Source organism: Triticum aestivum, chromosome 7B, assembly GCF_018294505.1.
Source record: "Triticum aestivum cultivar Chinese Spring chromosome 7B, IWGSC CS RefSeq v2.1, whole genome shotgun sequence".
In the NCBI taxonomy this organism is placed as follows: Eukaryota; Viridiplantae; Streptophyta; class Magnoliopsida; order Poales; family Poaceae; genus Triticum; species Triticum aestivum.
The window spans coordinates 83,943,708-84,015,796 of record NC_057813.1 but is presented as its reverse complement, the minus strand read 5'-3'; positions in this window follow the sequence as shown (position 1 = coordinate 84,015,796).

Below are 72,089 nucleotides of genomic sequence, written 5' to 3'. Positions count from 1 at the left end.
GGGATGTACCCCGCTGAGGGAGTGCTGGATAAGGGGGTATCTGGACAGCCGGACTATATTCATCGTCCGGACTATAGAAGCGTCAAGATACAAGACTCAAGACTTCGGCTCGTGTCCGGATGGGACTCTCCTTTGCGCGGAAGACAAGCTTGGCGATCCGGATATTATGTTTCCTTCCTTGTAACGACTCCATGTAAACCCTAGCTCTCCGGTGTCTATATAAACCGGAGAGCACGGTCCTTAGAAGGCCGATCACAATTACAATCATACCATCATAGGCTAGCTCTTAGGGTTTAGCCTCTACGATCTCGTGGTAGATCTACTCTTGTATTCCACATATCTTCAATATTAATCAAGCAGGAAGTAGGGTTTTACCTCCACCGAGAGGGCCCGAACCTGGGTAAACATTGTGTCCCTTGCTTCCTGTTACCATCATCCTAAGACACACAGATTGGGACCCCCTACCCGAGATCCGCCGGTTTTGACACCGACATTGGTGCTTTCATTGAGAGTTCCTCTGTGTCGTTGCTTCGAGGCTTGATGGCGTCTTCAAGCATCAACAACGCAGTCCAGGGTGAGATTTTTCTCCCCAGACAGATCTTTGTGTTCGGCCGCTTCGCACTGCGGGCCAATTCGCTTGGCCAGTTGGAACAGATCGATAGCTTCGCCCGTGGCCACCAGATCAGGGTTCGGAAACTTGAACTACACGACAGATATCCGTGGAGACTTGATCTTTGGCGGAGTCAAGCCTGCGCCAGGAACGCCGGACAGTCACGATGAGCACGGCCTAGACCTGCAGTCGGACAATGCTTGGGACATCATCCCCGAAGCAGCCCCGGATCTACATCCAAGGCAGGTCGTGTTGCCTATGGATGGAGGGCTGGACCCTGCCCCGCAGGCCGCACACTCATCGGTGGTGGAGCCGAATACAGGTCCCACCTCTGTGGAGGCCTATTACCCTAGGCCCCCGGAGTCATATCTGGTCGTTGGTCCCGGTCCACTCGCACTTGAGCCAGCCGAGCCAGGTTGGGCTTCAGTAATGGAGTTTACAGCTGCGGACATCTTTCAGCACTCGCACTTTAGCAACATGCTGAACTCAGTAAGGTCTCTCTCTTTGTCAGGAGACTCTGGGCCGAACTATGTCCGGCCCGAGTGGGAAGCAGGCGACGAAGGAATTCGATGCCCACCCACCACCCACTTCATTGCCATGATCGAGGATTTAACCGACGTGCATGACTTCGACTCCGAAGACATTGACGGTATGGACGATGATGCAGGAGAAGCTCCAGAATCCCCGGGGCGCGGGACAACTACCTTGTCACACGATATATACATGGTAGATACGCCCAATAAGGACAACAGCGATAACCCGGAAGATAAAACACCCGGGCAAAAGCCAAAAAGGCGGCACAGACGCTGCTCAAAGTCCAGCAATGGCAAAAATAGCGACAAGAGCGCAAGAAGGGCTGATATACCCGCAAACTCCGAAAGAAATAATGAGCACATGGACCCAGCGATGGAGCAGGACGACCAAGGTCACGCCAAATCAAGTTCAGAGCAAATACCCGATCACAATGATCCGGAGGGACGAGCTCATGATGCCTCCCCAGAACAGGAAGACAATCCGGACGACGATGCATTCATCATCCCGGACGAACAAGTGGAACGAGACAACCTCCACAGAAAGCTTCTGGCCACCACAAAAAGTCTAAAAAAGTAGAAGCAACGGCTCAAGGCCGCACAGGAAAAGCTCAGCCGAAGATGGAATAAAGTGCTAAACACTGAAGAGAGATATGGCGATGACCGCCATACGAAAAGCTATCCGAAGCGCAAGCTACTGCCAGAGTTCGACGACGCGGCCGTTCCACCAAAAGAAGATTCGACCAATAAACCAGACGTACCACTTCACGACCATAACAGAGCGGCTGCAAACACTACGCACGATCCACGCGAGCATCCGGATAAGTAGGCCGGTGCAGCCAGGTCCATATATGGATCTAAAAGACACACCCCAGCGAAGGACTTTGGTCACCCAAATGCTCATACAAGCCAGATACGAGTTCAGAATCAACCGCGGACACAACAACAGCCGACTACATGCCACAATGCGTCCAAATACAGAGGGGATGCTCACCCCCTGTGCTTCACCGAAGAAGTACTGGACCATGAATTCCCACAAGGCTATAAACCGGTGAACATAGAAGCATACGACGACACAACAGACCGAGGGGTATGGATCGAGGATTTTATCCTGCATATTCACATGGCTCGTGGGGATGACCTCCACACCATCAAATACCTTCCCCTCAAGTTGAAGGGACCAGCTCGACACTGGTTGAAAAGCCTCCCCAAAAACTCAATTGGGAGTTGGGAGGAACTCGAAGATGCTTTCAGGGCCAATTTTCAAGGGACTTATGTCCGGCCTCCGGATGCAGACGATCTAAATCGCATAATCCAACAACCCGGAGAGTCTGCCCGCAAGCTTTGGAACAGATTCCTCACTAAGAAGAATCAAATTGTCGACTGTTCGGACACTGAAGCCTTAGCAGCTTTCAAACACAGCATCCGTGATGAATGGCTCGCCCGACACCTCGGCCAAGAAAAGACAAGGACAATGGCAGCCTTAACAAGCCTTATGATCCGCTTATGCATGGGTGAGGATAGCTGGTTGGCCCGTAAAGGCACCAGCAACCCCGGCACATCCGAACTAAGGGATGGCAACGGGAAGCCACGACGTAATAAAAACAAACGCCAAAACAAGGAAGAGAGCCCGGACAACACGACGGTCGACACCCGATTCAGGGGCTCTCGACCCGATCAGCAAAAGAAGCCATTCAAAGGCAGTAAAGATGGACCGTCCGGTTTGAACAGAGTCCTGGACAGACTATGCCAAATTCATGGCACCCCGGAGAAACCTGCGAACCACACCCATAGAGAGTGCTGGGTCTTCAAGCAGGCCGGCAAATTAAATTCCGAACACGAGGGGAGGGGCACACCAAGCGAAGACGAGGATGAACCTCACCAGCCAAACACTGGGGTACAGAAAAAATTCCCGCCAGAGGTTAAAACAGTAAACATGATCCACGCGACTCACACATCCACGAGAGGGCATGGACGCGCGCCCATAGAGGCGCACGATGTAGAGCCCGCCATACCCACGTCTCACTACTAGAAGTCTCATCCGATCTCTTTCGATCACATGGACGGCCGAACTACAATTCGGCGAGGAGGATCACAGGCCTTGGTGCTTGACCCAATAATTGACGGATACCGTCTCACCCGTGTCCTCATGGACGGTGGTAGTGGTGTCAATTTAATATACGAGAACACTGTCCGCAGAATGGGGATAGACCCATCCAGAATTAAACAAAGCAACACCACCTTTGAAGGGGTGATGCCAGGCGTTGCAGCCTGCGCCAGGGGCTCCGTCGTGCTGGAAGTAACATTCGGCTCCCCAGGCAACTCCAGAAGTGAAGAGCTGCTCTTCACTGTCGCACCCTTCCAAAGCAGCTATCACGCATTGCTAGGAAGAACATCCTTCGCCCGCTTCAACGCATTGCCACACTATGGCCACCTTACAATTAAGATGCCTGGTCCCCATGGCGTCATCACCGTTAGCGGAAGCATAGAGCGCCCTTCACGCGCAGAGGAATAGGCGACGGCCCTGGCGGCCGGACTATAAGCGGCCTCCAGTATTAGAAAACATGATTGGTCATTGCGACCACAGACACGGTTAGACGAGTCCGGTAGCCCGGATAAATTCAAATAGGGCACCGTATATGTAATCCCATAATGGAAACCAGGGGCTGTCTATATTTAATACAGCCCCACGCTTGGCTCAACCTTATTGGCAGGCCAATAGCTTACACTTTTATTATTAATCGCATACTTACGTTGCACCCTCCTATGAGTTTTTCTTTTTTTATAGACAACGTTCGCGCGATACCCTTCCAGGATACGACATAATAGAGACAAAGGCGCAAACGTGCAGCAGGGCCCCGTGCCACAAGTTTCTTTTTAGATTAAGCCCCTGTGTAAACCTTTTCTACTGCCTCTTGTTATTTAAACCATCCCATGGGTTCTATACCCGCAGAGGATACTGCCGTTTTTGGCATTTGGCCACGGCAGACTAAATTGCACGTACCTAGAAATAAAGGGCTTACAATAGGCTCTTGTCAGCCTATCTTCTTTTACAAAAGACCGAATACCCTCGGGAGTGTTCGGCGTCACGAGTTTGGCCGTATATGCATTAGCTCCGAATCATGTCTTTGGTCAAAGGTTGGGTTCGCTCGGCTCCTGGGTTTGCCGCCTTACGTTCTGCTATCATCCGGCTAAGGCAGGCCAAAGGAGAACTACTGCGATTGTGCCCTGGTTATTCCGGATGAGTGCCTTAGTAGAGAAAGCCGAAAACTGACCGTCATGATACAGCGAGAGACTGTTCAACCACTGGAAGACTCACCGGAATCCCTAAAGATTCCTCCGCCTTAACGAAGGGCCGTTTCTCGGCCATGTACACTCGCGCCCGTATTCGGATGCACGTGAAGGTACCAGGGGCTACATAGTAGCCCCACCATTATACTCCCACGGCTAAGCGAAAGTGTTACAGCTATATAGTCCGGTTGCCTAGTTCGACATGTGATCACCTCCTAAATGGACCAAGACGTTGGATCAAGTGTGCTTAAGCATATTTTTTGCGAACACCCCCGCATTATATGCGTGGGGGCTGAAGCCAACGACTGCTATCTTTCAGACTACTTATACATATAAGAACGGCCGCACAGGGGGGACAATCATACTTCCGGGCAAAAGTATAAACATAGCCTCATAATTAAACTAAACATTGTTTTCTACAATGATTTGACTTATCACTCGAATATAACACTCTTCGAGCACTGCGCCTCTATCAGGCGGGCACCTTCCGCGACTTGCGCCAAGTAGTGCTCGGCCGGATGTTGGCCTCCCGCCGTATCCTGGCTCGCTATTACAGTGGCCTCCATATCCGTCCAGTAGTCTTTAACGCGGGCTAGAGCCATTTGCGCACCCTCTATGCACGCCGACCTCCTCACGGCGTCAATATGGGACATGGCTCCAAGGAATTGTTGCACCAAACCAATGTAGCTGTCCGGCTTAGGCCCCTTCGGCCAAAGATGGTCTATTACAGACCTCATTGCAAGTCCGGACAGCCTGTGGAGCTCCGTCATAACAGCTACCTTCTCATTCAGTGGCAGTGGGCGAGTGGGAGCATTGAACTGCGACCAGAAAAGCTTCTCCACTTCTTTATCGCCTTGACCCTCGAAGAACTTGACAACGTCAGCTGTACTATTCGCCAAGTCCACATATGCGTCTGCAGGACTCATGCGACCCGCCAGGGGAGCATACTTCAGATCCAAGAGCTTCGTCCACAGTAAGTACGAGCCCCCAGCCACAATTTTGTCAGCCTGTTGGAGCTCCTCCCGCATACTCCGGATTTTGGGCCGCATCTCCTTGGCGGCATTATGTGTCTTGTCCAGCTCGGCCGAACTAGCCTTATTCTCCTTTTCAAGGAGTGAGTACTGGTCGGCGGCATTTTTTAACTCCCCAGCCATTTCGGCCATCTTTTCCTTGCTTTGGCGATGAGCAGCCTGTTTGGCTCTCAATTCTTCGGCCGCCGTTAGGGCAGCCGCATTGCTAGCCCGAGCTTGTTCCTTGGCTTGAGCAAGTTCCGCTCTCAGGGCCTCCACGGCAGCAACACCATCTGGAGTGCAAACACATGGCATTAATATTCTGCCCCTCTTGCATTTCCCTATACATCATAATAAGGGAAGCCGAGCACATACCGTGTGACTCCTCTAGCCTCTTATTCACCAGCGTGATATCGGCATCAATTGATCCGATCTGCCTCAGTAGTTCGACAGCTTCAACAGACTAGCCGGCTGCCGGATCCTTGTATACCTGCGCACATTAACAACACAACCATTAGTATATGATCCCCCGTTTGCCGCCTATGATGGGCAACCAGAGTCTCAGGGGCTACTATCTATAGGGAGCACTCCTAGCGCGCGCTTCATAATCAATAAATTGCGCATTTTTCTCTACATACCTCAAAGCCTTTGAGCAGACTTATAAATGCCTCATTCAAACCGCTGGTAGCGGATGAAATCTTTGTGAGCACCATGCTCATTAAAGAGCGGTGCTCCTCCGAGAGCGCGGCTCGCTCCAAACGGCCCGTCAGTATGTCCGGCCGGACACTGAACTATGCCGGACCCTTCTCATCGCCCCCCGTGGAAGTCAAACGCTCCGGGCTCAGGGCGGCTGACGTATTAGCCTCCGACTTGGGCGGGTCCGGACTCCTCCGTGACGACACCTTTGTGTCGCCCGCTTCATGAGGCGGAGAGGTGGGTAGAGTCTCACTCTCCATCATCTCCGGACGAAGGTCCCCCAAAGACAAACTCTGTTGAGAAGAGCTGCTCGCCGGACTACAAAAGACAAAGTCCTGGTTATGGATCTTGGAGTAACATCACACTTTCGAATTAATTAATAACTTACGGCTCGGTGGAGGGCTGGCCCGTTGGTGGACATGACGCGGTGAGGGTGCCCGTCGCAGCAGAGCCCTCTGGTGATGTTTTCTTCCCTTGCTTGGGCGTATCCGCCTACAAGTCTTCGGAGGCGACCCTCTTCTTCCCGCGTGGAGAGGAGGCTTTGGCCTCTCCTTTCCTGCTATCCTCCATAGGATGGGTAGCGATTTCCCCGGTCTGGATGCGTAGCGCGTGAAGTTAGGCTTCACTGCCCTTTCCTTCGCTTTTCCCTGAAGGGATTTTGCTGAGCGCCCGGCCCAGCATCTTTGCAATAGTGGGACCAAGCGAGCCTTCGGGAAGTGGTGCCGGAACCTGATTCTCTCCGCCTTATTGAGCCATTCCTAGCCACGGAAGGATTCTCAGAATAATGGTTATAATAAATATAAATGAAGTGTCCGGCTTCAAGGTTACTTACTTGGGCATCTAGGCGATTGCAGCTTAGGCCCGCATCCTCTGTGGTGTCCGGACACTTTGCTTGTGGTCCGAAGAACAATTGGCACATTCCTTCGAGCGTCAGGCCGAAGAAGTGCTTAATGGTCCGCCGACCCGCCGGATTAAACTCCCACATACGGAGAGGCCAACGTTTGCACGGAAACATCCGCTAGACTAGCATTACTTGAATTATGCTGACAAGATTTATGTCCCTCCTAATAAGCTCCCGGATGCGGTTCTGCAGTTCTGGTACATCGCCAGCAGGCCCATAATTCCGTCCCTCATCGGTCCAAGACGCCAACTGTGATGGGGGACCTGAGCGGAACTCGGGGGAAGCTACCCACTTTGTGCCTCTGGGAGCAGTGACATAGAACCATCTCCGTTGCCATACGTTGGATACTTCCGGAAAAGAACCCTCTGGCCATGGGGCATCAATGTTCCTGCTTATTATGGCGCCTCCGCACTCCACATGTCGCCCCTTGATCATCTTCGGCTTCACATTGAAGGTCTTTAGCCATAAGCCGAAGTGTGGGTTGACGTGGAGAAAAGCCTCGCACACAATAATGAAAGACGAGATGTGGAGGATGGCGTCTGGAGCCAGATCATGGAAATCCAAGCCATAGTAGAACATGAGCCCCCCCACAAAGGGGTCGAGGGTGAGGCCTAGGCCTCGGAGGAAGTGAGGAGTAAACACGACGCTCTCGTTGGGCTCCGGCATGGGGATGACTTGCCCCGGAGACAGAAGTCTGTGCTGGATATCAGTGGTCAAGTATCCGACCTCTCTAAGCTTCGCAATATCCTCCTCCTGAATCGAGGAGGCCACCCACCGTCCTGCTACGTCAGATCCGGACATACTGGAGGATCTGGGGTGTTGGAGCTTAGGTTTTGGGCGATGGAGCTCGAGGTGCGAGAAGGAGCAGGAGAGGTGGAAACGAGGCGTAGGCCTTGGCCCCTTTATAAAAGGGATGAATACCAAGAGTCCTCAGCGTGACCGCTTGAGGCTTATCTAAAATACACATAATTATACCAACGGTCACCATGGGGTCACATATACCCATATTGATGAAAGATCCCGTATTAAGAGGGACACGATCTCTGCTTTGGTAGGACGTGCCGATAAAACCTCCTCGCAACGCGAGTCAAGGTGGAGCAGGAAACGCAGGTTCGTGTTGGACCAGGCCACAATGCAAGGGCACGACGTACGAAGATTGCTAGCATAACGGATTTATGCTAAGGGTATGTGAAGACCATTTTGCAGATCCAGACACGACCTACGTGTTCGATGATAACCTTGGAGTATTCGAAGGAGGAACCCGCCTTGCAATGCCGAAAACAAGACTGCACGCTGGACTCATTGTCATTGAAGCCTGGTTCAGGGGCTACTAAGGGAGTCCTGGATAAGGAGGCATCCGGACAACCAGACTATATTCATCATCCGGAATATAGAAGCGTCAAGATACAAGACTCAAGACTTCGGCTCGTGTCCGGATGGGACTCTCCTTTGCATGGAAGACAAGCTTGGTGATCCGGATATTATGTTTCCTTCCTTGTAACCGACTCCATGTAAACCCTAGCTCTCCGGTGTCTATATAAACCGGAAAGCATGGTCCTTAGAAGGCCGATCACAATTACAATCATACCATCATAGGCTAGCTCTTAGGGTTTAGCCTCTATGATCTCGTGGTAGATCTACTCTTGTATTACACATATCTTCAATATTAATCAAGCACGAAGTAGGGTTTTACCTCCATCGAGAGGGCCCGAACCTGGGTAAACATTGTGTCCCTTGCTTCCTGTTACCATCAGCCTAAGACGCACAGATCGGGACCCCCTACCCGAGATCCACCGGTTTTGACACCGACACCCGCCCTGCAGGCCGCACGCTCATCGGCGGTGGAGCCGAACACATGTCACATCTCTGTGGAGGCCTGTAATCCTGGGCCCCCGGACTCATATCCGGTTGTTGGCTCACGTCCGCACACTCTCGAGCCAGCCGAGCCAGGTTGGGCTCTGGTAATGGAGTTTACCGCTGCGGACATCTTTCAGCACTCGCCTTTTCGCGACACGCTGAACTCATTAAAGTCTCTCTCTTTGTCAGGAGGCTCTGGGCCGAACTAGTCCGACTTGAGTGGGAAGCGGGCGACGAAGGAATTCGCTACCCACCCACCACCCACTTTGTCGCCATGATCGATGATTTAACCGACGTGCTCGACTTCGACTTTGAAGACATTGACGGTATGGACGATGATGCAGGAGACGTACAGGAGCCACCGCTCACAGGACGGTGGACAGCCACCTCTTCACGATATATACATGGTGGACACTCCGAAGGAAACCAATGGCGATGAGGCAATGGAGGATAACCCCTCCAAGAAGAAAGCAAATCATGGGCGTCGCTCGCGCCGCTCCAAGCCCCGCCAAGGCAATACCGGCACCGGAGACGAAGACAATCCGGACGATGCCGACGATGAATACAACCCTAAACAGCCCGCCTTCGAGCAGGCCGAACAGGAAGATGGGCATGACAGCCCAGATGAACAGGCGACGGACGGGTATCCGGAGGAGGACAACTACATGCCCCTCTCGGAAGACGAGATTAGCCTCGGTGACGACGAGTTCATCATACCCGAAGACCCCGCAGAGCAGGAGCGCTTCAAGTGCCGGCTTATTGCCACTGCGAGAAGCCTGAAGCAGCAGCAACAGCAGCTTCAACCTGATCAAGATCTGCTCATAGATAGATGGACAGAAGTCCTGGAAGCCCAGGAATATGGACTCGAGCGCCACACGGCTGACCGGCCGCCTCGAGGTCGGGATAAATCGGCATATCAGCCCGAATACCAGCCCCCACCCCCGCGCCGGTTTACCACGGCCCGGGGCAATACTCAGGACCTGCGTGATAAACTGGATAACGCTGTAGGACAACCAAGATCGATGTACGGATCACGGGGGCGCACCGCAACACATGACGATGACTGTCATCCCGGATACGCTACCAGAAAATCTGGCTGGGACGAATATAACCAGTCAAATGTAGTCGGACTGCGTCACGACATAGCCCGACACAGAGGCGCCGCACACCCCCTCTGCTTCACTGATGAAGTGATGGATCATGAATTCCCAAAAGGGTTCAAACGCGTAAACATCGAATCATACGATGGCACAATAGACCCCGCGGTATGGATCAAAGATTTCCTTCTCCACATTCACATGGCCTCGGAGACGATCTACATGCCATCAAGTATCTTCCCCTTAAGCTCAAAGGACCCGCCCGTCATTGGCTAAACAGCATGCCCGCAAATTCCATTGGCAGTTGGGAAAACCTGGAAGACGCATTTCCTGACAACTTCCAAGACACATATGTGCGACCTCCGGATGCCGATGACTTGAGCCACATTACTCAACATCCCGGAGAAAAAGCCAGGAAATTCTGGACTCGGTTCCTAACTAAAAAGAACCAAATAGTCGACTGTCTGGACGCGAAGCCCTGGCGGCCTTCAAGCATAATATCCATGACGAGTGGCTCGGCCGACACCTCGTCCAGGAGAAATCCAAGTCTATGGCAACTCTCACGACACTAACGACCCGCTTTTGCGCGGGCGAGGATAGTTGGTTGGCCCGCAGCAGTACTACGCCACATTCTGGCACGTTAGGCGTCCGTGACAACAATGGCAAGCTACGGCGCAACAGACACAAGCGACGGAACAACGGCGACAACACCGAAGACAAGGCGGTCAATGCCAGATCTAAATCCGGTCAGCGGAAGAAGCCATTCAAACGCAACAATCAGGGACCGTCCAGTCTAGACCGTATACTGGAGCGCTCGTGCCAAATTCATGGCACCCCGGACAAGCCAGCCAACCACACCAATAGAGACTGCTGGGTATTTAAACAGGCCGGCAAAGTAAACGCCGAAAACAAGGACAAGGGGCTGCACAGCGACGATGACGAGGAGCCCTAGCGTCCGAACATGGGGGGACAGAAGAAATTTCCCCCCAGGTGAAAATGGTCAACATGATCTACGCCACCCACATCCCCAAGCGGGAACAGAAGCGAGCACTACGGGACGTCTATGCAATGGAGCCAGTTGTCCCCAAATTCAACCCATGGTCAGCTTGTCCGATCACCTTTTATCGTAGGGATCATCCTACTAGCATCCATCACGGCAGATCAGCCGCATTGGTTCTAGACCCAATCATAAATGGATTTCACCTCACAAGAGTCCTTATGGACGGAGGCAACAGCCTGAACCTGCTTTATCAGGACACAATGTGCAAAATGGGCATCGATCCTTCAAGGATTAAGCCCACCAAAACCACCTTTAAAGGTGTCATTCCCGGAGTAGAGGCTTGCTGTACGGGCTCTATAACATTGGAAGTGGTCTTCGGATCCCCGGATAACTTCCTAAGCGAAGAGCTAATCTTCGATATCGTCCCTTTCCGCAGTGGCTACCACGCACTGCTCGGACGAACCACATTCACTAGATTCAATGCGGTGCCACACTATGCATACCTCAAGCTCAAGATGCCAGGCCCGCGCGGGGTCATAACAGTCAACGGAAACATGGACCGCTCTCTCCGTACAGAAGAGCACACTGCAGCCCTTGCGGCAGAAGTACAATGCGGCCTCCTCCGGCAAACCACCAATCCGGCGACGATAACCTCAAGCTCTGTCAAGCAAGGATGGAACACCCCGCAACAGGATCAACAGGCACGCCAAGAGCACGACTAGTAGTCCGGCCTCTGCTCAAATCCCATCAAAGCTGCATCCATGCCACACGTACACAATTACACACTCAAAATACCATGGGCACAGGCGGAGGCATAGCAATGGCTCAATCAACAGTACGGTATCACTTCGTAACCTTTTCTTTTACCTTTAAGGACATTTCTTTAGTGCAGCTTCTCCAGAAGAGCCGGATTGTCGGACTTACATAGGAGAGGAAACCCAGGAGGCAACAGGCTTTGGGCACAGCAGGAAACACCCAGGTGGAATCTATTTACGATCGTTGTTCCTGCTTTATCTATCTATACGTAGCCTGCCCCTGGATAGGATATGTAAAATAATCCTGTTTATCTCCGCTTAATGCATTCATTGTAAACATACGCTTAAACGTATTATTTATCAATGGGAGACAATATATAGCGTCAGCTTATTATTCTTATTTGAGCATTTTTTACAAATGTCTATTTGATTTTGCATCCGTATACTTTGGTACGCTTAGTTTGCCAAGGGCTTCTTATGGCGCCCCATAATACGGCAAGACAAGTCCGAACACTTTCAACAGTGCGGCACCCCGAACTTATAGCATTATATGCATCAGCTCCGAATCATGTCTTGGGTCTACAGTTGGGATAGCCCGGCTCCCTTGTTTTGGTGCCTTACGTTCCATTAATTCAGCTAAGGTAGCGCAGGGAAAACTACTACGATTGTGCCCTGGTTCTGCCGGACGAGCACCTCAGTAGAGAAAGCACAAAACTGACCAACATGATGTGGCGAGAGCTGGTCGCTGTTCAAGAGTTCTTAAAATCCTTAAAGATTTTTCCGCTTTAGGCGATAATTCAGCTTTGTCCGACATAGGTGTGTATAGCGCCCCAATTCGGCCTTTCGGATTCTAGGGGCTTCGCCGAAATTTAAAATTGTAGACTTCTATGGCTAAGTGAAGGTTATAAAGCCATATAGTCCGATTGCCTTGTTCGCTGCACTGGACACCTCCTTAAGGGACCAAACATTTGGATAAAGAGTGTCCGGGTTTTCCACGAACACCCCAGTACTAGTTACACGGGGGCGGAAGCCGACGACTGGCCTACTTTCAGAATTTGATAAACAGCCGCACAGAAGGTAATATTTTAAATAACAAAAGCACTACATAGCGCAAGTAACTTCGTCTTTAAATTACAAACATGACATATGTGAATTCATTCAAAAATTATGTCTTTGGTACATTCATCGGCCACGAGGCAAGCACCCTTCATAACGCCATCATAATACTTCTCGGGGACGCGGTGTGGCTTGCCCTCTGGCGGCCCGTCCTTCACCAGCTTCTCCGCATCCAGCTTTCCCCAATGCACCTTTGTGCGGGCAAGGGCCCGGCAGGCACCCTCAATGCAAACGGATCTCTTGATGACTTCCAGTCGCGGACAGGCATCCACCATCCGCTTGATCAGGCCGAAGTAGCTGGTAGGCAGAAGCTCACCAGGCCATATCCGGACTATGAGATCCTTCATAGCCACTTCGGCCGCCTTGTGGAGTTCGACCAACTGCTTCAGTTGGTCACTCATAGGCGTTGAATGTTCGGCCCCAGCATACTGGGACCAGAACAACTTCTCCGTTGAGCTCCCCTCCTGGGCACGGTAGAACTCCGCGACATCTGATACGCTGCGTGGCAGATCTCTGAATGCCCCTGGAGAGCTCCGGACTCGGGTAAGTAAAAGAAACGCCTCCTCCACATGTTTGCTTTGCATAAAGAATTTCTTACCCGCCGTTATCTTCTTGGCCTCCTGGATCTCCTATTGTGCCCTATCGGCTTCGGCCTTGGCATCTTTTATATTCGTAAGGGCCTTCGCAAGCTCTGCCTCTTTTGCTTTAAGCTCATGCTCCACGGACTCGAGCTTCTTGCCGAGCTCCTGGAGCTCTTCTTGTACTTCGCCCAATTGGGCTTCTTTCTTTTTGCGCTCCTTGTGTTCCGATGCCGCTTTGTGTTCGGCCTCGGACAGCGCCTTCTTGAGAGACGTCACTTCGGTGGTGGCCTCTGTTACCAAATCACGACGCTTCGTCGTTAACATAATCAAATTTTATTTACCATTCGTTATATGAGAGAGGGGAATCATTCACCTTTTCTCTCCTCGAGCTGCCTCCTCGTGAGGCCAAGCTCTCCTTGTCCCCTCTCCAAGTCATGCGTTAGGCCGGCGATTTCGGCCATGCGAGCAGCAGCGGCCAGCAACACAGCCTGTTTATTTACATTCAAACTTATTGTTAGACTCCTGCGGATTATAATGGACCCTCCGTTTGGTTTTTCCTTCTGATCACCAAATAGAGTATCAGGGGCTACTACCTATCGGGTGGTAATTTCACACATTTTTACTTACCTCAAAGCCTGTCAGGAGGCTGGTGCAGGCTACGGTTAGTCCGCTCTTGGCGGACGAAACCTTCTGAATCACCGCACTCATAAGAGTACGATGCTCTTCATCTAGGGAAGCGCCGCGAAGCGCTTCCAGCAAACAATCCGGTGCCTCAGGCGCGACGGAAGTCCTTGATATAGACGGCCCTCCCTCCCTAACGAGGGGCTGCCCGCCTAAGTCCGAAATCATTGAAGGCTCCGGAACAGTGTTCGGCTGAGAGCCCGGCTTACCCTGGCTCTCATCAACACGATCTGCGGGGATCTTGAACCCCGCGAGTCCGACATCTGGGATGTCACCTTGAGGCGCCTCCAGGGCCACCTCCCCCATCTCTGGGAGCCTTTAGGACAACACCTCCGTGTCGTCCTCAGGCCGAGGAGAAGTGGCCGTCGGGAGTGAGTTCATTGCTAACTCACTCAAGGACCCGTCCGAAGATGACACTTCCGGATGGGCCATGGCCGGACTGCATACAAGTTCGGCGTTATAACAAAACTATGAAGCAAAATTACGATGGAGTGTGGATACTTACGATCACGCTAGGGGCTTCTTCTGGGGAAGCCACCCTTCCTCGCTATCGGCGGCGGTGGCAGACTAGTCCGGAAGGGACACTTTTCCCTTCTTGGACGTCCAAGTCTCTCCCGCCGGGGCGGCCTTCCTATTTGCCCCCCAGTATGGGGAGATGGAGTTTCTTCCCGTTCCTCCCTGCCTCCGCGGGAGGAATCTACTTCGTCGTCATCGGACGACAAGGGTATGACGGCCTTACGCCGTGGGCCTCTCCTGCCCCCCTGGTCCGCCGTCTCAGGCCCCCCATCCTTTCCGGATAGGGCGGCCTCCTCTTCTTCTCCTTCTTCCCCTTCGGGGGAGGAGTCTTCCTCGTCCTCTTTAGATGAGGTTTTTGGCACAGCCTTCTATCGGAGACCCTTTCGGGTTCCTGGGGCCTTCTTATCGGCCTTCTTCTCCGGCCCCTTATAGGGCGCCGGGACTAGCATCTTCATCAGAAGATCATTGGCTGGGCTTTCTGGCAATGGAGCCGGACTGTCAATCCACTCCGCTGTCTCCACATACTCCTGAACAAATATACACAAACACTTAAGGATTCCCCATGAGTACATTGGGAAGAACCGAACCCGGTGGCAGCCTGAGAACTCACCTAGGTAGGGTGCCGTGCGGCGTGGAGCCCACGGTCCTCGGATATGAGAGGAGGTACTTCGGTGGCCTTGAACAACGCCTTCTACGCATTCTTATGCTTCATGCCGTAGAGCCTCTGGAGCGTCTGGTGTTCGGCCGGGATGAACTCCCACAGATTGAATGCCCGCCTTTGGCACGGCAGAATCTGGTGAATGAGCATGACTTGGATCACGTTGACAAGCTTGATTTTCTTGTCCTTCATGCCCTTGATGCAGTTGATGAGTCCGGTCAGCTCTGTAGATTCGCCCCATAACAGGCCCTTCTGTTCCCAGGAGGTGAGCCACATAGGGGTTCCAGATCGGAACTCGGGGGCCGCCGCCCAGTTGGCGTCGCGTGGCTCGGTGATGTAGAACCACCCCGATTGCCACCCCTTCACGGTTTCCGCAAAGGAGCCGTCAGGCCAGGTGACGTTAGGCATTTCTCCCACCATGGCTCCTCCGCACTCCGCTTGCTGGCCGCTCAGATCTTCGGCTTCACACAGAAGGTTCGGAGCCACAAGCCGAAATGAGGCTTTATGCAGAGGAAAGCCTTGCACACGACAATGAATGCCGAGATGTTGAGGACGAAGTTCGGGGCTAGATCATGGAAATCTAGCCCGTAGTAGAACATGAGCCCGCGGACGAAGGGGTGGAGTGGAAACCCCAGTCCACGGACGAAGTGGGCAAGAAACACGACCCTCTCGTGGGGTCCTGGAGTTGGAATGACCTGCCCACCGTCTGGTAGCCGGTGCGCTATGTCTGCGACCAAGTATCCGGTCGCCCGAAGACTTGCGATGTTATTCTCCTTCACGATGGAAGCCACCCATTTGCCTCCTGCTCTGGACATGTTTAGCTGTGCGGAGAAGACTTGGACTAGGGCGTTGGAGCTCGGGGAGGCAAGAGTGGGCAGAGGAGGAAGAAGGCGTGGATAAGAATGGGGAACTCTTATCCCTTTATAGATGTGACAAAAGTGGTGCGCCTCCCCACTAGCCTGTTGAGAATCACTTACTTCCCAAGCACCACGATTGATGGCACGGGGGGATTAGCCATACCCATATTGATGCGAATCCCGTGATAAGGGGACATGATCTCTGCTTTGACAAGACGTGTCAAGGAAACCGCCTCGCAATGCGCGCTGTGGCTGGTTGTGAAAAAAACGGTTCGAATAATGACTTGGATGTAATGGCATGTCACGTCGTCTAAAAGTTGTCAGCTGAAGTATCATTCTCTCTACGGTGGTATGTGAAGATCATTTTGCAGATCCGGACACGGCCTACGTGTTCGATAATAACCTTGGAGTATTCGGAGGAGGAACCCGCCTTGCAATGCTGAAAACAAGACTGTGCGCCGGACTCATCGTCATTGAAGCCTGGTTCAGGGGCTACTGAGGGAGTCCTGGATAAGGGGGTATCCGGACTGCCAGACTATATGCATCGTCCGGAATATAGAAGCGTCAAGATACAAGACTCAAGACTTCGGCCCGTGTCCGGATGGGACTCTCCTTTGCGTGGAAGACAAGCTTGGCGATCCGAATATTATATCTCCTTCCTTGTAACCGACTCCATGTGAACCCTAGCTCTCCGGTGTCTATATAAACTGGAGAGGATGGTCCTTAGAAGGTCGATCACAATTACAATCATACCATCATAGGCTAGCTCTTAGGGTTTAGCCTCTATGATCTCGTGGTAGATCTACTCTTGCACTACTCATATCTTCAATATTAATCAAGCAGGAAGTAGGGTTTTACCTCCATCGAGAGGGCCGGAACCTGGGTAAACATTGTATCCCTCGCTTCCTGTTACCATCAGCCTAAGACGCATAGATCGGGACCCCCTACCCGAGATCCGCCGGTTTTGACACCGACAGTGTCCAGCCTCCTCGATAGCGCGCCTCCTACTTGCCGCACGGTATGTCTCCCATGCTGCATAGATGATTGACAAGCACCACCAAGATCTATTGACTCGGCCCCTACCCCATCTCCGTAGTTTTCAATAATTAAGCGAGAAATCTAACCACTAGTCGGCAGGATTTTAGTAATAGATCCGAACGACTCCTTCGCCGTTCAATCCGAATCATGCGGGCGCGCGCTCTTCTTCCCTCTTTCCCGATTTTCGTCTTCCCTCTTTCCTTATTTTCTGGTTTCAGTTTCCTATTCTATAGGTAGTAATTAACGTTTCCTTTAAAGGCCCGATTGTTGCTCCCACCCTGAAATCTCACAATAATTAATGCTGGATTAATTAGCATGCATGCCGCACCATTTTTACGGGATTATTAAAGCAGCGGTCAAAAATATAGGTCATTCACGGGATTTGATCCTTGGTCGTTGGTTTAGTACATTTGCCCACCAACCACCTATTGTATGTCTAGTCCTTGTGCAGATGAAAGGGTATTTTCATGGTTGACTTTTTGTTTTTATATTACCATTGTAGAAAAAACCATTTATGTAGTGCTATTAGTGGAACAAAATTCACCTCGCATGGCTATGATGGTCTCGCCGCAAAACGCCCCGATGGTGCCGACGGACAATGTTAATACGATAGGGTGAATATGTATAAAGCATGATAATTTACACATAGCACATCTAATAACTTGCATACAAACACTATGATAACTTTGACAGGAGTGGGAGGTTGTTGAGACCATACCCCTGATAACTTCTATGTGAAGAGCATGCTAATTTACGCATCATTTAGCTGATAACATGTGTATAGACACTATGATAACTTTTTTTGGGGGGGGGGGAGGGGGTGAGGGTTGTTGTAATACATCACCGATAACTGCTACATGAATAACATGGTAATTTATGCATCATAGAACTAATAACTTCTGTGCAACACGTTGATAACTTTTAACCCGGGGAAATAAAGTTGAAGAAATATGTCACCGGTAATTTTTGTGCGAATAACATGGTAATTTATGCACCGCAGACCTGATAGCTTACGTACATACATGGTGATAAATTTGACTCGGTAACTCATGTGTAAATAACATGATAATATATGCACAACTGAGTTGATAACTGACTTAGTTCAGGTGTGATAACTTTTGACCGGGAGGGCGGCCGGGGGGGGGGAGGGGGTGCATGTTGTTAAACACCCTTCAGTAACTCATGTAAGAATAACATGGTAATATGAACACAATAGAGGTGATGACTTAGTTAGCACTGGCCTGGTAACTTTTTGACCTAAAAAGTTATCAAAACACACCAACGTGAGATCTAGTTTCGAAGATCTCGTCGCAACGAGTTTCTCATGTCAAAATGATTTTTGTAACGGAGTGACTGTTTGAGTTACAAAACATTTTCAATTTTTTTTGGAATTCAGTGGAATCCCCCCTTACATTAGCATTTTGCGTCCTCTTCGGCAATGCATGAATGTGTATGTGGGGAGAAGATCGAAGAAACCATTTTATATGCCCCGGTAATTTTTGTGGAAACACTATGATAATTTATGCTCAACTAGCATGATAACTCGCGTAGCACATCCGTGATAACTTTTTACCCTCCAAAAAAGTCATTGGAACATACCAATGTTGGATCTAGTGTCCAAGATATCATCACGACAAAATCATTTATGTGAAAACAAGTTTTTGATTAGGGCGACAGTTTGAGGTACAAAAACATTTTGAAGTTCTAAAATTGGGAGAATCTAGGATAACATCAACATTTTTTTTGTTATCTAGGGCATGCATGCATGTGCACGTGAGAAGAAAGGTTGAAAAATAATTTTTCATGTCCGATAATTTCTGTGAAAACAGGTTGGTAACTTATGTGTTAAGGCATGATACCTTACATAACCCAGACCTGGTAACTTTTTACACGAAAAAAATTTCGTCAGAATATATCAACATGGGATCTAGTTTTGAAGATCTCGTCGCGACGAACATTTTATATGAAAACAGTTTTTCAATTGGATCGACGGTTTGAGCTACAAAACATTTTGAAATATTGAAATGGAAAGAATATTTTGCTGACATCATCTGTTTTGTCTTGTAGTTTGCATGCATGCATGAAAACATTTATCAACACGTACATCATTTTCTTAGCCACGAAAGAGATTAGTAATCAAGGGAAAAGAAATAATTAGATGTATAATTAGTAATTAAGAAAGAGAAATGGGTGTGCGGATCTGTTGCTAAATTCAGTACGTCCGGAAGTTAGCACAGTCCATAATTAAATGTTTCTGATTGCAGCCAGATTTTATAGCAGGGGAAGGATGGATACTGCAGGGCTTCCATATGTTTTTTGATTTTGCGGATAGGGCTTTCTTATATTCTGGCAAGAGTCAAGCTAGCAACCGTGAAGATGCAGAATTCATGCAACCCCATCTTACTCCAACCCTCAGGTTTGTCTTTTTCCATCCTTAATCACATGTATAAAGCACTAATTGTCTTTGTGATGCCTATATGCAGCGAAACTGTAGCCTAATTCAGCGCGATCTTTGGTGATTTCCCGCAATATCCTGTGATAACTCCATGCAAATCGTGGGACGATTTCCTAGTAGCGAATAGACGCGATCAGAGCCAATTCACCTGTGATTTGAAATCATAGTATAAAGTAGTTCGACTTGATATTCAATATTGAGTGTTCATACATATGATTAACATCATACCATCTGGTTTTGTAAGTATTATATCTCAGGGATGCTTAAAACTGTCACCATCTAGCACTACTTTTCCATGGCTGCAACCATTAGTAATATAATTCTTTTGTTTTATAGAATTATCTGTTCAATTGCTTCCACTCACAGAGTAAGGAGGGCCATCTTTTCCAACTAGCAAATGAGTTTTAATTTGTTGGTCAATGTCCTACTCTGAAATTGTTTGTAAGATAGTGCTTTATTTTGTATAGCAAAGGGAAGGAGCCTCAGTTGGTAGCTATGGAGGTGAGTGATCCTTCGTTGGATGAAAATTTGGTGTAAAACTGAGAGACTGACTGTTTTTTATAGTAGCATACTGTTGGTTGTTAATTTTAGTGTAGCATCAGTTTTTTCAGGCAATGAAGTTATGCTCACGACATGGAGAACTTCAAGGATAACCTGCCTGAACAGTTTATAACTGATTAGTGGCCATTTACTATACAAATAGTTATTTTGTTGCAGGTTACTTCTGTTGCTTCTAAATACTGCACTTTTGGTTGCATTTTGCAACTAAAAATGACACAAGCAGACGCTAAAACATTCGAGCAACGCCCTAGGATAGTACAAGAAGCGTAGTAGTTTACTTTAGTAGAAATTTTCCTTTATTCCACTACTGTGAACATGGACGTGAGTAGGTAATTGCTCCTAAAATAAACCTAATTACTGTATTAGCAACCTAATCTTGAGATAATTTTCATTCTACCATTGTACAGTGCACATTAGCATCATCTAAATCCATATGTCCTCGGGGGTTTCTTTTTGGTGGCAAATTGATTCTTGCAATCATAGTGGAAAGGCCAACAATAAGGCACTTTACACTGATGAAATCTGCTTAAGTATTTCTTTTTGTGCTAAGATTTCACAAAAAGTTCCAACATTAATATGTTTACTTAGGTAAATATTGAACTGAGGCACCCACCCATACATGTATAAGCTCCCCAAAAAATAAACCAATATGCAAAGAATTGTTCAGCTTTCGGGCTATAAGCTTTAGACATTTTTGTAAGAAATGCTGAATGTTAGTATCAATTGAATCAATTTGACCTTATATGCAGTGCAGGTACTGTTAAATCTGTAGATCTTTAATTTATTCACCTGTAACTTGATTTTTTTTTCACTTCTTCTTTTATAAATGTCATGTCGTCGGTTATAACAATGATATTTTTTCGGGAGTTTGAGAGAGAAATTGTGCGTCTGCTTTGGTACTCCCTGCCTCCTCACCGCCGCCTACAAGAGCACGCACCAGACGTGGCCGTCCCCGTGGCAGCCCGTGTTCCAATGTGATGACCTCAGGAAGGAGAACCTTGCCGGCCTCCCCCCGCCTTGCTGCCACCATCGGTGCCACAAGGTATGCATGCTTGTCTAGGTGCTTGCTAGCTTCAACTTGGTGATGACGACTACCTATGGAGTAAAGTTAAAGGTCCTGTGCTCCTGTTGTTCTTCAGGACTTTTTTCTTTTTCTCAAACCAACATAAACTATTCGGAGTTTTAGATGGAAAATTGGTCTTGTGCTTCCTAATGAAATACAAGAAAAGCTCAATTGTTCAGAGGAAGAGTACTCAGGAGCCACTCTTCAGCCATTAAGTCATATGTCTCAGAGCTGGATATAGATTTAATAGTGGTATGCATATTTCCAGTTTCATTTGCTTTTGGGGGATGAAACACCATTGCCAGACTTCTTGTACAATTTTTATAGGGCATGGTACCCCCAAGGATCCTTTTATCCAGGTTCGGGTGCTGGAGGACTTTGGTGAAGTATCTCTTGGTGACCATTCCATATCATTGACCAAAATTTGCTCCACTTCCTTAGGCGCACAGATGCAAAACAATTTATATCATAGGTTTGCTATTTGTTATGCTGTATTTTCCCACTCTGAAATCTGAATATTTCCAGTGCAAATAATGTTATGTTTAATTTTAATAGGGTCTCATGGAAGAATTTTTGGAGTAGGGATTACATATGACGTAAAATAGGTATTGCTCCTCACTCCTCACTGTGATCTTGTTAGTTACTTAAACAGCAGTGTGAAAGTAATACAGTGACTAGTGCTGACAGCATGTCTTAGATATGAAAAGGCTTGATGCTTACTAAATACTTTTTTCACCTGACACCTGACTTGTACTATTAGCTACCAACTTTGAAATTGTGCTGTGCATTTTGACCTTATTTTTGAATCAATGTGTGTGAGCTGCAGATTTTAATTGTCACCCACAACATTTTCTTCATTGCTGCAGTCTGGTGGAATATGCACTCTTGAGGTTTTGATTGAGACTATGTGAAAAAGGAAAGAACATATGCTATCTTCAGGTGGCTCTCTGTTCTTTGGCCATTAAATTCTTCACCGAATACTGAAATCCACTTCAATCCTAACGTTTGATCAGGGAAAATTCAGTTATGTATATTTATGAGCACTGGTCTTAATCTTTTTTTAGATAAGCACGCTCTTGACTTGAATAATTATGTCTTATAGGAAGTGGAGGCACACGAGTTGGGATGATCTGTATCGCCTCTAGCAGCATCAGATTCATGGAATCAGTATAGCAGCTCTTGCGAGAGAGTTGGCTTTGGTGTTTATTTTCATGTTTAACTATTTGGATGTGTTCTTTGAATGCCTCTGATTGTCTGCATATAGTGTATCTAAGCATTCTTCCTTTTCTTTATTATTAAGATGACTAAACTTTGGATATTCTTTCATACATTTTTAATTGTGTATTGTGTACCGTTATGTTGTTAGATTAGAAAGTGGGACTTTAAACCGTTTGTCCATGGCCATATAGTTAGCTGCTTGGAGTACATTAGATGCATAGGTTGCTTTAGTTACATGGTCCATGATGTATGACAGCAGACCTCCCAATTGACTGATGATGTTTAAATAGATAAGACAAGATTCATATGATGTTTTCCTACAAATCTAACTATAAATCCTAGAAGTGAGTTTTAGTAATTTGCTTATTAAATGATCGTGTTGTTGTTTAATTTGGCCTGATTTATTTCTATGAAACATACATGATAGTCTATGGATTCATTTGGCCTGAAACAAAATAAGTTGTATTCACCCCAAACCTGCGTATTTGTTAGCATATTTTTGTGCTTGTTTTGGTCGATGGTTAGAGATGCTTTGCATAAATCATTTCATTTTTACATGCGGATGTATGCAGTAAACATTGTGTTGCAATCTTAATTTCTATAGGGTGAACCTCTGGACCTCTCAAATTAGAAGTAACCAGGAGCTGCAAGGCAAATTTTACAGATTTTATTTCAAATGCTTGTAGGTTTCATTTTCACAGAATTTGCCGCACACGCAGCCTAACACGGCGAGGTTGCACCTTAAGTACCATAAGTATTAAAGTGCAGTTTAATCTCAGTTACTCGGAAGCTTAATTTGTTGTAAAGGTGATGCAGATTGGAGGAGGTCGTCCCTACCAACATCATAAACATGCTTGTGATTGAGCACAACGAGCCGACAGCCAGATGGCCTGCGCTCAGCACCGTTACCGGAAGCACCATCTCCATTGTCAGGCCCATCTGGAAGCACATGGAGAACCATAACTTCTATACCAGTTGCGTTATCTAAAAGCAGACTTTGGAATATATATATGTATATATATATATATATATATATATTCCTGTTTGCGTCATATTTTTGGACAATTGATTGATTATATTAGTGAAGATTCAGTGCTTTACAGAGCCACATATAAAGGTAATTGTTTTTCGGTCTGTCATAGGTGATATGTACTGCTACTACTCTTTTTTATCATTGTAATCTAAGAGTTACTTAATTTGTAATCTAGGGTAGTTAGTGACTTTGTTGGGATCAAATGTATACATTCTAGGAATTTCTTGCATACCATTTAATGGCTATTTGTTGATGGCACATACATGTAGGTATTGCTAAATAGATGCAGGGCTCTTCAAATAGGAAGATTTACAATTGTTAGTATTGTGGGGTACCTGATCTTTCAAAAATGTATATTCACGGACAACTCAGTTTCAGTGGCTTATTCTTAAATTTATGCTCATTGCCATACATTTCGTTCCCTCACTTGTGTCTAGATGGTCTTCAATTATTATTTTTTGTTATGGTGAGCAATGATTAAATAAATGTTTGTACTTATCATTTGGACCAGTCATCTTTTGTTTTCACCACTTCATAATATCAAATTGATGAAGCTGAAGTAGCCCAGTTTGCAGGAGAAGTTAGACCCTGTTTGGCCCCGACCACATTTTTTTGGGACACATTTTGGCCCCAACCACATTATTTTCCTCGACCACAGTCGATTTTTTCTTTAGAAAGAAAAAACACAATTAGCGGCAGCGGTGACTGGTTGCCTGAGCTTGGACAGAGGGTGCCGATACTCCTTGTGCATCTGGACCATGATCTATCCTTCGATGATTGGCCAAACTTTCAAAGTGTGCCCGTTGGTGGTCCGTCGTGATCCAAGCCAACAGACACAAAAGGAAGTCACTCATATCCATCATGATGCTCACGTCGTGGGAGATTTGGAATGAGTGGAATGCCCGTGGTTTTCTGGAACATTTACACCTTGCCAACAACGATCTTTACCAAGACCAAGGGTGAGGCGGCATGTTGGGGCAAAACACTTGAGATGATCGAGAGTAATCCTTGCATGTTATTGTGCCCTCGGGCAAGTGTTATAATTGTCATTAGTGAAATGAGGCAAAGCTTTTGCCCATATTTAAAAAAATTTATCCGCGGTAGCAGCATGCCTGAACAACAGCCCTGAGGTGACCGGTCTTGTTGTAATTGTCTTCCTCGATGATAACCTTCCCTGACAAAGGATGAAATGAGGCCAAGCTTTGACATTTATTTAATTTGGTTATGAAAAAATGGTGCACGATGAAGCATGAAGTAGGCTGTGCCTATTTTTGCCCGATGCAATGCATATCCAATTACATAAGTGACTATACAAATTATTCGCACATACCTCAATAAACAATTGCATGCATTCTAAAGTAGGAGAAACGATCATCTAGTCATCTACTTCTTGTGACGCTCCTACCATTGCTCTGTGACTCGATCCCTCGGCTGGAGCATGAACAAGACACTTCCTCATGTCAACGATCCGCCTATACATCTCGTAGCTTGTGTATGCGTCATTGGTCGCGTACTTGACGTGTTCTTCATCCAATCTCTCATGCCAAACACTGTGCCAGGTGTCCTTGTCCTTCTTGCTCTCATCCTTCATCTTCATGTAGTAGGGGTCGATATGGCCGAGGCGAGGTCAACCAGGGAGTTCAGTTTGTTCTTGACGTTGTCCCAGACCTTGTAGTGGTCCTGGATGTTGACAAGATTCGGGCATTTCAAGCCAGAAACCTTGAGCGCTTTTAGATCGTTGGTGGTGTCCACTGCAGCGAACTTATAGTCGGAGCTGTTGATAAACCTGGAGAAACGCTCGCAAGGCCTTGGGCCAGGTGGTACTGGTAGACAAGGACGTCATGTTGCACGCACAAATGGGCGACGACAACCTTCTGATCGTGCCCGGAACGACCGATGGTGTACTCGAGGTCGAAGCCAACCACTTGGTACTTGTCCTTGGAAGGAACTGCTCCATAGTTTGGATGGAGCTCTCCACCGACACCGGATCATTCGTGTACGCCACCGAGAGGGCTTTCCCCCTCACGTGGGTGTCCACTACGTGATGCATGGTGAACTTCCCGCCGCCGTCGTCGTCGGCCGCTAGGAGCACCATTAGAGCCACGGGAATCGCCATTGGAACCGCTGGATGTCCTCTCTGTATGTGTCGTTGTGGAGGTGCTTCTTGTGTCGTGTGACGCGAGAGATGAAAGTAAATGGCGGCAGAAATAAATGGGGGCCGGGCGGCCTGGATTCTCGGCGCGTCCGCATGGCAGCTTTTGCATTGGGTAACTTCATTGTAGAGCCGCGCCTGGCGCAACCGCATGCACACGAACGAGCGTGATTGTGCGCCGGCCCCAAACACTGGCAGCGCACGTGGAGGGACGAAGGCAAAGCACCTGGAGGGACGCGAGAGAGCAGAGCGCGCGCGGCGGGACGCGAGCAGAGCACGCTGCGGCCGCCTCAACCGCAAGCAACCACACACATAGAGCTGTTGAACACGCGGGAAATGGTCGCCTACAAGCCGGGGGACACTTGCATCGTTGCGTAGAGAGTGGCTATGTGCTACTACCTCCGTCTTGGTCTATAGTCCCCTTTATATTATGTGCCATACTTTTCCCTCAAATTTAACCAACAAAATGTTAATGCATGATATAAAAATTATATAATTGGAAACTATGTTCAAATACGAATCCAACTATATAATCTTTGGCGACATGCATTCGTATTTTATTAGTTAAATCCTACTTATAAACCAGGACGGGTGTATAGTAGGTAATTCAATCGCAAATGTTTTTTTATTAACTGTATGTGTATGTGGCCTTTCGTCCTCCTCTCGCACGTCTTGTCACCCCGCTGCCGCAGACGGCTTACAGCGCAGGCTTGCGCAGCGCGCGGGAGCGTTCTTTTGGCCAAACGGTGGAGCCACTGAATCGTCAGTGAGCCTATTCCAGCGCAACCTCACAGGTTCCCGCGCAAGCTTCCCGCCCAACCGGGTGAAATCCCCCAAAATCCCAATGCTTACCGGCCTGCTATAAAAACCCTCATGGCCGGTGAGTCCTGCGTCGCATTTTCCCCTCCGTCCCTGTAGCTTATATCATCCGCTTCTCCCACAATCACCAATGGCACCGATCCGTCGTGGTCTCTCAGCCACTTCGTCGTCATCAGACATATGCTCCAGCTGGGAGGCTACACCGCGGCGGCGGCGCAGTCCCCAGCGTAGTGTAGTGCGCGTGGCATCCATGTTGGGTTTGGGCAGAACACCCACCACACGCTCCGCTGCCGGTGTCCGTCGGCAGCTGTTGCCGGCCACCGTTGCCGCCAGACCACCGTCGAAAGCCAGGGCCATCGTTCACTCCGCCACCGCGGCCCGAAGGCGGGAGGTGGCCGTCGTGGCCACCACCCCACTGCCGGCCACAGTGGCCATCACCCACTCTGCCACCGCGGCCAAACGACGGGAGGTGGTGGCCGTGGCCGCCACCCTATCGTTGGCCGCCCTGGCCGCCAGCCCACCGTCGACTGCTGGGTCATCACCCGCTCCGCCACCGCCGCCCGAAGGCGGGAGGCGGAGGTGGATGCCAGCACGTGCGTTAGCGACCTTGCGTGCTACACCGAGTTCCTACGGGATGAGGAGGAGCGCCTCGTTGAGCATGCAAAGAGCCTTACCGCCGCCGTGGCCGCGGCACACGCCGCCTCAGAAGTGAGGAATCACGAGATCTAGTAGGAGAACCACCACTTCGAGAGGGATCGTCTGGAGCGGCAGTGGGTGTTCGAGCTAGCGAGCGTCGCCGAACATGCAGCAGTGGCAAGCACCGTATTGCATTTGTCCAGCTCGTCGGTAGGCTCCTCCTCTCTGCCTCTTACTAAGCACGCTCGGCAGAGGAGAGGCTGTCGGAAGTAGTACAATGCCCCTACGTAGTAGTATTTAGGTGCTATTTTGTTCAGTTCATCTGACTATAGATGTGGTGGAACTGTACAACGTAGTTAAAATTAGCTAGTATATAAAGTAGAACTAGCTATTTCAGTATGTGGTTGGCAACAATTGGGTAAAAGTTTGGTCGGTTCAGCTGTCGAGTTAAACTGTTTGTAAAAATTAAGCACGACTACTTAATCTATGAATGAAATCTATGCTTAATTACTGAATCTTAGTTGCAAAAATTAGATAGTGCTAGTGATTTTTAGCTGCATATTTTGACAAACCGCAGTGTTACAAGGTTGACAAATGGCAATGTTACTAGATCAACAAATGTCAATCTTTCAAGTTTGACAAATGGCAACATACCCAATATGACAAATGCAAATCTTACCAAATTGTTTGTAGGTGGTTGCACACGGGTCATCCAAAACAACTGTTTGCGTTGAAGAGATGCACAAATCCTGCTCTCACGTTGCATACGGGTGTTCTATCTAAAATGTTTGCGATCGAGAGCTGCACAAATCCTGCTCGGCACATTTTCCCTTGGCTTCCTGGGGAAGCTATCGGTTTGCATACGGGCGTTCTAACTAAAACATTTGCGATCAAGATACAATATTAAGCCCAAGAAAAAAACTATTTCTGGCGGCGGCGGAGGCAGCCTGCCGAACCATCCTTGTCGTTATCGTCCTCCGGGACACTGTTGTTGAAGTCTTCAAGGCAGATCAGAATGTTCTTCACTTGTAAATCAAACATCATGTCATCGCGCGATCGATGGGCGGGGTGCGGGATGACGGTAGCTGGCGGCGCTGAGAGGTAACGGTCGATGGCAGCGACCCATGCCGCTGAGGGGGGCGCATGCATGGGTACGGGCGCGACGGGTGCAGCCAAACGCATGGGGATGGGCGCCGCAATGGGTGGAGGGGCGCGCACGGGCACGGGCACGAGCACGGGCGCTAGCGCTGGCATGTACATGAGCTCGCGTGGGTCCGCGGATACCTCGGTGATGCCCGCGGCTTCCAGCTCTGCGATAGTGCTCGGCGACTAGCTCGTCAATGCTACGGGGATGGTTGCTGGTGCGGGCACGGGAGGGCAGCTGGGACGGGAGCGGGGGCAGCAACAGCCGTGACCAGCTCGTTCTGGGCCATGTCCATGAGTCCTAATTCCTCCCTATTTTCTATCTCCTCTGGCTCAGAGTCGACTTCACCAAACTTGAAGACTAGTGGCAGATGATCCTTCTACGTCATGGCATTGGTGGTGGTCTGCAAGAGGGAGGGGAATGGGAGGCGAATAGTAAGGCCGCCCGTATTAAGAAGTGGCTCAGGTGCCATAATGGAGAGGAAGGCGGGCGGCCATGGAAGTCAAAGGGCTCGATTCCCAGTGAGCCTGCGCAGCATACAGCTCGCACGCTTCTCAGTGAGCCTACACATTGGAGGACAACTTGCATGCCTCTCGGTCTGCCTGCGCACCGGACTGTGCTTGCACGCCTCCCTTTAGTCAAGCAGCTGTCCGCACGGCACCTCCTATAGCCATTAAAACCAAGACATGTGGCGTCATGTGAATGCTTAACATAATGCACACAATTTGAATTATACAAACATTTGCGAGGTTAGAGTGGCAGCTATTTGTTTGAAAATGCCTTTGTTGGCTGTTATTCGAGTGCTTCTTCTCTCAAAATGGACACGAAAAATAGCACAACATGTTGGGTGCCATTCCATGATAGCATGCCAAGTTTCATGAATTTCAGACAAGTTTTGGCTAGAATTTAAAAACAAAGTATCTCAACATTTTGCGGCAATCAACAGTGCCCTGGTGTTTGAAATTCATTCCCATTTCTTGCATGGGACCTAAGCATGCACCCAAGGAAAAAGATTTGATTTTCAACCAATTTATATGCACTGGAGCATGTGCATGTAGTTTAAATTTGAATTATGCACATAAATGCCTAGAAAACCCAGTTAATATATAAAAATGTCCAAACGAAGCCCAAAAAATTACAAAATTTAATAAAACACTCCTGTTGTTCTATGTTGACACTAGAAATTTTTTGAAAGCAATAAGAGGCAGCGGATATCATTTTGTCCCCAAAGGTGGGACGTTCCCTACCGAAGCCATCAGGCTTGTTGTGAGAAGCTCTGGTTTGTGAGAAGCTTATATCCAAACCTGCCCCAAATGGAACAAAAAAAATTACCACATCATGTTGATGCCTCTCCATGATAGCATGCTAAGTTTCATGAATTTTAGACGAGTTTTGGATTTACTAGAATTTAAACCAGGAATCTCAATGTTTGCGGCCGAGTGACGGTGGTAGGGTGTTTGACATTCATTCCCTTTTTTTGCATGGGACCTAAGCATGCAACCAAGGACACATATTTGAATTTTTAACCATTTTATATGCATTAGAGCATGTGCATGTAGTTCAAATTTGATTTGTGCTCATACATACATCGAAAACGCAATTAATGCATAAAAATGTCCAAACGAACCCCGAAAACCCCCAAAAATTGACACAACACTCCTATTGTTCTATGTTGACACTACAATTTTTTAGAAAGCAATAAGAGGCAGCGGATATCGTTTCGTTTTGAAAGCAACCAGGAATCCTAATGTTTGCGGCCGAGTGACGGTGGCAGGGTGTTTGACATTTGTTCCCATTTCTTGCATGACCTAAGCATGCAACCAAGGACATATATTTGAATTTTCAACCAAATTATATGCATTAGAGCATGTGCATGTAGTTCAAATTTGAATTGTGCTCACAAATGCATTGAAAACGCAATTAATGCATAAAAATGTCAAAACGAACCCCGAATATCCCAAAAATTGACACAACACTCGTGTTGTTCTATGTTGACACGAGAAATATTGAAAGCAAGAAGAGGCAACACATATTGTTTCGTCCCCCAAGGTGGCACGTACCCTACCGAAACCATTAGGCTTGTTGTGAAAGAAGCTCTGGTTTGCGAGAAGCTTATACCCACACCTGCCCCAAATGGGACAACATTTTTACCATGGCATGTCGCTGCCGCTCCATGATAGCATGCCAAGTTTCATGAATTTCAGATGAGTTTTGGATTTACTAGAATTTAAAAACCAGGAATCTCAATGTTTGCGGCCGAGTGACTGTGGCAGGGTGTTTGACATTCGTTCCCATTTCTTGCATGGGACCTAAGCATGGAACCAAGGACACAGATTTGAATTTTCAACCAATTTATATGCATTAGAGCATGTGCATGTAGTTCAAATTTGAATTGTGCTCATAAATGCATTGAAAACGCAATTAATGCATAAAAATGTTAAAACGAACCCCGAAAATCCCAAAAATTGACACAACACTCGTGTTGTTCTATGTTGACACGAGAAACATCGAAAGCAAGAAGAGGCAACATATATCGTTTCGTCCCCCAAGGTGGCACGTACCCCTACCGAAACCATCAGGCTTGTTGTGAGAGAAGCTCTGGTTTGCGAGAAGCTTATACCCACACCTGCCCCAAATGGGACAATATTTTTACCACGGTATGTCACTGCCGCTCCATGATAGCATGCCAAGTTTCATGAATTTCAGATGAGTTTTGGATTTACTAGAATTTAAAAACAAGGAATCTCAATGTTTGCGGCCGAGTGACGGTGGCAGGGTGTTTGACATTCTTTCCCATTTCTTGCATGGGACCTAAGCATGCAACCAAGGACACATATTTGAATTTTCAACCAATTTATATGCATTAGAGCATGTGCATTCAGTTCAAATTTGAATTGTGCTCATAAATGCATTGTAAACGCAATTAATGCATAAAAATGTTAAAACGAACCCCGAAAAATCCCAAAAATTGACACAACACTCATGTTGTTCTATGTTGACATGTGAAATATTTTGAAAGTAAGAAGAGGCAAGATATATCATTTCGTCCCCCAAGGTGGCATGTACCCTGCTGAAACCACCTGGCTTGTTGTGAGAGAAGCTCTGGTTTGCGAGAAGCTTATACCCACACCTGCCCCAAATGGGACAATATTTTTACCACGACATGTTGCTGCTGTTCCATGATATCATGTCAAGTTTCATGAATTTTTAGACGAGTTTTTGATTTACTAGAATGTTAAAAGCATGTATCTCAATGTTAGCGGCTAAGTGACAATGTCAAGGTGTTTGACATTCATTCTCGTTTCTTGCATGTGACCTAAGTTTGCAACTAAGGACAAACATTTAATTTTGCAACCCCTTTTTATGGACTGGAGCATGTGGTTTAATTTTGAATTGTGCACCTGAAATGCATAGAAAACCAAGTTACCGTATAAAAATGTCCAAACGAACCTAGAACAATTCCAATTTTTTTACGACACACATATAGTTGCATGTTCACTGCAGATAAAAGGTCTAGCAATTCAAACACCATCCATTGCCGCTGTGATTGCATTATGTAATTCAAATCAAAATTAAAAATCAAGTAGGTCCCACATAGTTTATTATCACCAACCGTGTGAGATGCAGTACAAAATATCCTGGAGCACGGTTGGTGTATAGTACGCCTATGGCTTACGGAGAAGGTGCGTCGGCTACAGTCCACAGCCGCCGTGTCAAGCACACTAGCTCGCTCCCCAAATATCATTTCACTGTTCAATCATCGCCGGTGAAAGATGGGGACGTGGACCCGCGTCGTGAGGGCAACTTCGGCGGCCCACTCCGGCGAGAGCGCGGGCGCAACCGCCATGCGCGTGCTAATAAGGTGCATGACCGCGGCCGCAATCTGCAACTGGGCGGCCATGGCAGCCCAAACGGCCGCTGTTGCTTCTCAGGTGGGGCAGCAACATCTGCCTCGGGGATAGCAGTTGGCGAGAGCGGCACAACAGTTGTCCGTCCTAGTGGCGGCCTTAGCCCTGATGGAGGCCACCCACGACCATGTCGAGGCCGCCCACCCCAGCTCGTGGCGGTCACCGCACAAATCGAACGAAGCTTCTCCGACAAAGGTCGGCAACCCAAGATCGAAGAGTTGGCAATCGCCGAGAGCGTTCGAGCAGCCGTCCGTTCCTCCGCCGCATACCTTGCAACAATGGAGCTCGTCCAAGCCCAGATCGCGGCCGCCCACGCCCAGCTCGTGGCAGCCTTTTCCAAAGAGATGGCAGACCCGGATGGCGAGATGCTTTCCGAACATGGTGCAATGGATGTCGTGGAGCTCCTTCCCCAGGAGACCGTCGGGTGCGAGCTGGACATGGAGGAGGCGGCGGAGATTGACGAGCACTAACCGTAGTAGTACTCTATGTTTTGTTTAATTAAGAGCACTTGTCTTTAATTTGTTAGAGTAATGTTTAGGCCAAGTAGCTCTAGTTAATCGCTGAACTTGCTCGAGTAAGAAGTGTGGGTGTGCTGCAGTCCCCTTTGTGTACCCAAATTATGCAATGACGTGGATGAGCACTGTAACCAGGGAAATTGGAACCAAATTTTTGACACTAAAACTCACTGCACACGGGTTAAGCTACCTGAATCGTTTGTGATGTTCACATATCGTACACAGTTCTGAATAAGGGACTGTGTCTGATGACACTTTGGGCGCCAGTTTTTTGCTGAAGCGATTCCAAATTTTCGGCTTCCATGGAAATATCTACCTCCCCGCCCCCTCCTCCTTACCAAAAGCCACATTTCTCTTGTTTCCGCCTTCCTTTCCAAGTTGAAACCTTCACTCCTTGCTAGCAGCGCCGCCCCCTCGCCGACGACCCTCCTTCACGCTACTCGGCCTCGTCTATCCAGGAAGGTAATCGACACCAGACCCACATCCTCCTCCTCCTTCCACATCCCACATGCCCGGACCATCGGCGCGACACCTTCCACCCATATCACAAACCCATCCACCAAATAAGTGCCGCCCTAAGCCATGGTGCATGCAGTATAGCCAGGAGCTCAAGGAGCATTTGGCAGCGGAGGACCAAATCGTGGCCGCACGCGCGGATGAGGTTGCAATGGCTACCATTCGTGCCAACCCCTAGATCTTGGAGGAGCACCTTGCCATTTTCTAGCTATGCCGGTTAAGCATGCTCGGTTTACCCATTGCGTGTGCTGCTCCTGCCTTTGCGTAACAAATTCTAGTGAACTGTGCTATCTAATTTTACCATTCAATCTGTTGCTCCTATATATATGTTCTATATGTCGAGCAGTGTGGTGCTTACTTATTAACTGTTTGGTTAATTAGTTGTCATTTTCAGGAAACTATTTAGGTCAATTCTACAAATGTGATGTTCAATTCTTCAGGCTGCGGTTTTGTATTGTCTTCCATGTGAGAAATAAATCGAATTTATCTTTACAAAATACATGAGAAACGATTACAATTGCTATATTTCCAAGTTTTCTAGCATGCTTGGTTTGGTTATACATTGTGCAATGTGGTGCTCAGTTAACGTTCGGTTCATTTGTATTTTGGTGTTTAGTTAACTGTTTGGTTCAATTCTACAATGCGATGTTCAATAGTTGTGGGTGCATTCTGTTATTGTATACCATGTGAGAAGTAAATAGAATTTGGCTGTACTAAATACATGAGAAACAAATACAATTGCTACATTTCCAAGTTGTTAAGCATGCTTGGTTCGGTTAACTGTCTGATATTCTATTAGGAGTATGTTATATTGTGCAATGTGGTGCTTAGTTAATGTTTGGTTCATTTGTTGTGGTGTTTAGTTAAATGCTTGGTTCAATTCTGCAATGCGATGTCCAATTGTCGTGGGTGGAATTTTGTATTGTTGTGCATGTGAGGAATAAATCAAATTTGGCTGCACTTAATACATGAGAAACATATACAAGTGCTATATTTCCTAGTTATTAATCATGCTTGGTTTGGATAAATGGGTTTTCCATGTGGCTTGAATTAATCTGATGAATCTGCAATGTGCTTATTTTTCATCAACATATTTTACTGATAGCATGCGAACCCTTACTTACCCTGATGACTAACTACCTTATATGTGTTGTACGGAAACAATTGGAAGCACTGAGGTTTAAAATCGAGGTTAGCACGTGATTGGTCCGTTGTCTAATAGCACATTATTGTGCAATTGCAGGAACCATTCTAATACTTAGGTTTTTAAAAACTCGGTCTTGCACATGTAGGTCCTGCTGTCAGAGGTTTCGACCCACTGTTCAACCCTTTTTGCATATGGGGAAATGAGTTGTCCATCAATATCAATCAAGTCAAGAAACTCAGAAAGATTGTTAGGATAAAGAAATTAGCAACAAAAAACAACAAGATCTTTGTCTGCACAATGAAGAAGACATCAGTTCACTACAGGATGGTACTAACTACTATACCTTGCCTTTTTTTATTCCTTTGCCCCATTTCCAATATAGAGAAGATATTTATGCACATCCTTGTTTTCAGGCCTTTCCAAACCAGTTCACTGATGATTACCTCTCAAACCACCTCTATGGCCAGGAGGCAAGGAAGGTTTTCATACAACACCCACGGTTCAATATTGAAGTGTTCTTGAACAGGACTAAGGTTGGACGGTCAGTCATCCACATGCACTGTCCTAAAGTTGCAAAGACCTTCGACATCAATGAAGGTTCAATATTCACCTTCCGCTTTAGTAGTTTTCTCGATGAGATGCATCGATCTATGTATCGTCTATGATGCTAATTTCGAAAGGTTCTAGATGTTGCATGTGAAACTTGGTGCTGGTGCAGTTGTGTAATGGGGTAGCTGAGTGCTGAAGCTATATCATGTTGTACTCTGATGCATTTCAATTATGAAATCCTTCTTACTTAGTATGGGAATGAAATATATTATGTGTTTAATATGAATGTCAATTAGATTAACAAATGGATTATTAATAAGAGGGCAATTAGCCTGCTAATGGCGAATTAGCCTGCTAATTGGTTTTTGCTATTGCAAACGGTTATTGAGAAAATATCGTGGGCAATGACCTAAGGCAACACACACGGTTTCTAGGAATAAACCGTGTAGGATCGATGAACAATCACACACGACATTCTCTTCAAAACTGTTTGCGTTAGGCCACCTTGCACAAATGTTTACCGCATAAAAACTATGTGTGATGGACAACCTTTGCCACACAGTTTCTTCTACGCACGTGTGTGATGCACTCAATAACGCAAACGATAATTTTTTTAATATTGTGTGCGATGGGAACGCTATCACAAACGATTTAACGGGGAAAATTGCGTGTGATGTACCTACGAATGGAAACGTTTTCCTTGCAGCGACTGTGTGGGATGTATATACGAACGGAAACGTTTCGCGAGGACTGATTGTGTGGGATGTACTTACGACTGGAAATGATTTCGCCTGTATAATTGTATTTTTTTAGCACTACTGTACGTATAACCGTATTTGCTCGCTTGCCAGTTGTCGTGGTACTAAGTCTGATAGTAAGAATAGGGGATCGTATGAGGAGGCAAGGCCCTAGCTACGGCGGGATTGTACACACGAGTTTATGAGTTCAGGCCCCTCTCGGAGGAGGTAAAAGCCCTACGTCTCGGTGCCCTGAGGCGGTCGAATGGAATATGGGTGTGTGTGTGTTACAGGGGAGCGAACCATTGTCCCAGAGGAGGGGGTGGCTTATATAGAGTGCGCCAGGACCCCAGCCACCTCCGTTACAGGGGTTCAATGTACATTAAGATAGGGCGTTACTGATAACGTCGGCTATAAAGTGTATTTAATGACCTTTAAGACTATGAAGTGAATGTCCGACCGTTGTTGTCCTGAGTAACTCCTGGTCATCTGTAGGTCGAGTGGTTTCTCATATAGTCGACTAGCTTCGTCTTGGTCGAGTGATATCAGGAGGGAGGGGTACCCGAGTGAGATGACTAGTCCAGTGTATTGCACTCGACGACTTCAATTGATACTCTCTATTGTTCTCTGAATGTCTTTTCTTCTAGGGTAGTGACCTTGGGTAGGGCGTATAGGTTAGGCCTATGACCCTACCCTAGGTCTATGGCATCGTCATTAGCCCCCGAATGGATCGAGGTCCGAGTGGAAAGAAGGTTGAAGTTGGTCCTGCTGAGACCCTCGTGCTTCACAAGTACCCACGCTGGATTGGAGGACCACGCTGAAACTTCTGCTTCGTTTCAGTCACCTTGATCGATTCAGAAGTTGTTGAGTGGACTTATGCTGGCACTCGTCGAGTGTTACTTTGATGTGAAATCTTTGGCGCGATTGGTTACTGCGTATCCCAGATCTCACGGGCTTCGAAAATTTGGGGAAGCGCGCGAGGCGGAGCGCGCCGTAGTAAGCGGGATGGATAGACAGGGGCACCTCTATTTCCGCACCACCTTTTTCACCATGTACCCGGCGTGCGACTACTGTGGGATTTGACAAGATTTCTCGGGCCCATGCGTCAGCCACTCGGAAGTGGGTCCTTAAAAGGCGTCGGGGCCGAGGCATCTGCGCTGTGCGCCTTCATTCTCCTTCTTCCTTCTCCACTTCTCCACTGCATCTTTTTCCTCCGCCCTCGACGCCGCCGCCCCGCCACCATGGTGAAGGACAAGACGGCGGCGCTGGAGCGGACGAAAAAGGTGACGGGGGCAGCGAAAGGCAAGAAGACGAATCGGGGGTCATTGTCGAGGTCCGCGCTGCCGCCGGGGCTGGATCCAGGGCGATTGGATCCGATCTTTGCTCCGGCCAGAGGATCTAGAGGAGTGGACCGCCTCTGGTTTGATCGCTGCCGGGGCCGCGAGGCTGCCGGAGGGGGAGATGGAGCCTCAGCCGCGGGCGGGTGAGTGTTTCCTCCTTGCTACCCATGTCGACCGTGGCTTCTCCCTTCCTCTGCATCCTTTTTTCTGGGGCTTCTTGAAATTTTTCAGTGCCCAACTTCGCCACTCTTCTCCCAACACCATCACGTATCTTGCCGCGTTTGTGTCCATGTGTGAGAACTTTCTGGGCTATCGACCGCACTAGGGTGTCTTCAAACACATCTTCACAATTCGCTCCCAGACCGTGAAGAAGGCAAATTCGAGTGATGAGAGGACACACGTGATCCAGATGTGCGGGGTCTAGGGATCCAGATGAGGAAGAGGAGCACTTTCCCTACCATGCCACTTCCTGAGTCGGTCAGGGGCTGGCAGTCGACCTGGTTCTACTACCAAGATGTTGCGACCCCCGGCCAGTCACCGGTCTTCCCCCTTTCACCCTAGATCATGCCCAATAGCCTTCTTCACTGACCGTGACTGCAGCGGAAAGTAGAGACGGACATGTTGGTTAAGAGAGTAGTCCAGTTGGTCCTTTAGGATGTAACTGGCATGGACTTGTTGGAGGTGTTTCTCAGTCGACGCATCCAGCCCCTCCAAGCTTGTGACCACCCGATGTGGGGGTATTCGGGTGCTAACGACACTGCTCGGGTTCACCTAGAGGAGGTTACAGATGAGACGGTGGACCTGTGGCTGAAGGGCATTACCGAGAACAAGGACAACCCCAGGGGAGCCAGGAGAGTCAACCCATTCGACACTGACAACCTACCGGACAAGGTCTGATCCTTGCTACTGAGTGTACTTCAACCTGTCTTGTAATTGTTTCTGAATCTGACTGATGTTTGATTGATTTCTTGTCTTGTAGGTTTATACTGAGATGTACTCAATGTCCAATGGTGAACAAGCCCTGGAGCAAGAACTGGAGGGAGAGGACAACGTAGAAGAGAGTGGCAAGTGGCAATCTCCAGAAGATGATGATGAGGAAGAGAGTGATGAGTCGGATGACAAAGAGGTAGTCGACTCACCACCTCGTACAGAGCGTCGATCCAAGCAACTTCAAGATCCAGCAGGCAGGTGCGGCAAGACCGTGGCTCCGAGTACGCAAAAACATAAGCGCAGTCGGACTTTGGCTCCGGAGCCGACCAAGAAGGTCGCCAAGAAAACCAAGGTCGCCCCTTCAAAGTCTCGGAAGACTTTGCCCAAGATCAAGATGGACGTTCCTGTTGCCTCTGGGTGATTGTTCTATCTTTCTGCGATTTCTTCTATCGACTCATACTTCTGCTTTGACTGAATGGATTATAAACTTTTCAGTGCTGCAACTTCTGCGACCTCCATGGATGTTAACAAGGCCCCGGGTGATGAGGAGGCTGATGACGCGGCTACATCCAAAGCTGGTACGCTCTTGCCCTCTTGAATTTATTCTGCCGACAGGGTTGTCAGTCGACTGAACTCTCGCGGTTGTTTTTTGTTGCAGCTCCGCGGGATGTTATTGAACTTCCGGATGATGAGGAAGAAGTGCCTCTGAAAGAGAGGAGAAGGAGGGGCAGGGCCTCGAGCAGGAGGACGACCGAGGGTCAGGTGCCTTAGTCGACATCGGCTCTAGAGATGGTGGTCCAGCAATCCGTAGATCCCGCTCGGGCCAATGTTACCTTTGCCAATCCACTGTCGGCTGACCGTCCTTCGGGGTCGACTGCTCAGGTCTCCGCTGAGCCCGCACAACTCCATGCTTCAGATCCTGTGACCGCTCCGACTGTACTGCCATCATCGCTCTTTGCTGCATACCACACTCCATACGACCCGTCGAGTGCCGCCAGGGAGGCCCTTATCTAGGCAAACCTCGTGATAGAGCAGATGAAGGTGGTGCACGAGGCCAGTTAGGCTGCCTACAATGCCAGCACTGCTCTGCAAGCCAACGTCAAGGTTAGTTGGTTTTTGATTGGTCTCTTGACTAGTGGTATTTGCAACTGTTGCTTCATTGTCCGTAAGGTTTCCTTGGATGAGCGTTTTGGAACCTTTTATGTGCATCTGTGATGGGTCTGCATTTCGCATCCAATCACCCACTGGGTGTTCTGTCTTAGAGTTGAATAGCTCTTGCACTTGAGTCGACCAGGTTGAGTCGAGTGTAAAACCGGACCAGTGGGGGCACGCAGAGTGCACCCACTGGGTGTAGTCCTCGAGACCGCTGTCGACTGCTAGTAGTCGGCTGGGGTCTGAGAATCTCTCTTTTTTTACTCACGCTGGGCAGACCATGCCAAGTGTAAAACCGAACCAGTGGGGGCACGCCAAGTGCACCCACTGGGTGTAGTCCCCGAGACTACTGTTGAATGACTTTTGTTTCCATCGACTAACATATCTTATTTGCTGACTGCAGAATTCTTGTGATCTTGGAGGTCAATTTTCTGAACTGAAGAAGAAGCAAATCAACCTTAACTTTGATCTGGAGCTGGCCAAGAAGAATATCAAGAAGGCCCCGGACAAAGCGGCTACCATGGGAGGTAACAATCCATCGACTGTCCACCTTATGACTCTCTCTCTCTCTCTCTCTTTTCTTTCTTTAGTCTTTTTGAACTGAGTGACTCCACTCGAACAGATGTGCATAGTGAAAACCGTCAACTCCAAGCTCGTCTAAAGAATGTTATTTCTTTAGAGAAAATGAAGCAGGCTCTGGAGAAGAAGGATCAAGACCTTGCGCAGCTCAGAAGGAGGCGCGAGAGAAACAACACTTGCTGACAAGAAGTTGGCTCATTCAACAAGTTGGAAGAGGAGAACTCCAAGTTGAAGACTGCCGTTACTGAAGCCAACCAGGAGGTTGCGCGGCTGAAGAAGGACAAGGAAAGCTTGACTCACGAAGTTGGAAGTCTCAAGGCCAAGAAGGGAGAATTGGATGCTTATCTAGGGCAGCTCGCTGCGAAGTTGGTCTTGAAGCTTGAAGGTATTTCCTTTTGTTCAATTGATTTGTTGATTTCGACTGTCATGCCTTGTTGAACTGTCGACTCACTGCTTTTCTGACTATGCAGAACTTTGTCTAGACTTCGAAGAAGAAACTGGGCGGGTCGAGACCGGTCTTGACCCCATAAACTCACCTATCAAGGATGACGTTGCGATGAATGTGCTGCGATTGGAGTCTCGCCTGGACAGTGCTATGGATTATCTCGCTCGTCTGAAGGTGCCAATGACACGAATTGACGCTGAACTCTGGCCTCAGACGGAACTCTCCCAGGATCTCGAGTCTCTGATGACTCGACTGAACCAAATCCCTGGTTGAGTGCAGGAATGGAAGAAGTCATCTACTCGTTGTGGCGCCGATGTCGCTCTGTCGTTGGTCCGAGTGCACTGCAAGGATGTCAGAGAAGACAAGCTGGCGGCTCTCAAGGTTGCCAACACCAAGAAGCTCAGCTTCCAGTCCTTTATGGACACCTTCCTTGACACCGCCACTCGCATCGCAGACATCATCGACCTTGACAACTTTTGCAATCCAGCAAGTCTTCCTCCTGTCGAGTGAACAAACATTATTCCCCACCTTTATTTGCCTCGGAATGCTGAGTGGTTATGTAACCATTAAACTCTTTTAGGCTTGATGTCTGAGTACTTTTGCCCGTTGCGGTTCTGAATTTTTGCGGGATTTATGTGAACTTGGTTTTCCTTGAATATGATGGCTTTGCCTTTATTGCTTTTGAATGTCTTTCGATTCCGAGTGAACTTGATCTTTTCACCTTTCGTCGAATGGCTCAGACGATGTGTGCAATCGACACATCGTCGTCCTTGCAGATCTGGATGGAGCGTACATTTTACTTGTGGCGTAGCTCCGATGCTGTGTTCAATCGACACCTCATCATCCTTGCGGATTGGGATGGAGAGTACGCTGTACTTGTGATGCAGCTCCGACGCTGTGTTCAGTCGACACCTCATCGTACTTGCGGACCGGGATGAAGCACACGTTGTACTTGTGATGCAGCTCAGAGGACCTTCATGACTTAGGTGAGTACGGGGTCGCAGCTAAGCCCCTGAGTGGGAGGATTGCTCTCCACTCGGAGTGTTTTAACTTAGGTGAGTACGGGGTCGCAGCTAAGCCCCCGAGTGGGAGGATTGCTCTCCACTCGAAATGTTTTTAACGTAGGCGAGTACGGGGTCACAGCTAAGCCCCCGAGTGGGATGAGTGCTCTCCACTCGGAGTGTTTTTAACTTACGCGAGTATGGGGTCGCAGCTAAGCCTACAAGTGGGAGGATTGCTCTCCACTCGAAATGTTTTTAATTTAGGCCAGTACAGGGTCGCGGCTAAGCCCCCGAGTGGGAGGATTGCTCTCCACTCGGAGTGTTTTTAACTTAGGTGAGTATGTGGTCGCAGCTAAGCCTCCGAGTGGGAGGATTGCTCTCCACTCAGAATGTTTTAAACTTAGGCGAGTACGGGGTCGTAGCTAAGCCCCCGAGTGGGAGTATTGCTCTTCACTCTGAGTGTTTTTAACTTAGGCGAGTACGGGTTCGCAGCTAAGCCTCCGAGTGAGAGGTTTTCTCTCCACTCAGAATGTTTTTAACTTAGGCGAGTATGGGGTCGCAGCTAAGCCCCCGAGTGGGAGGATTGCTCTCCACTCGGAATGTTTTTAACTTAGGCAAGTACGGGGTCGCAGATAAGCCCCTGAGTGGGAGGATTGCTCTCCACTCGGAGTGTTTTTTTAACTTAGGCGAATCAGGTTCATGGCTAAGCCACCCACTGGGTGATTCAGACACAAATGATTACGGGGAATCAATCATTAAGATACTGTAAAAACCTTGTCTTTGGAAAGCAAACTGGAGTACTCTTATTACAACTCGTCAAGTCGACTGATTTTAGGTATTGAAAGGACAAAGCAGCTCTGCGTTCCATGCGCGTGGCTCGTCCATATTCTTGGCTACGTTGTAGATGTGGTACGCTCCGTTGTGAAGCACCTTGGTGATGATGAAGGGACCTTCCCAGGACGGAGCAAGCTTGTGAGGCCGTTTCTGATCCACTCGGAGCACGAGGTCTCCTTCCTGAAATGCTCGACCTCTGACATTACGGGCATGGAATCGATGCAGATCTTGCTGATAGATGGTCGACTGTATCAAAGCCATCTCGTGTTCCTCTGCCAGGAGATCAACTGCGTCTTCGCGTGCCTGCTCCACTTCAGCTTCTAAGAAGAGTTCCACTTGGGTGCATTGTGTAGTAAGTCACTCAGAAGCATAGCCTCGGCGCCGTACACCAGGAAGAAAGGGGTTCGGTCAGTCGACCGGTTTGGCGTCGTTCTCAGCCCCCATAGGACGGATGGTAACTCAGTCACCCAAGCTCTAGAAACATGCTTGAGGTCGCGCATCAGTCGGGGTTTTAACCCTTGAAGGATCAAACCATTCGGCCTTTCTGCTTGCCATTCAACTACGGGTGTGCAACAGACGCATAGTTGACCCGAGTGCCTTGGGATGCACAGAACGCCTTGAACTCATCAGAATCAAAGTTGGATCCATTATCTGTGATAATGCTGTGAGGAACTCCATATCTGAATATCAACTCCTCGATGAAACTGACGGCAGTGCCTGAGTCAAGGTTTTTGATGGGCTTGGCTTCGATCCACTTAGTGAACTTGTCGACTACTACAAGCAAATGAGTGAAACCACTTCTGCCGGTCTTGAAAGGTCCAACCATATCCAACCCCCAAACTGCAAACGGCCAGACGAGTGGAATAGTCTTCAAGGTAGACGCAGGCTTGTGGGACATGTTGGAGTAGAATTGGCAACCTGCACACTTGTCGACTATCTCTTTTGCCATCTCATTTGCTCGAGGCCAATTGAATCCCGCTCGGTATGCTTTGGCCATGATGGTCCAAGAGGATGCATGGTGACCACAGGTCCCCGAGTGAATATCGTTTAGGATCATTCGACCTTCTTCCGGGGTGATGCAGCATTGAGCCACTCCTGTGACACTTTCTCTGTAAAGCTGTCCTTTTACCACGGTGAAGGCTTTGGACCGACGGACTATCTGGCGAGCTTCATCCTCATCCTCTGGGAAATCCTGCCTGAGAATGTACGTGATGTACTGTACCGTCCAATCAGGCGTGATCACCAAGACTTCCATGATCAAATCGACCACAACTGGAACCTCAATCTCAGTCGGGTCGGTTGAACTTATTGGTTGCGGGGGCTCTTTCTTGAAGGGATCTTCTTGTACTGACGGGGTGTGGAGATGCTCTAAGAACACATTGCTGGGGATAGGCTTCCGACTGGAACCTATCTTCGCCAGATCATCAGCAGCTTGATTCTTGATTCGTGGTTTGTGGTGGAGCTCTAACCCCTCAAACTTCTTATCTAGCTTTCTCACTGCATTGCAATAACCGGTCATTGCTGGACTCCTGACATCCCATTCCTTCATTACTTGATTAACCACTAAGTCTGAGTCGCCGTAGACCATCAAGCATCGAACGCCGAGTGAAATGGCCATATGCAACCCATACAATAGTGCCTCATACTCAGATTCATTGTTTGAAGAGTCAAAGTGGGTATGGAGGACATAACTGAGCTTGTCTCCTCGTGGGGACACTAAAACAACTCCTGCACCAGAGCCATTCAACATCTTGGATCCATCAAAGAACATGGTCCAATGCTCAACTGAATTTGAGTCGGTTGTTGTTGTTCTATCCACTCTTCAAGGAAATCTGCAATTGCTTAAGACTTGATGGCCTTCTTTCCCTCAAACTTGATATCTAAAGGAAGGAGTTCAATCGCCCATTTTGCCACTCGACCAGTTGCATCTCTGTTATTCAGAATTTCTGATAATGGAGCGTCGCTGACAACTGAAACTAAATGATCAGAGAAATAGTGTGCAACTTTCTTCGTGGTCAGGTAAATTCCATAGACAAGCTTCTGATAATGAGGGTATCTCTGCTTGGACGAGATCAAGACTTCTGAAATGTAATACACAGGGTGCTGAACTTTGAAGGCTTTCCCTTCTTCTTCCCGCTCGACCGTGAGCACTGTGCTAACAACCTGTCCCGTGGCTGTGATGCAAAGTAGTAAAGGCTCCTTGCTGACTGGAGCAGCAAGCACCGGCTGGGTGGAGAGCAAGGCTTTGAGTTCTTCAAACGCTGCTTCAGCTTCGTCATTCCACTCGAACTTGTCAAACTTGTTCATCAGTCGGTAAAGAGGCAGTGCCTTCTCACCCAGGCATGAGATGAATCGACGCAATGCGGCCAAACAACCAGTAAGCTTTTGAACATCGTGCACACGCACTGGGCGCTTCATTCGGAGGATTGTGCCAATCATCTCTGGATTTGCGTCGATCCATCGTTTGGAAACGAGAAAACTGAGTAACTTTCCATCGGGAACTCCGAATGTGCACTTTGATGGATTGAGCTTGATATCATATCTTCTTAAGTTGGCAAATGTTTCAGCAAGGTCAGTCAGCAGGTCGGAACCTTTGCGTGACTTAAGCACTATGTCATCCATGTATGCTTCCACATTCTGACTGATTTGAGTGAGCAGGCACTTCTAAATCATGCGCATGAATGTGGCACCCGCATTCTTGAGGCCAAAGGGCATAGTAACATAGAAAAACACCCAAACAGGGTGATGAAAGCTATCTTTATCTCGTTGGGTCCATACAGTCGGATCTGATGGTACCCGGAATAAGCGTCCAAAGAGGACATCGCTCACATCCCGCGTTGAGTCGACTATCTGGTCGATGCGGGGCAGAGGAAAATGTTCTTTCGGGCAGGCCCAATTGATGTGCTTGAAGTCAATACACATCCGAAGTGATTTATCTTTCTTGGGGACCATAACAACATTGGCGAGCCACTCGGAGTGGTATATCTCGCGGATGAACTCAGCAGCCAGAAGCCGAGCCACCTCCTCACCAATCACCTTTCTTTTCTCTGCGGCGGGCCGACGGAGATGTTCCTTCACGGGTTTTGTCTTTGGATCAACTCGCAAATGGTGCTCAGCCAGTCCCCTGGGTACACCTGGCATGTCAGATGGTTTCCATGAAAAGATGTCCCAGTTCTCACGGAGGAACTGGATGAACACTTCTTCCTATTTGCTATCGAGTGTCGTTGAGATATGGGTCAGAGCAGCATTGGGGTCAGTCGGGTGAATGTGGACTGGCTTGGTCTCACCGGCCTACTGAAATGCGGACTCCGAGCAGGCCTCTTGGCACCAGCAAATCATTTGGATCTGCAGTCTTTTGGTACTCTTGAAACTCCACTACTGCCATCTGCTCATCTTCTATCTTCGCACCGTCCTGAAGACAGTCTTATGCTCTTTGCCGGTTGCCGACGACCATTATCACGCCTTTGGGGCCAGGCATCTTCATATTTAGGTATACATAACACGGTCGAGCCATGAAGCTAGCATAGGCAGCTCGGCCCAAAATGGCATGATATGCACTTTGGAAATCCACTACCTCAAACGTCAACTTTTCCTTGCGGTAATTCTTCTCGTCGCCGAAAACCATGTCAAGAGAGATCTGACCGAGTGAGTCAGCTTTCTTTCCTGGAATGACTCCGTGGAATCGCATGTTGCTCTCACTGAGCTTGGACATCGGAATGCCCATCCCCTTGAGGGCCTCAGCGTACATGATATTCAGACCACTGCCACCATCCATCAAAACCTTGGTCAGTCGGGTGCCCCCAATGACTGGGTCGACCACCAACGCTTGCCGCCCAGGGGTCGCAACGCGTGGTGGGTAGTTGGACTGGTTGAATGTAATAGGGGTGTTTGACCACTTCAAATACTTTGGTGTTGCCGGAGCAACCATGTTCACCTCTCTGTTAATGACTTTCATTCGACTTTTGCTCTCTATATCAGCAAAAATCACCAAGGTGGCATTAACATTTGGGTAACCACCATCATCGTCTTTTTCTTCCTCCTTATCGGACTCTTTGTCCTTTTCACCGGGTTGGCTATCTCGGAACACTACTAGGAAAAGGGCTATAGATGGAATTGACACTAATGGCGCACCAGACATGTGGTGCGCCATTAGTATATACTAATGGCGCACCACCATCTGATGCGCCATTAGTGTTGAAACTACTAATGGCGCACCCTGCCCACGGTGCGCCATTAGTACCAAATTTTTTTTGAACTAGTGCGCCTGTCCAAACATACTAATGGCGCATCCGCTAGTGGTGCGCCATTACTAGTTGTAACTAGTAATGGCGCACCAGCCAGAAGGTGCGCCACTAATGTTATTTTTTTTATTATTGTTTTTATTCCTTTTTTGCAAAAGTACTAATGGCGCACCACCAGGGGGTGCGCCATTAGTAACCTGGATTACTAATGGCGCATTTGTTGCTGGTGCGCCATTAGTAAGTGGGCAGCAACAAGATATTTTGGACAGCCTCTCCTCCCACACTCACTTTCTCCCCACTTCATTCTCTCCACCGCCTCCTCCTTGTATCGGGTGCCTCCTCTTTTTCACCTCATTTCCACCATAGATTCATTCAAATTAAGTGGTTAAGTTACCTTGTTTTGCTAGGTAAGTAAGGGGGGAAGCTATATTTATGTTGTTCTCCCTACAACAATGTGCACATGCACTTTTTATGGCCTAGCTAGATCTATGTATGTTCGTGGTGTTGCATATGTTTGTGGTGTTGCATATGTGTTTGTGTTTGGAGGTGTACCGGTATTTGAAATGCGATAGTTGCCAATATTTTGCCGGAATGTTGATTCATTTCCGTTTCGGCGAGAATTTTGGCATTAAGCATTCTTTTTGGTCTTATTTTTAGGGAAAGTCATGCCGAATTTTTTCTTGGTTCTAAAATATCGTTTTGCTCTACCCAGCAGGCGACCATGGTCCACACGATGACCGAAGGCATCGTGAATAGGTTTTTGAGGTCCGCGAAGGCCGAGATGCTTCAAAAGAACGAGACGGAGATAAGATGTCCGTGTCGAAGATGCAAGCTGAATAGCCTTATTGCGGACCCGGATTCCGGGCAGGTGCGCGACCACCTGCTCTTGCGTGGTTTCATGGATGGCTATCGGTGGCAAGGTGATGAAGATGACTACGAAGTCGTCCATGGGGGCCGGGCAAGAAATGAGGAAGGGCAGCAAGACAACCACCGCGGCTCGAGGGGGGCGAGAAGACGAAGAATCCCCAGGAGATGATCACGACGGTGATGCTGTACACAGTCATCATGTAGAAGATGCAGGACATGATGATGATGCCGGCGGAGCAGACGACGCTGGACCATCGATGGGCTGGGTGCAGGACCCTCATATTCAAGAGCTGCTTCTCAAGCAGACGGATAACGCAAGAGCTGCCGCCCGAGAGAAAGCCAAGATGGATCAACTTGAGTTAGACGCGGTTACTCCATTGTATGAAGGATGCAGGCCCGAGGATACCCGCCTGAAAGTAACGCTCATGGCTCTGGAGATGAAGGTAAAACACAAAATGACCGACGCATGCTTCGACGAGAACATGTCATTCTGGCACGAACGTCTTCCCAAGGGGAACAAGTGCCCGACCAGTTTGGAGGAGGCGAAGAAAATCGTGTGTCCTCTGGATTTACCGCACATGAAATACGATGTGTGCATGAACAATTGCATCATTTATCGGGACGAGCACGCGGAGTCTACCATATGTCCGGTGTGCGGTGTCACTCGATACAAGAAGAGGAAGAAAGCTCCTCGAAAAGTGGTGTGGTACTTTCCGATCACTCCTCGTCTGCAGCGGTATTTCGCGGATCCTAAGGTAGCAAAGCTCCTGCGTTGGCACGCGGATAGGGAGGAGAAGAAGCGAGAAGATGACACAAATGATCCGGAGATAGATAAAAAAGACAAGATGCTGAGTCACCCTAAGGATGCGAGCCAGTGGCAAGCGTTGAACTTCGAATACCCAGAATTTGGGAACGATCCAAGGAACATCGTGCTGGGCGCGAGCACCGATGGAGTCAATCCGTTTGGCAGCCAGAGAAGCACACATAGCACCTGGCCTGTGTTTGTGTGGATGTACAACCTTCCCCCCTGGTTGTGCATGAAGAGGAAGTACATTCACATGAGTATGCTAATTGAAGGGCCGAAACAACCAGGGAACAACATCAATCTGTATCTGGGGCTGCTGAAAGAGGAGCTTGACACACTGTGGAAAACGCCAGCCAATACGTGGGACGCTGCAGAGAAAGAATATTTCCCTATGAGAGCCGCACTGCTCACGACGGTGCAAGACTATCTCGGTTACAGATATCTTGCGGGGCAGGTAGTCCACGGATTTTCTGGATGCGTGAGGTGCATGGATGACACAACATATCGCCAGCTAGATAGAGATCCCGGGTCTTCGAAAACCGTGTTCATGGGACATCGAAGGTGGCTTCGCGACGATGACCCGTGGAGGAAACGCAAGGATCTGTTCGATGGTGAAACCGAACCCCGAAAACGCCCGTGTACGAGGAGCGGCGAGGAAATAGACAAGCTGTTGAAAATTTGGAAAGACTGCCCACTGCTGGGAAAGAAGCAAAAGGCGCCAGAGCCGGGAAAGAAGCGAAAGGCGCCGAGCCGCTGCTGAAGGTATGGAAAACGAGGTCTGTTTTCTGGGACTTTCCGTACTGGAAGATCCACCGTGTGCCTCACAGCCTTGATGTCATGCATATCACGAAGAACGTGTGCGAGAGTCTGCTTGGTACCCTGCTCAACATGCCAGAGAGGACCAAAGATGGGCCGAAAGCAAGGGCAGACTTGAAATCAACGGGTATCAGGCAGGAGCTTCACGCTATATATGATGATGATGATGATGATGATGATGATGATGATGATGATGATGATGATGATGATGATGATGAGGCGAAGCAGGACACAGAAAGTCGTCGCAAAGGCAAAAAGGCCAAGAAGACCGGAAATGACTACCCTCCCACGTGCTTCACTCTAAGTCAGGAGGAGATCGAGCAGTTTTTCACCTGCCTCCTAGGAGTAAAACTTCCTTACGGTTACGCGGGGAAGATAAGCAGATACCTAGACCCAGCGAAGCAGAAGTTCAGCGGGATGAAGTCTCACGACTGTCACGTGCTGATGACGCAGATACTTCCAGTTGCAATCCGTGGGATCATGGATGCGCACGTCCGTGAAACGCTATTTGGCCTATGCAACTTCTTCGACGTCATCTCTCGGAAGTCGATTGGCGTGAGGCAACTCAGAAGGCTACAGGAAGAGATCGTGGTGATACTATGCGAGCTTGAGATGTACTTCCCGCCCGCATTCTTCAACGTTATGGTGCATCTGCTGGTCCATATAGTGGAGGATATCATCCAACTCGGGCCGACGTTCCTGCACAGCATGATGCCGTTCGAAAGGATGAATGGTGTCATCAAAGGATACTTTCGCAACATGTCACGTCCAGAAGGAAGCATAGCCAGGGGCTTTCTGACCGAAGAGTGCATCTCCTACTGCATGAATTATCTAGGCATCGAGAACCCCGTTGGTCTGCCCGTCAACAGGCACCTCGGCAGGCTCGCTGGATGGGGTCACCGTGAGGGTCGCCGCGAAATGCATGTCGACTTCGAGGGTCGACTCGCCGACTTTGAAAGAGCAAACCTAGTCGCGCTACAACACATAGACGTGGTCGATCCTTGGGTGGTAGAGCACAAAACCTTTATTAAGAAGACGTACAATGACCGAGGCCAACAGAGGACGGACGGAGATATACTCAAAGAGCACAACTCATGTTTCACGCGTTGGTTCAAGCAGAAGCTTCTGTCGTACCCTTTACATGAGGATTCTTCCGCGGAAGAACAACTCATATTCGCCTTGTCACAAGGCGCCGAGCACAACCTGATGACCTATGAGGCGTACGATATCAACGACTACACATTCTACACCGAGGCCAAGGACATGAAGAGCGATGGTTATCAGAACTCCGGGGTAACGATGGAATCCTACACCGGTAACGACAAGGACAGATACTACGGAAGGATCGAGGAGATCTGGGAGCTGAGCTACGCTGGAGAGAAGTTCCCGATGTTCCGTGTCAGATGGGCCAAGAACGTCATAAAAGAAGACCGGTATTTCACCACCATGGTTATACCCGAAGCCAAATCCAAAACCGCGGGCGCAAACGTCACCGTGAAAAATGAGCCATGGGTACTGGCTTCCCAAGTGGACCAATGCTTCTTCATTACCGACCCGCCAAAGCCCAGTCATGTTGTCGTGAGGAGAGGCAAAAGGAAGATCATCGGAATGGATGGAGTAGCCAATGAGCAAGACTTTGACAAGTACGGCGACCCGAGGATCGAACATGACGACGATGATGAAGTAGCAGCATACACCACAAGAAGAAGCAGGACCACCCTACCTAAAGGACGTCCGTTCCACAGAAGAACTCCATTTGCGAAAAAGAAGGGCAAGAAGACTGTGAACAGATAGCTAGCTAAGATCGATTGTATTTAAATCGTAGCCTTCATTTCTCGATTGTATTTCATGGGTACTTTTTGAACTATCATGAATATTTTTAAATTTCATGGACACTCGATCTCGATCCCCCTCCATCTCGATCGCTATCCCACCTCGCCAGATCCGGTCCCCCTCGCCGCCGAGCACCCCCCCAGTCCACCGGTCGCCGCCGCCGACCCCCCGCACCCTCGATTCCCCTACTCAACCGCCGCCGCCGACCCCCCGCACCCCGTGCACCGTCTTATAAAAAAATAAGTATCAAACAGCTTTTTAAATGCTACTGTCTTATAAAAAAATATTACTGTTATTATTTAAACAAGTTTGAACATATTTAAACACAAATAAGTATCAAACAGCTTTTTAAATGCTAAAAAGAAATTGTGGATCCCACCTCGATCCCCCTCCATCTCGATCGCTATCCCACCTCGCCAGATCCGGTCCCCCTCGCCGCCGAGCACGCCCCCAGTCCACCGGCCGCCGCCGCCGACCCCCCGCACCCTCGATTCCCCTACTCAACCGCCGCCGCCGACCCCCCGCTCCCCGGGCACCGTCTTATAAAAAAATAAGTATCAAACAGCTTTTTAAATGCTACTGTCTTATAAAAAAATATTACTGTTATTATTTAAACAAGTTTGAACATATTTAAACACAAATAAGTATCAAATAGCTTTTTAAATGCTAAAAAAAATTTGTGGAGCCTGGGAGTCGAACCCAGGACCTCCTGGTGTGAGAACTGGCTGCTGACCAGTCGAGGTAGTAGAGGGGACTTGATGTGGATCAGTTCTGGTGGTACATAACCTGTTGGCTCGAGTTGAAATAAAAAAATACTAATGGCGCACCACGGTGAGGTGCGCCATTAGTATGGACATGCTAATGGCGCACCACGGTGAGGTGCGCCATTAGTATTGTGCCCGATCCCCCCTTCCCTCTCCCCCTTGCCCGATCCCCCCTTCCCTCTCCCCCTCGCCAGTTCCCTCTCCCTCTCGATCCACCGCCGCCGCCGCCGCTGCCCTGACCCACTGCTCGCCCTCACCCTCGCCCTCTCCCTCCCTCGCCCTCTCCTTGCCTTCCCTCTCCCTTGCCCTCTCCCTCGCCCTAGATCCCCTTCCCCTCTCCTCTCCCGACGCCGCTGCCCCGCCGCCTCGACGCTGCCCCGCCGCCCCGACGCCGCCTCGACGCCGCCCCGCCGCCCCGACGCCGCCTCGACCCCGCCCCGACGCCGCTGCCCCGCCACCTCGACGCTTCCCCGCCGCCTCGACGCGACCCCGCCGCCCGGACGCCGCCCCGTCCACACCACCGTCGCAGAATATAACCGCTGCAGAACGCGATGAGGTCTCATCTTCCCGTTTCGATTCATCCCATACTGAACACCTCCATCCTTACCTGTATGGTTGTATCTCAAATTCCTCATGGGTGATGAATGATTTTCTAGGTTCGCGTAGTTTACATTTGCTTTTTTAGTGTGGTTGATTCCATGTGTAAATGGACTTGTTGGGAAAATTTGCCGCAGTATTTACTATTGTAGATGTATGTGAGCTTACCTTTGCTCTTCCCATATGTACACTGTTCTTTTCTAAGAATTTCGTGAGCAAGTTTGTGGTGTTTTATAGCGCGCTGATGCTCTCTTAATCCCTAGGGAATTAGTACTTCTCATGTTGAAGCCTAGAACTGGCAGTAATACGAACATATGAAATATTTTTGTTCCAATTGGCAATAGTAGGAAAACATTCATTTTGATTCACTTGGATAATAAATAGTATTATAACTATTTTTTCATGAAATAATATTAATTATAACAAAATGTTGCAACGACCGAAAATGCAGCTTTCGAGAGGTTGTGGAATAGCATAATTTTCCCATTTAGATTTTCTCCAGGGCCTAAGTGAAATTCCATTTTTCAAAACTGAATTATAATTAAGAATGTCAAATGTATGGTTATAGTGTGGGTCTGACCTTGTTTAATTTCTGCAATTCTTGTATATGATATTCTTTGGTGTGTATTGCATTCTCATCGTGGTTTCGCAGGGCGCCGCCGCCTCGACGCTGCCCCGCCCGACGCCGCCCGACGCCGCCCCGACCCCACCCGGACCTCGTCCCCGACATCCTCCCCGCGCCCCACTCACCGGCATCCTCCCCGCGCCCCACTCCCCGGCCCCCGTGAGCTCCCCCTCCTCCTCTCCCCCTCTCCCCCTCTCCCTCTGCACAAGGTCTTGGCTTTTGGGTTAATACACTGCTGCTCTAGTACATTTTATTGGTAGTTCATTTCACTGCATTTTGTATCGGAACAAGGTCTCAGTTCTGGAGTTACATTGTTTACATTGTTGCGCTGATGCATTTTAGTGGCAGTGCAGTTCACTACATTTTCTGTAAACAAGGCCTTAGATTTGGAGTTGTATTCCAACTTGAGAAGTAGTAACAGATATAAAGCTCATGTTTCCGTCCTCCGCTTGTAGTGTCACAGTGAACTAGTAAGTTTTTTCACAGAATAATTAAGTAGTAACTTCTGCTTCTAGTGTCACATACTAATCCTAGTGCAACATAAACCTACGGCAGGCAGGCCTTAGCTATTGTCGCTTATCTTCAATCACTGCATTTTATATCTATAAGCAAGGTATCAAAGTAGCGCACAAAAAATAAACTTAATTTCTTGTCTCTTGGGATCTATTTATTTATCAGAAACAAAGTACTCTGCATTTCTGAGACAATGATTACTTTCTATCACCACTAGAAGCAAACCATAATATTACTCCGTCCGTATCAAAATATAAGACTTATGGTACAGAGGTACTCCATCTTTGATAAAGGAGTAGTACATTATATCAACCGCTATGTTCGTGTTACCAAAGTTTATACAGCAAGAACAGAATATAACTTCAGCTTTGGCAATTTGCGGGAGTGAAAATAAGAACCTCTTCTCCCTGGTTAGCAGTAAATACTGCATGGGGAATGCCTGCTGTTTTCTCTTCTGAAATTTATGAATGTCAGTGGATCAACATCTATGTGCCATAAATTGCCTCACCTCACGCATCATGCATGATGCCACAATGTCTAGTACGTACTGCCAAGCAACTGGCAAATAATTATAGCTTAGAATAAATAAATCTGATGTAAGATAAGCATGGCATGAGCTTTAATTAAATAGCATAATACACGTTGGTAGTCCATCTCTCTCAAAAAAAAATACATGTTGGTAGCAGATGATAGATACCAATCCATTGGATCATCAGACATATTAAAGTCTTTTTTTGAGCCCTTATTAGCTACTCACACTATTTGCCCCGCGGTTTCTCTGTCATGGCTACCAAGGGATTGACGGTGGGCTAGAAAAATAAAACCACCAAACTATCAGTAAAAGATGTGAACCAACATCTTTCATTGTTATGCATATCAAACACCAAGGGTTATTTTCACTTAAAGTTTTAGAATGGGTGCATTACAATTCAGTCTGATATCTAATAAGACACTCTGGGCTGATATAATTATGGAACAGAACCAACCATGATAAATAAAAGGTGATGTTGTCTATGCATTACCAAAAATGTATCTTTGTGAACAAATAAATTGGTACCAACAGCAATGCCATCTTACTGTAGAATTAGAATACATGGACATGATCAGCTCAGCTCCCAAACTGCCATTCATCACATCAATTTCCCCTTATGTAACTCCAGTCAAAATTTTATGTTGGTCTACCTAGTAGATGCCCATGGTTTGATTTTATGTTTGTTCCTATCAATACAAATGCTGAGCTATGTTCCATTTTTACTGTTCTTTGTGATAGTTTTTGCAACTTTACTTCCCATCTTAAGGCAAGCCCCATTTTTACTGTTCTTTGTTAGCAGAGCTGCTTGTTTCTAGTAGTGGCAGTGAAGTCCTCATAATAATCAGGCGGATGTTAACTTTCTGATGTCCCCAGAAGTTAACTAAGATTGTGGTGCTAGTAGAGGCACATTGTGGCCTTTTCATCCATATGAATGTAGAGGCCCTTGAGTTTCCTGGGTTTGTGCTAGTTTGCTGGGTTTTGTCTCCGACCATCGTGTCGTGATGATATTGTAGGTACCCCGAGAGGCCCTTGAGTTTGCCGGAATGTCGATTAACTTCCGTTCCGGCAAATTCGGGTACTCCATATGTCCTATTTTCAGCAAAGGTCATGCTGAAGTTTTCCGTGAATTTTAGCATGACTTTGCTAAAAATAGGACATATGGGGTACTTGTGACTAATGCATGGGCCGGGGTATCTTAGTAGTTAATTAAGTAGGATCAAGTGCCCCGGCGTACTTGTGACTAATGCATGGCTTTTAGGGTGCCTCGGTGTCGATAAAAATCGAAATGATGAAAGGTTAGGCTTTTAGGGTGCCTCTGCATCGAAAAACCCTCAATGATAAAAGCTTAGATTTTAGGATGCCTCGGTGTCGACAAACCCTAAATGATGAGACCATGATCTTGTTCCTTGACAATAACCAACTTTTTGATCAAACTTTGTTTCTATTTAGAGAGAAACATGGCCCACAACGATGAGGCCGGGGGTTCGGGCGGCAAGGCATTCTGGGAGCTGTCCCAGGAGATGGAGGAACAACCTCACTTGTATGAGGCCGCCGCCTTCCCCATCGATCCCGAGACCACGGATGGTGCCGCCGAGGATGACCACACTGATGCCACCACTGATGGTGCCGCCGAGGATGCCACCACTGATGATGGCGGCGCACGCACAGATGGCAGCCAACCGAAGAGGCAACGGAAGGACCGGCGCCCGATCGTGCTCCGCACCCTCAAGGAGGAAGTTACTGAAGTGGACTCCAACGGGAATCCAACGGCGCCCGAACGAATAGTCAAGGGGTACTCGCTTCAGCTCGGGTGCATTGTCCGGAGCACCGTCTCGATCAACACCGAGAACCTGAGGCATCCTGACCGAGGGAATTTGCGCCACCTCCTCTTCACGAAGCTGCACGAACGATACAAGTTCCCCGCTGAATTTGAAAACACAAGCCTCAAAGGGAATAAAGTGAACAATGCTGCCCTCACGAAGATGAGCAAGGCCCTGTCTACTTGGAAAAGCAATGTGAAGAGAATGATCGAGAAAGGTGAGAGTTATCAGAAGATCAAGGAGAAAAATCCTTCGATCACCGAAGATGACTACAACGACTTCAAGATCAATTGCTCGAGCACCGCAAGCTCCCAATCAAGTGAGTGGGGGAAACAAATGCGGGAGCTGAACATAGGGGAACACACACTCGGTCCCGGCGGTTACAGAGTGGCGGAGCCTATATGGGACAAGGAGGAGGCGGACCGTGCCGAGCAAGGCCTACCGCCCCTCTTCGATAAATACGGTGACAAGCAGACCAGGAACTTTGTCAGGGCCCGGTACAAGAAGGACCCGAAAACAAAGGAGCTTACCACGGATCCGAAGACCAGGCAGCTTGAGCTTGTTCTGGTAAGGAATACACCCCCGCGTAATTAGCACCATATGGTTGCATTCTAATTAATGAAGCCAAATTTCTAAATGGTTCACATTCCTTCCGCAGGCGACTGAAAGCAGTAGCGCGGGGTCGACTAAGAGCAACCCTTGGGACACCACTCTAAATAGGGGGTTGAATGTAATGAAGAACAAGGATAAGCTCAGTAAGCCGACGTCAGCTGGTCGTGTGGCCGGCAAAGGCTTGTCGACAAAATGGGGGTCATACTATACCGCTGGTGTGCGGAAGGAGAAAAAGACCAGCTCGGAAAGCCAGGCGCGAAAGGTTCAAGAACTCAAGGCACAAGTGGCGCGTATTCCGGAGATTGTCCAAGAGCAAGTGGAACAATGACTCGGAGCGACGATCACCGCCCTTGTGCCTACCTTGATATCGGGGTTGAGTGCGTGGATTGCGGGCGGCCAACAGGGGCCGCCCCCGATTCCTAGCTTCACGGCCAGCAACTCGCATAATGCGATGGCGGGGCCATTGGTGCCTCCGGCGGAGGCGGCATTGGTGTCTCCGACGCCGGCACGGGAGCTTAATGCACCCGGGTGTACGCCGGCCGGCACCTCTTCAGCAAGCGGCCCCTCCGTCAACTGCACGCCCGCCGTTGGTGGTGCGTCGACATTAGCCGAGCTCGACGCCATCATCACGGTAACTAATTAAGCCTGTCTCGGCCGAGGACTTCATCTCCTTGCCTTTGACTGGGCATCCCTAACGCCCTACATGTTTTCGCAGGGCGCCGCCGACGTTCCGTGCACTCTCCTCCACTTCGTGAACAACGAGTTGGTCGATGTCGCCAAGGGCAAAATCGTTCAACCGGGCAACCCCTTGTTCCACGGTACCCAGATGCCACCCAACTTGTTTAGGGTTCAACTGGTTCGGGTGCTGCCAGGCTGCGACGACTTGTTACCTCCGATTCGACCCGTCGGGGCCGACGATGAAGACGTGATGACCCTCAGCGCCTGCCTGAGCTGGCCCCTGCTTTGGCCGAAGAGCCAGATTCGTTTGGGGGCGGGGGACACCACCCCAAAGACAACACCGCCAGTCGTGCCGGCGCCAAGTCGGCCCCATGGCAAGACCGCCGTAACGGTGCCGGACATCCCTATGCCACTGGATCCAAACATGCATATGGCACAGGATCAGAACGACGACGACGACGACGATGATACATTTGGCAACGTCGATCAGTACTTTGCCGAGCATGGGTACGATGGCGACTTCATGGGGCCTCCTTCTCAAGAACCAAACCCAACAAAAGACGTGTGCGATCTAGCTGGTACCGCGGAGAAGCCAAGTTGCAACAGGCGCCGTCTGGCGTTCAGCTCTCAGGAGACGCCTCCAGCTGCCGACTTCACCGAGCCTCAGATAGGCGAGGTGCGAAATATTATCAGCCCCAACACACTCAAGAAGGCGGTCTGTGAGCAGAACTCGGTCCCATTACAGGAGAAGAAGAAGGCACGCAAAAGAAAGACTAAGAAGGGTGCGAGCCAGCCGGCACCGAGTACGATCCGTGCTCAGGACGGGCCACCTTCACCGCAGGATATCTCGAGGAGGGTGCATGTGGCGGGTAGGGCGATGCTACCGACAAATATGCTCAATGCTGCAACCGGTGCTATGCGGAGTCTGCATGACAGTGTTCTTTCTTTGGAGAAGCGGCGTCTCAGGGAGAAGGATGTGGCATACCCGGTTTTCGCGGCCAAGGTGCCAGAGGGCAAGGGCTTTGTGGATAACTCCATCGGGCGTACGATCGTCCTGCGTTTTGATGACATCCATGCTATGTTGAACCTTCATCCGCTGCACTACACCTTCGTTTGGCTATTTTCGCTGAGTATGGAGATGCGGATCATTCGCGACAAGACCCCGGACATCGTGATAGTCGACCCCTTCTACATGCGTGCCAAGATCTTGGGCAGCACTGGGGACCGGCAAGTCGCGAGTTCTTACCTCGAAGGTGTCATTCTGGCAAACCAAGATAAGGATAACTTCCTCGTGCCTTACTTTCCCGAGTAGTCCTCCCCTCAACCGGCCCGTAACATATGAATTCTTACATTTCGATCGTTTTTCTTTTAACATTCCGTGTTTTCTGCAGTGACACACGTTGCACGCTCATCCTCCTAAGCCCCAAATATTCCATGGCCACGTATTTCGACCCGGACCGTCAGTCGAACGTAGACTACAGAAATGTCAACAAGGTTCTTGATGATGTTCTCCCCGGCTAGCCAAATCTGGAGGCACCTTCACCAGGCCTATTCGTAAGTACGGCAAGCACGTGTTCTCCCACAATACGACGTTTGCTGCGTCAAGCAGCCGCCTGGCGGTCAGAAGGGTGCCTACTACGCCATCCATCACATGCGGGTGATCGTACGGGACCATCATCAACTTCTGCTACCGAGTAAACTCAAAGATTGGGCAAAGAGCGTGTCGGCAATCCAGGACGCGGACCTCCGACAAGAATTCTTTTGCATCCAGTCGGAGTTTGCGGAAATCATCCATCAAGATGTCCTTCGTACCTCGGGGCAGTTCTACCTCAACAATCAACCGTCCAACAGTGACATCGACACAATGCTACAAATGCAGGCTGACAACGACCGTTATTTCATGACTCCCACGATAGACGGCGGCTTCATCCACGCTCCGGTCCCTTGAGTCGAGTCGAAAGCAGTGATGCTGTGTCTAGTTCTGAAACATCGATTGGCTCATGTTGTAATTAAACTTTAATGAACTTGTAGTATGTCTCTTTGGTTTCGAGAGTCGTTCAACTTAGATGTAATCGATGCTATTAATGTCTTGCTTTTCTCTTCCGATCGTTCTGTTGCATACTTATATATTGCTTATGTATTGTCTGTGAATTGGTGCTAACATTTCGTTTGGTTAGTGCATAGCGATGCCGACGTATGTCGTGTACAAGGGTAAGGTTCCCGGAGTCTACGATGACTGGGAGGAGTGTCGGAGATAGGTTCACCGGTTCAGCGGTAACAGTTACAAAGGGTACACCACTAGGGCCGAGGCCGAATCTAGATACGCCCGCTATCTAGCGGGAGAGGGGAGGGAGTGTTGGAGGAACCGGATGAAGACGAGTTTCATCGTGATGATGCTCATCGTGATGACCGCAGCTCTCTTCTATGTGATGGTAGTTTAGATGATCGATATCGACTTGTAATGTGAAGACAAACTCGCTACTCGCGGTCTCGAGACTTGTAATATAATGTTCTATCTTTGTTCGGTCTTTTTAGTTCGGAGACTAATATGATGAATTGTATTCGGAGACTAATATGATGAATTGTATTCAAAGACTAATCTTCTATTGTATTCGATGAATCTGTTGTTGATGTGTGCTGTCTATATTTTGTCAAATTATACATTTTGTAACCTGTGCAAAAAATAGAAAATAAAAAAAATAAAAAAAACTAATATTCATACTAATGGCGCATCACATGACAGTGCGCCATTAGTATGACAGTGCATACTAATGGCGCATCACTGGGTAGTGCGCCATTAGTATGCCGCGGTTACTAATGGTGCATCCAGTGGTGGTGCGCCATTAGTATGCCAAAGCACCTGGGTATACATGGCCCCTGGGAGGCATACTAATGGCGCACCCTGGCCTATACTAGTGGCGCACCCGCGGTGCGCCATTAGTATACCAGATACTAATGGCGCACCAGGTGGTGCGCCATTAGTAAAAATTACTAATGGCGTGCTGTTAATGGCGCACCACAGATGCGCCATTAATAGCCATATTAGGTGCACCATTAGTAGGGGTTTTTCTAGTAGTGGAAGCTCTGGATTAGGAGTCGACATTGACGAGTCATATGCTTGGGGAGAATCAGGTTCCCCTGCTCATCCTTTTTGGTGTGAATATGACACGGCAAATCCATCACATCATTACCTGCTTGATCCTTCACTTTCTTAGGGATCCAAGGCCCTTTGGGCTTCCCCTTGAACTTTCCTTGATTGAACACTGCTGCCTCGGCAGGGCCTGTTGCCTCAGCCTTTCGCTTCTGCTTCCGACTGGAATTTCCTCCTCCGGTATCCTGGGCGACTGGTCTGTTCTTACCACGCTGGAGTTGGTCTTGTTCTTCACCATTAGCGTACTTGGTAGCAATCTCCATCATCTGAGCCAGAGACATATCTCCGGTCCGACCGAACTTCAGATTGAGCTCTTTGTAGCGAACGCCTTCCTTAAAGGCACATACTGCTTGGTGATCTGACACATTCTCCACTGTGTGGTGCAGAGTGATCCATCTCTGGATATAATCTCTCAAGGTTTCATTCGGTTTCTGCATGCAATGCTGCAATTCTGGCAGACTAGCAGGTCTCTTGCAGGTTCCCTCAAATGTTCTGGTAAACACTCAGGCCAACTCATCCCAACTCAAAATGCTCCCAGGGGCTAGTTGATTCAGCTAGGCCCTGGCAGAACCTTCAAGCATCAGAGAGAGGTGCTTCATGGCCACCTCAGCGCTGCCACCACCAATGTGCATGGCCACTCGGTAGTCTTCAAGCCAAGTGTTGGGCTTTGATTCTATTATAAACTTACTGATGCCAGTCGCCAATCTGAAGTTGTGAGGGATCTCAGCGGCTCTGATGGCTCTTCCGGAACACTCAGGGCCAGAAACGTGGACCCTGCTTCCATTGGGCCTGTCTCTATCCAGCCCTTTTCTGTATGCTCTATTCCGGTCGACCAAACCCTGAACACGGACTGACCTTGCATCGAAGCCAGGCTCTCTTGGGTCGACTGGAACTCTACGGTCATTTCCATACGGACGCCTGTCATCATACCGCCAGGGCACGTATGACCCATCCCTGGGAAGGGGCGAAGGCGCTCGACGGTGGTTGTCACAGGTGTACTCACGATCATACTCTCCATGAGCTCTTCCCAGGTGCTGATCTCGATGGCGATCACAATTTTCTCGTCGCAAAGGTGACCCAGGACTGTGTGCCAACTAAACGGTGTCTACCCTTACTGATCTGCTGTGGATTCTGTTCCATGATTGGGACACAACGGAGTTCAGGTCTCCTACTTCTCGGAGCAACGCCCTGATCTATTCCAAGCCTCTTCCAGCCTCTGAACGGGATGGTTGAATGGACTCTGTGATACGCGCAACACCCACAAGATTCTGGATCGATGTGTGGAATACCTAAGTTTCGGTGGAAACAACTGTCATGAACGTCGACTAGACTCGGGGATCAGTCGACGGGCACGCTCGTCGAGAGAATGTTGGAGATTCTCCAAGCTAGTGCGCTCAGCCAGCGTGGCTAGGCGCAGTGCCTCCAAGGCGCGAGCCTCAGAAGTTTCCCCTATGATGGGGGGTTTGGAGAGCCTCCACGTTGTGGCGGTGCAGCTCCTCCCTCTGCTGCGAGCTGAGAGGTTGGGGCTGATAAACCTCATGGCCGAATGACAGTCCGTCACCCCCGACAAGTATGCTAACGATCGAGCTGAGGCTGGTCGCCCGCTCCGTCTTCCGGCACCTCCGTCTCGCCTTCGTCCTCCGCCTCGTCTTCCTCCTCGGTGCTGGAGCCAATCACTTCTGCCGAGTCTTCGTCGTAGTCCGGATTCATCCCGAACCACTCCGGCGGCACCTCCTCGCCGCCTGCAGCCCGCTCAGGGACGAAGACGCTGGTGTCTGTGTAGTCGGCAATCGCCGCTGCATGCTCGATGAGGGCGCCCTCCACAGCCACCAACTCCGCCTGGGCTTCTGACCGGAACGCGGCTAGCCGTTCCAGGTCCAGCCCCGGATACCACGCCTTGACAAATTCCAAGGCCCGGGGCGCTCAAGACGGCCGACTGCGACCTCCAGCCAGTCGGCAGTCCGACTGGCAGTGCACAGAACTGGCACCTCTGGCCACAAAGCAGCAACTACTTGGGCGCCGGCACGCTGAAGCCGACGCATCAACCGATGGGCCGGCCGAAGACGGGCCTCGATGCTCAGAAGCTGTTCGTCGATGGTCAGGGGGGCGTTAGCAGCGATCTCCGTGCCATCTGCCCTCCGTGCCTCCCGATCAACCTCGATGGCCTGTTTGACTGCCTGCGAATGGCCAGGGAAGAAGTCTGCCAAGATGAAAAAGAAAAACAAGTTAGAGTCAAAAGTCGGCCCGACCCACAGACGACGGCTCAAAGGAAACCAAGAAACTCACCATCGACGATGTTCTCGATCTCATGGAAGTCGGAAGTCAGCTGCGCCTCCTTGTCGGTCCAGGAGGAGCGCTCGCTCTTGAACTCGGTCAGGAGTGCAGTCTCTTTCTTATCTGCCTCCTCCTGCGCCTTCTTGAGCAGCTCCTTTTGCTCCGCCAGCTGTGCAGCCATCAGATCACGCTCCGTGATGAGCTGGCTACACTTCTCCCCCTTGGCGCGCAAGGCGGTGTTGGCCTCGCCCAGCTGCTGCTAAAGAGTGGCGTTGGCCCCTGAAGAAGAAAAAAGAAAAAGACGATAAGTCGTCAACAAAGAAAGTCGCTGAGAAGATCCGGCCCGACTGCTCAGCAGTCGGCCCGAATCTCGAGGACTACAGCCCGCGGGTGCGCCAGCGCGCCCCCGCGAAAATGGCCCTTGTGCTCACCAGCCCCAGGATTACTATTAGCTGATGAGGCACCAACTTGATACAGAAATTCCAAGAAAAATGCAAAATATGTAGTACAAGACCATTCTGGCCTGTGAGTACAACAATTTGGCTTCTAGTGGTTGATGGCGGAAGCGGTTTGTGGATCATCAGCGTCTACGGGACTCCATTTCCCACAGGAACAGCTGACCAGGATAACTCCTATCTTCGCGAGGTTGCTATCACCATTTGCTTAGGTTCCGGGGTTGTCATCACGGTCACTCCTCTCCGCGCAAGAAATCTGGCCAAGACAATAGCCAGGAACAAGCCAGTGAGTACTTTTGAATGTACTCGCAAACATTATGAACATGGGTATAATATAACAACGATAATTATGTACTGAAATATTTTGTGATCATGACGTCAGTCACAAATTAGAATCTCTGATGCATGCAAGCAGGTCATTTATATATATAAGTATGCAATAACCGCATAGTATTAAAATGCACCGATCGGGTGTCTGAAGTGACGCCTCGAAAGGTTAGTAAACAGTGAGAAATGCCTCAATCGGGCGTCTGAGCGACACCACATAAAGGGCTTATAAAATAAATAACAAGCATGCCACAGTCGGGCGTCTCAGCGACACCACATAAAGGGCTTACAAAATAAATAAATAGCAAGCATGCCACAGTCGGGCGTCTCAGCGACACCACATAAAGGGCTTATAAGGTAAATAAATAACAAGCATGCCACAGTCGGGCATCTCAGCGACACCACATAAAGGGCTTATAAAGTAAATAAATAACAAGCATGCCACAGTCGGGCGTCTCAGCGACACCACATAAAGGGCTTATAAAGTAAATAAATAACAAGCATGCCACAGTCAGGCGTCTCAGCTACACCACCTAAAGGGCTTATAAATAATCACAGTGATTATCCAGGAGCTAGAACCATCCCGGGGATATTCGATAATGCCAATAATATAACGGGTTAGTCCACAACAAAATAATAATCATAATCATGACAAGTCTCAAGTTGTGATCCCAGTTCTGGTTTAACAGTTTCTCCTCCGAAGACTGACACTAAGACCGACACTTGACCCATCCCAGACTGTAATCCTTAACCATGGACACGGCTATTCGAATAGGTTTAATCTCTGCAGAGAGTGTACTCTTTACCCACGAGTAACGGATTCCTTTAGTCCATCAGGACTAATTCCGTTTACGGCCTTTTAATTGAAAACACACCTATCCGCACACACCAGCCTAACTTACGGTGTCTGGAATCACCCACGACACCCGTTAAGCGGAACTCTAAGTGGGGAGGCTACAACCTCGACGTAACATGGGATCACAAAATTTATACCACGTGCAAGCTAGGGGAGCTACCCCTTTGGCTACAACCGAAACACCCATGCTCACGGACCAGGTGGCATGCCTACCGGATGCCTCCGGTATCTTCCACCATGGCCTCTCTGTACGGTGTGTGCTAGGAAAGGGGTTGACAACTTACTGAACCGCACCCTACCTATGGCAGGGACAAGTGGCAGCACGAAACAAGTATGGGGGTTACCGGAACAAGACTCGATCTACGGTCGATTTAGGAGGTTTAAATATTCCCTGCATGATTAGCATAACAATATATACTTCAACCAATAGACAGAAACACCACGCAACATACCCCCTCATGCCATACCGGACACGACCGTCTCGACAGAGGACTAGGGACAAGACCATGTCTACCCAAGACAGAGGCCTTCTCGGATTCCCTTCCGGTATGCATGAAAGGCATATGACGGTGATTACCATCACAACCATATCAACTCCAATAGCATGAAATCATTAATATGCACTCATGAGTAGGAACACATCATCACATAAAATGACGTATGCCCATGTCGGGGTGGTGTTGTCACCATGTCAAATAACACACACAATATTATGCCAGTGTTCAGAATGCTTGCCTTCAAGTTGTGGAGGGGTGAGGTGCTCTCCAAAACTTTTGAAAGTTTGCTTCTCTCTCTCCAAAGTCCTATTTTAAATAAATTTGAATTAACACACAATTTCAAAACAGCACAAAAAAGTTGTTTTAAAAATCTTCAAATACATCTTAAAATAAACTAGATTAAATTTTGGAGAGGTAGGAAAAAGAATCAATTCATTTGGAGTTATATTTAAAAAGTTATAGCCAGTCAAAGTTTAGTCAATATTCTGGTTTTTAAAAAAAATAGAAAAAGAAAAAGTTTTGAAGTGTACACGTCGAACACGTACTTTGGAATTACGTTTCCACTTATGCCTGCATGGACCGGCACTGGGTCACTGACAGTGGACCCGCCTGGCCTAGTGGTCAGGTTTGACCAGTCCACGCGCGCGTCGCCTCCTCCGACCGAACAGAGGCGGAGCTCCGGCGAGGATTGCCGGCGAACGGAGGCGTCCCTCGGTGATCTGAGCATATGGGTGTGCTCAGGAGGTCGAGACGAACTCGTGGGTACCCGCCATGGTCGCCGACGTGGACGGAGTCGCCGGCGACGAGCTTCGCGGCGGAGGTGGCTTCGGGCACGATTGGGGATCCGCGCTACGGTGGCTCTCTGTCGAGGCTGAAGGTCTGGGCGCCTCCGCAAGATCGTGTGGAGCCTGGTGGTGGCGTTGGACAGACGGGAGGGGTTCTAGTTGCGGTGAACGGAGCTGGGACGTGGTGGCGACCGAACCGGTCAGAGTTGGGGAAGACGGCTTCCCCCCGACGATTGCGGGCTGTGGGGGTGCCATGGGGGTGGCCTGAGGTCGCCTGCGTGCTCGAATGAGTTCGGGGGCCTCCTTTTATAGCGCAACGAGGTCGGTTTGCGGCGGCCGTGGATAGCATCGTCGGCGACCGCCGTTCTGTAGCTTGCAGGGCATCGTGGCGGGGCTGGGGATGGCGGTAGGAGCTAGCGGACGAGCGGGCACTGCTCCAAGGGCGAGCTGGCGAGCGGGAGTGGCTCGGGCGGCGCCAACCAGTGCAGGGGCTGTCGGGCGGCAGTGGCGGCTAGCTGCTGGCTTGCCGGAGATGTGGCGAGGGCTGCGGTGCTTGTGGGGTGCAGAAGGAGACGTAGCGTGCTGGCTGTGGTCGGCCAAGGGCCAGAGCAGGTGCGGGGCGAGACGCGGCGGCTCGGTCGCGGCATGTGCAAAATGCGCGCTCCGGGCGCGCCCAGAGCACGCACGGGATGTGCTCGACAAAATGCCAGGGCATGCTAGAAGTCTCGGATGAGGTTGGGGTTTAACAGACCTAGGCTAATGTCATCTAGAGGCTTAGTGGACAAGTTAGTTTTCCCAGAGGTGCAAGGCCTCAGTGAAAAACAAAGATCATGTCAAAATAGATCATGCCCATAAGGTGTTTGTCATAATGTCAGGGGCACCTAGGCATTTCTTGGAGTGGCCAAATCTTCCAGAGTGGGGTCTCTTCAGATGCATGAGAGTGTGGTGAGGTTAGTTTGGCAAATGAAGAAACTTGTTAGTGCAAGTTTTGCAAAACTTCAATTCTGGACAGGGGGTAAATGGCATCATTACATGAACCAAAAATGTCCCAATGGGTGCATGCTCCTGGACTTAGGGGTTTTGTAGGGTTGACTACAAGCAGGAGAAAGCACAAGGTCACTAGAGCAAAAATAAATAGGGTTCTAGTAGAAATCACAAGGTTGGACTAGAATGAAAAAGAGGTTGATTCACTCAATTTTTCCAAAGAACATCACTAGGTTTTTGCATAAAGTTGGATTGCATGCTACCACTGACATCCCATAATTTTGGTGGAGGCTTTAAAGAAATATTTAAATAGGCTGTAGTGCAAAACTGCCCACTGGACCAGATTTGAAAAATTAGGTGTAGAACTCAAAATATGCAATGAATGAAATATATTTTTGCATAAAAATGATTTAGAAACATCACATGACATCTCCAAATTTTGGTTGGAATTTTAGTTAAATTTATCAAATGGTGGTAGTTCAAAAAGAGCTCCAAAACTAATGGAAGTCATTTTAAGGAATAAAGCTCAGAGAGATATAATTAAATAAAAAAAATCTACTGATTAAAAATTGTTATATTGAGAGAGCATAGAAGTCCAATACATTTTTGGAAAGTTTCCACTTGGGTAAAACTCCTCAATATTAAAAAGAAAGGTTCTGAAATCAACAGAAAATCCAGAATTTTTTTTAAACTCCTGGCAAAATTTTAATAATTAAAACCTGGTTAAATTTTTGGGGTGTTACACTTAAACTCAGTTTTTGCCATGAGAGACCACCATACCTACCTATGGATTGAGTAAGATCCTTCAAGTAAGTTGTCATCGGTGCAAGCAATAAAAATTGCTCTCTAAATATGCATGACTTATTAGTGTGGAGAAAATAAGCTTTGTACGACCTTGTTATGGAAGCAATAAAAGCGACAGACTGATTGCTTTAAAGAAATGCTCCTGGAGGGAAGGAAGCAAGATACACATGGATGCTTTAAAGAATGTCTGATTGCTGGATGCTGGAGTCTATGGAAACACAGAAATAGCATAATTTTTGACAACAAGGTCAAAAATATGACATTCTGTATTGCCACTTTCAAGGAGCACTTTTGCATGATTATAAAGAAGGCAAAACCAGGATTGAAAGAGGGCATGTAAAGCTGGCTAGATCATTTGTAGACTCATCAATGTCATGAATTATATCCATCATGTAAATCCATATGTAACTGTCCCCCTATTTTAATGAAAAAGAGAATCACAGTGGGGATTTCCCCCACTGTTTTTGTCAAAAAAAAATTAAAATAAAAGCGACAGACTGCATAATAAAGGTCCATATACAAGGGGCAATATAAAGTGACATTCTTTCGCATTAAGATTTTGTGTATCCAACCCTAAAAGCGCATGACAACCTCTGCTTCACTCTGCGATGGGCCTATCTTTTACTTTATGTCTTTTACTTTATGCAAGAGTCAAGGTGATCTTCACCTTTCCCTTTTTCATTTTATCCTTTGGCAAACACTTTGTGTTGGGGTGATCCTGATATATATATATATATATATATATATCTAATTGGATGTACGTTAGCATGAACTATTAGTGTTGACATCACCCAAAGGTGAATACGTTTGGAGGCAACATTATAAGCCCCTATCTTTCTCTGTGTCTGATTAAAACTTCATAACCACAAGTATTGCGTGAGTGTTAGCAGTTGTAGAAGACTATATGATAGTTGAGTATGTGGAGTTTGCTATTCCTGAAAATAAGATAAATTGCAATTGTTTGATCACTAAGAATGAAGTTTGCTAGTTTTCAAGAAAGTTTATGGTCTATGTTTTAACATGTGAATTGCTTGTTACTTGATTATGAAAAGTTTTATGAGATGAACTACTGTTATGGCATATAATCATGCTAGAAAAGGTGATTGAAATTATCATTGATCAAAATTGTGCACCTTCTAGCATTCACACTTCATAAATTCTTTTTTTATCATTTACCTACTCGAGGACGAGTAGGAATTAAGCTTGGGGATGCTGATACGTCTCCAACGTATCTATAACTTATGAAGCATTCATGCTATTTTATTATCTGTTTTGAATGATTATGGGCTTTATTATACAATTTTATATTACTTTTGGGACTAACCTATTAACCGGAGGCCCAACCCATATTGCTGTTTTATTGCCTGTTTCAGTATTTCAAAGAAAAGGAATATCAAACGGAGTCCAAACAGAATGAAACCTTCAGCAGCATGATTTTTGGGAAGATTATGGTCCTGGAGACTTGGAGTTCAAGTCAGAAGATCCTCGAGGAGGCCAGGAGATAGGGGGCGCGCCCCCCCTACTGGGCGCGCCCCCTGTCTCGTGGGCCCCTTGTGCACCTCCCGACCGACTTCTTTCGCCTATATAAGCCTACGTACCCTAAAATCATCGAAAATCAAGATAGATCGGGAGTTCCACCGCTGCAAGCCTATGTAGCCACCAAAAACTTCTCGGGAGTCCGTTCCGGCACCCTGCCGGAGGGGGATCCCATCACCGGTGGCCATCTTCATCATCCCGACGCTATCCATTACGAGGAGGGAGTAGTTCACCCTCGAGGATGAGGGTATGTACCAGTAGCTATGTGTTTGATCTCTCTCTCTCTCGTGTTCTCTCTCTTGTTCCCTCTAAGGCACGATCTTGATGTATTTAGAGCTTTGCTATTATAGTTGGATCTTATGATGTTTCTCCCCCTCTACTCTCTTGTAATGGATTGAGTTTTCCCCTTTGAAGTGATCTTATCAGATTGAGTCTTTATTTGAGAACACTTGATGTATGTCTTGCCGTGTTTACCTGTGGTGACAATGGGATATCACGTGCCACTTGATGTATGTTTTGGTGACCAACTTGTGGGTTCCGCCCATGAACCTATGCATAGGGGTTGGCACAAGTTTTCTTGACTCTCCATTAGAAACTTTGGGGCACTCTTTGAAGTACTTTGTGTTGGTTGGATGAATCTTAGATTGTGTGATGCATATCATATAATCATGCCCACGGATACTTGAGGTGATAATGGAGTATCTAGGTGACATTAGGGTTTTGGTTGATTCGTGTCTTAAGGTGTTATTCTAGTACAAACTCTTGACTAGATTGATCCGAAAGAATAACTTTGAGGTGGTTTCATACCCTACCATAATCTCTACGTTTGTTCTCTGCTATTAGTGGCTTTGGAGTGACTCTTTGTTGCATGTTGAGGGCTTGTTATATGATCTATCTATGTTATTATTGTTGAGAGAGCTTGCACTAGTGAAAGTATGAACCCTATGCCTTGTTTCCTACCATTGCAATACCGTTTACGCTCACTTTTACCACTTGCTACCTTGCTGTTTTTATTATTTCAGATTACAAAAACCTATATCTACTATCTATTTTGCACTTGTATCACCATCTCTTCGCCGAACTGGTGCACCTATACAATTTACCATTGTATTGGGTGTGTTGGGGACACAAGAGACTCTTTGTTATTTGGTTGCAGGGTTGTTTGAGAGAGACCATCTTCATCCTACGCCTCCTACGGATTGATAAACCTTAGGTCATCCACTTGAGGGAAATTTGCTACTATCCTACAAACCTGTGCACTTGCAGGCCCAACAACGTCTACAAGAAGAAGGTTGTGTAGTAGACATCACAGCTCCACTTGCACGCGCATGACCTTACCCCCATTCCGCACGCCTGCCGGTGCTCTACAGCTGCAGAAGTCCCCGCTGTTGCTTGCCGTCGACGCCGGAACTCTGCTACGTGTTCATGGCGTTTCCAGGACCGGGACTCTCTTTGTTCAAAGGGTGATGCACCCCTTCTTGATCACAAGCCAGGCTTGTAGCCCACTGGTTGCTCCCGCTCGCTCTGATGCAGTAGGTCTCGGGTTCGACTCCGCGCACAACCGCCTCCCTTTCTTTATTGGGTTAATTTTCCTTTTGCCCTCAGTGGTGTCTCTGTGCTCAGTTTTGCCCTCAGATGCAAATTGTGCTCAGTTTTGCCCCTAGTCATTGCACAGCTACTATGACGAGGTCAAACGGCCATATTTGAGTCCATTTCGTCTGCCAGCGTTAGTGGTTGTGGGTCCGGAGCTTACACGTGGGACCACGTGGACGTGGGTCCGGAGCTGACATGTAGGCCTGTGCAACTAAATCCCCAAATCGTTCGTAGCTCACTCTGCCCATCCGCTTCCCCGTCGGCCAGCTGACCTGCGCCGCCGCGGCCACTTGCGCCACGGCCCACACCTACCCCGCCACCAGATGCACGTCTACTCCACCACTACCGTCCCGCACCTACGCTCCACGGCTACCTGCGACGCCCACCACCTTCCTGCGACGCCACGGGTGGGGCGCCCGCCACCTGCTCGACCCGCGGTGCGGCCTCCTTCCGTGCGCTCGGCCGGAGCGCTCAAAGGTGGGGGGCTGCTGGAGCTATTTGAACTAGGAGGAAGAACCGTAGGGTGAAATGGAGAGCAGCGGCGACTCTGGAGTATTTGGCAAGGCAGGCATCGGGCCGGAGATCCACCGCGTCCACGACTGGGTCTGAGGGGTAAGTCCCGCCTCCTGTTTAGATTGAGCTTAGTTGTGCATTTGAACACTCGATTCGAGTAGGTTTGCCCAATCTGTGGGCTGATTGCGTCTCTGTTTTTCGCCGGTTAGGATGGAGTTGTGGTTTGCTTTCTTGATGCACATTAGAAGGGACTGGTACACGTTCGATGCAAAGTATCAGAAGAAATACCAAGGAGGTTTTGATTATCAGTTGCCAATGGCTAGTAATTGGAGTTTCAGACAATTTGGGGAGGTAATTTGTAGCCAGTATCCTTGGGGTTTGCTTGATGAAGTGGTATACAAATACTATGATGAGGAAAAGAAATGGGTGACAGTTAGTAATGATGAAGAGCTAGCTACCATGTTTGTTAGGCATAAAGAGAAAGATAATTTTCATGTGAGGCTGCAAGTTGATGTGCTTGAGCAGGCATTTGGACCTAGGATGACGGGTGCAACATCTCGGGGAGAACCAAGTCGTCGTAATGGCATCTCTAGCCAGAACAGTTCAGTTGGTGCATGGCGACATGGTGGCTCGACAAGTGTGGGAAACAGCAGTAGGGTCCCCCTTGAAGTGGAGCCTGATGACTACAATTCTGGGGTTGATGAAGAGAAGCTATATTCTGATGTTATTCAGAATTTACGATGGGCACCTCGGGCTGATAACCAAGATGAGGCTCACAATGCAGTCCGTGTGGATGATGACGCGGTGGGTGAGGACAAAGACCTTGCAGCTGTTGAATGGGACCATTTGAACCCTCATATGGAAGAAGGTACAGTTTTTGCATCCATGAATGAGTGTAGAAATGCACTTGTGACATACTGCATCAAGGTAGAACGTACATTCAAAGTTGACAAGAGCGATCAAGTACGTTACAGAGTGCACTGTCCGACTGAGGGTTGTCCATGGAGGCTGCTCGCATCTAAAATGCGAAATAGCACTAATGTTTAGGTCAAAGTGAACCCTTTTAAGCACACATGCCAGGAATCAACCCTTAGGAAGGATACAATTAGTAGAGCCAAGTCAAGATGGGTGGCAGAAGAAGTAAAGAAGTGGGTGAAAGAAATCCAGCAAGTGGGTCCAAAGGAATTGCAGAAGAACACCAAAGATAAATTCAAGATAGATTTACCATACATGAGGTTGTTCAATGGTAAAGAAGTGGGTGAAAGAAAACTAGCAAGTGGGTCCAAAGGAATTGCAGAAGAACACCAAAGATAAATTCAAGATAGATTTACCATACATGAGGTTGTTCAATGGTAAACAACATGCTATGGATTCTATTTATGGTAACTGGTAGGAAAGTTTTCAATTGTTGTATTCATTCAAAGGTGAAGTGGAGAGGACAAGCCCATGTAGTATTGTAGATATTGATCACCACACCATGGAGTACACATTCAGGGGAGTGACAAAGACCAAGGAATGCTTTAGGAGGGTTTTTGTCTGCTTTGAGGCTTGTTGCCGGGTTTTTTTGGCAGGTTGCAGGCCTTATTTGGCTATTGATGCCACTTTTCTCATAGGGAGGTTTAAAAGGACAGTTAGTAGCAGCTTGTGCAGTTGATGCACAACGTTTTGTATTTCCAGTTGCCT